The 71,434-nt window shown below is 56.6% G+C and overlaps 1 protein-coding gene and 1 pseudogene across 1 annotated transcript in view; both read left to right on the plus strand.

Moving 5' to 3' along the window:
- Positions 1–2,431: 2,431 nt before the first annotated feature.
- LOC119102498 (nuclear hormone receptor FTZ-F1-like) lies at positions 2,432–45,386 on the plus strand (annotated as a pseudogene).
- Positions 45,387–66,069: 20,683 nt separating this feature from the next.
- The window catches only part of LOC119102558 (dual specificity protein kinase CLK2), a 43,137-nt gene continuing 37,772 nt past the window's right edge, over positions 66,070–71,434 (plus strand). Inside the window, exon 1 of the mRNA XM_037225947.1 lies at positions 66,070–66,372. The gene's annotated coding sequence lies outside the window, so the exon portion shown is untranslated. The remainder of the gene's footprint in view (positions 66,373–71,434) is intronic.

The following is a 71,434-nucleotide window of genomic DNA, read 5'->3' on the forward strand; positions in this document are numbered from 1 at the left end:
TCAGCTCATTTTGTCGCCCCCACGGATATTCTGAACCGTACCCTCTTTATTCGCAGTGGCAATTATGGTGCTGGGTTCCGTCGTGGTTGAGAGCGCTCAAGGCTATTAGCTTCAAGGAAATGGTGGCAATCGAACACAGGGTCAATGTCAAACCTAGCAGGAGTCGGTTAGATGGGCAGCTGCAGCTGAGTTGTACACGCGCGCTTTTCTGAGCATCATGTGGTGTTGGCGAGTGGCGCTCGTATTGTATTGGCCCTAGCGAATGGCGCTCGTGTTGTTTTGGCCTTCGCGAGTGGCGCTCGTGTTGTGTTGGCCCTAGCGAATGGCGCTCGTGCTGTGTTGGCCCCCGCGAATGACGCTCGTGTTGTGTTTGCCCTCGCGAATGGCGCTCGTGTTGTGTTGACCCTCGCGAATGGCGTTTGTATTGTGTTGGCTCTTGCGAATGGCGCTCGCTCGTGAGCCAGTCACTTGCACATTACCACGGGGGCTGGCTGGGTCAGTGCTACTCTCAAAGTTTGTTCAAATACAACACTAGGTTTACGGCGTACACCGGAATTCAGGACTTCGAAGCCCGTGGACCCTCCACTGCTTTGGGAGGCGCTGGAAATGAAGCTCGTACCACTCGCAACCTCTTGCTGGCACGCGCTCTTGGTGGAAATGCAGTGTGACTGTGTGCTTCAGGAGATGGATGTGGTAAGTTCTGCATATGCGATCGGCCCGAGCATTTCGGACAGTACTGGACGGACATTTTGGAAAGCCAAACTTTCGCCACCAAATTACGCCGCTGACCAGGAACTTTACGACCGGATGGTGGGGTGAGAGCTCTCGTAACAACCACAGCTTAACGTAGGCTTTCATCTCAGAAATCCACTGAATCTGAAAAGATCCGGACAATTGGCTAACAAATACATCTCAGAGGTTGACAGATAACACGTCTAAATATTTCCAGCATTGCAGATATAAATGTGTATGTAAGGTGCTTTGCTATGAAACCGGCCATTCCATCAAGGGCTCTCATGTCTTGCACACATCGTCTTTGTCGTGTAAGAGTTGCCCATAAGTGTGTGCTTATGGTGACTTGCTGCACGCCTTGAGCTGCCTCACCGGGCTTCGTGTTCATGAACCATAAATACTCAGGCTTTGGGAAGGCTTTGGGATTATTTTGGGCCTGCTTTTGAACATCTTCAGAATCAAAACGTGCTCAAACATACATCTTCCCAGGTTACGTTATGAAAACGACCCAGGAAAGAAGCCCACCGCCTGCATGCACAACAGCCTCCGGCATATCCGACTGGTACCGAGGTGCCGACAGAAGTGGCAGGGTTCCCGCGCGGGGCCGGTGCAAGAGGTGAGCAACAGAAAGTGTTAGTGATCTGGTGGAGAGGCGCTTTAGTGGCCTAGTAGGATTGAGCGAGAACATTTGCGGCCAGATGATTTGTGCTCCCTTAGGAGCCAGAAGCGCGCCACCTCCTGCGCACACTCGCCCTCGAACGGAACCCTGGGTGTTTTGCTTCTACGCCACCAGCAAGAGCGGTGTGCCTAAGAGAAACTAAATAAACATTAGGTAAACTAGAAAAGGGCGAAAGGAGAAAAATGAAGAGTGCACAAGTCTGCGTAAATAGAAGTCATGTACAAAATGCCAAAGCATAACACAACATTCTGCGAGGACAAGGCAAGGACAAAAAGGAAACCATCATAGGACAATATGTTCTCAGCAACACCCAGGACGACAAGGAAAATATGATACAAATACAAAACAAAGACGGCAAGACCAGAAGTCAACATGAATAAAATCTGAACTATGAATTTCAAATGACAACAAAACAATGGATGAATGCAAAGCACGATAAAAGGCAGAATGGGAAAGTCGAGGTCCCGTTAGTTGGGGCTTGGCCAGACAAAGATCACCTAACGTATGACACGTTCATTTTCGTGCTCCGCCATTCCACTCCACTCCACTCTGCCATCTATTTTCCGCGCAATAAAGCGACTGAAAAATTCCCATAAGCAACTGAGATGCAAACTAGCTAATTAACTGACACGTCATATCCAAACCACCGTGGCTGCAAGGTGACCTATGCAAAGCACCGCTTCCCGTGGGCCGCCCGCCGTGCGTGCCGGCTGAGCGTGGCTGGGCCCCTGCGTGCGCGCGGCCGGCCCGCCCGCGCCGCTACCATGCCGGCGCGTGTTCCAGGAACGGGTTTGACTCCCGACGGCGGCGGCGGCGGCGTAGTGCCGACGTGCCGGGCACGTCAGCGCGACCGTGACGCGTCGCACGGTCACGGCGAATCTTCGCCGGCTTCCTGCGCCGCGGGCGGCGAGGCGGGAATTTCCGCCAGCGCCGGCGGCGGTGGCGGCGGCGGCGAGCACCTGCCTCGGCCGCCGAGCTCGCGCGAGCTGCGGCCGCCGCGGACTGCGCCGCGGCCCGACGCCCGAGCCGGTCGCGCCGCCCCAGAGGCGCCGTCAGACGTCCGTGCCGCGTGTGATCGTCTGCGCGCGCGACCGTGAGCGTCAGTGAAATGTCCGCGTGCGACGTTCGAGCCGCCAGCGACGCTCTGCGACCAGGTGATTGTCGGCGGCCGTGGTTCTGAGGTGACCCGAGTTGGTGATGTGTCTGATAGCTGCTGCCCATACATGACGCCCATACATGACGCCCATATATGACGCCCATATATGACGCCCATACTTGTGCCACGAGGCGGCGTGGATAACATGCCATCACGGACATCAAGTGCCTTCGGGGGCGTGGATTCAGCCATAGTTTTACTGAAGGATTGAGACCAATTATTGATAGTACGAATGGGTGGTTCTTCGGACTTTCGTCCTTGTCCAGTGTGCTATTATTTTCTCTGTGTGTACACACATCCGGTGTGTTAATGTAGTGAGGATGCGTCGGTGTACGTCTCAAGCATCATACGAGGCCCGAGCAACTATTCCGCTCGTTAAGTCGGCCGTTCATTCGGACTAAGATGAATGAGAACAAAAGTGTACGCATCGCAAATATGACAGATTGCAGAAAGGTGGGTGGGCACATTTATTTCCGCCCACGCAGTTGCACTAAAATATGATCAAATGGAAAGACAATATCTCAGTTAGAGTCAGGCATGCCAGACAGCCATATCACAATTCGCGCAGTGGCGTAGTTTGCCATGAACTTTGACTGAACACAGGCGAAAGTGAAATCTGAGAGAGAAATCCCTGGCATTTCGCCTAAGCAAACCGCCTGAAAAAGTTAATGAAGATAGATAGGATCGCTGACTGGTGAGTCTCCATCCCGACCTTGAAACTCATCGTGGTTCGCAGGGCCACGTCATTGTTAGCTGTTTATCCTTATCTCTAGCTACCAATAACGATGTACTTCTGCGCGAGGCCACCAAAGACTTTGGATCGTATTATGGATACTTGATAATCCAATTATATAATCTCAGAATGCCTATCAGAATCTTTTGGCGGCGTTGTTTTCAAGTGAACGGGCCTATCTGCCCGCTACACCTTATGCGGTGTGTTGATCGTTTTGCAGCGGTTCTCTGCAGAGATTGCATGTCGAGCAGTTTGATTCTTTCTGCTGTTTTGTTGTTCACGCTGCACGAACCGTTTTGCTGGCAACTGGATTGGGAGCCGGGCCCCTCCAGGGGGCGAGTGGTTTGTTGTTGATGGCCAGCGCAGCACGAGGCGATTGCATCAACCATTGTTTAATGGCCTGACTCAAGAATTTGGTAAGATTAATCCAAAACATATTCGCATACACGTTTGTCTCTTAGTCTGCTATGTATATATATATATATATATATATATATATATATATATATATATAGATAGAGAGAGAGAGAGAGAGAGAGAGAGAGAGAGAGAGAGAGAGAGAGAGAGAGAGAGAGAGAGAGAGAGATATATATATATATATATATATATATATATATATATATACGTATGTATGTATACACATATATATATATATATATATATATATATATATACGTATGTATGTATACACACATATATATATATATATATATATATATATATATATATATATATATATATATATATATATTTATACAGTGAAACGGAAGCCGTGGTCCGCGAGGTCTGGACTCAATAATTTCGGTTAGGTGGCTTACAATGCATCAAGACTATGAACATTGTGTTCTTTTAGCATAGGAATAAACATAAGATGCACCTTGCTGACCAACTACTACGCGGTTTCAGAAAAATGCGCTTGCAATCCGGCGAGAGAGTGAATTTTAAGATAAGATACTCACCTATATTTGGGCCCATGGAGCCCCATGGGTGCCATGTAATTTTTCGACGAATATATATATATATATATATATATATATATATATATATATATATATCTCTCTCTCTCTCTCTCTCTCTCTCTCTCTCTTTCTCTCTCTCTGTCTCTCTCTCTCTCTCCCTCTCTGTCTCTCTCTCTCTCTCTCTCTCCTCTCTCTCTCTCTCTCTCTTCCTTCTTTTGTCTTGGTGAGGCATTTAAAGGCATGACATTTCAACATGGTCAGAGCAAGAACCCGAAAACTTAACGGATTTCTGTTTTACCCAACCAATCATCCAGGTTCATTACATCCAAGGAGTCACAAAAGCATGACTCCTCCTGTGCTTCTATTGACGCAGGCTGAGCAGCAACCGGCAAAAGCCGGCGGCGCCGTGTGACGCACGGTTCGCCGAAGCGGGCCCAACTCACCGGGTCTCCGCCCCGGCGCGGCCGGCGGCCGGCGGCGGCGGCGGCCTGTCAGACCGGTTCCGCGCCGAGCGCGCGCGCCGCCGCCGCGCCGGCCAATCAGCGCCGTCCGCCGCCGCCGCCGCGTTCAAACGGCCGCCGGGCACGGGTCGGGCGCCGCCGCCGGCTGCTGACTCGTGCGTGCGCCCGAGGTGACAGGCCGTTCGTGGCACGGGGTGGACCGTCTTTGTCCTGCCCGCGGGCGTACATTCACCCTGCGAGGCTTCCCGGTCCGCGCGAGTTCCGTCGCCTTGGAGCAGGCCCACAATCCTCAGGCGAGCAGAACCCACGTGGGTGCGCCTTTGGGGGACATGCAATAGTGAGAACGCCATGGAACGTTTTCCGTCTATTTGGCATCGCAGCTACAACAAACGATGATGCCCGCTAGCACGTCCTCTTACTCAATGACTCTGGTGAAGGGCAACGGACGAGGAAGGAAAACATTGAGGAGTGCATTCCATGTGCCGAATATTAAAGCTGTTACACGCTGCTAATATGATGTGCGCTGCCACGCCTCGACAAACGGCAGCTCCGCTCTCGAAACACGCATTCCAGGTTGCATTCCACGCATTCCAGCCAAACTTATGGCTTCTGTGAGAAATTTAATATAAGGATTAACTATGGCACACGTAGTGATGTCCAGCAGAAGTCCAGCAAGTGGTCACTTTGCTTCGCAAGCGATGTCCAGCAAAAGTTGTCCAGTGGTTGATCTGCGATGCGTCCTACCCTGACGCATGGGCTCTGTTGTTTCTCCCTAAAGGCATTTGATGCGTTTGATTCTATCCACTATTATAAGTTCTTTTAATGGTTTCGCCTCCCAGCGCCATCTCTATTTTTGTGTTCTCTTTACTACGCCTGCAAACAAAAATTGGGGAAAACCTTCTTGCTCCGTCAACGAGTATCCACCTGCCTTACTTTCTCATACATTTCTCCGTTGCAAGACAGACTACTGCTGTAGTACCGATCCATCGGACCCCGACCCGCTCTGCCACCGCCTGCCACCGCCACGTTCCTGTCCCCAGTCCTACCTTGCCGCCGCCTCTCTCGCTCCTGTCCCCAGTCCTACCCTGCCACCGCCCCGCTCCTGTTCCCAATCCTACCCCGCCACCGCCCCGCTCCTGTCCCCAGTCCTACCCCGCCACCGCCCCGCTCCTGTCCCCAGTCCTACCCTGCCGCCCCGCCTCTCTCGCTGCTGTCCCAGTCCTACCCCGCCCCGCTCCTGTCCCCAGTCCTACCCTGCCACCGGCCCGCTCCTGTCCCCAGTCCTACCCTGCCACCGCCCCGCTCCTGTCCCCAGTCCTACCCTGCCGCCGCCCCTCTCCTGTCCCCAGTCCTACCCTACCACCGCCCCGCTCCTGTCCCCAGTCCTACCCTGCCACCGCCCGCTCCTGTCCCCGGTCCCGCCTTGTCCCTCTCTCTGACCGCCTTGACCCGTCTTGTCCGCTGACTGGCCGTTGCCCTGTGGGTCGACACTGTGCGTGCCGGCGGGAGCGTTGACCGGCGCCCTGCGTGCCGCCCGTCCGTCGGGAGCGGCTCCATTGATCGGGCGCGCGCCTCTCCGTCCGGCCGGCCGTTCGCCCCGCCGGAGAAAGGCGCAACACCGGCCGACTTTCCTATTTATTTTGGGAGGCGGCGGCCGTCTCCGGTGACCCGAGCCCGGTTGTTGTGCGTGCGGCGCCTGGGAGCGGCGCCGGCCGCGAATCAACCCGTGTCGGCCTCCCTTTCACCGGCAGGACGCGCCGATGGCCACCGGACACCTGTCCTGCCCCCGCGGACCGCCGCCGGCGCTCGCGCCACGCAGCACAGCCTCGCTGCGAATCGGTACGGCTCCGTGTGAGAGCTCCCGCCGGGGAGTGCGATGCCCGAGATGTTTACACGTGGTCTGGTCGCGTGTAGCGATGCTCATGTGGATGCCGTCGCCAGCACATTCAGAGGCGTTGTGACCATTCAGGTTATGCATATAATCGCACGCAGCTCAGCAAGCAATATCAAACATCATTCGCTTGGAGGCGAAACAACACGGTATTCCGTTACTCCCACTCGAAACCTTACCCGTTCGCACGAGCGGGGGTTTATGGGGTACGGGCAGCTTTCCCCGCCGACTCTGGCGACATCCAGCATTAGCCCAATTACATTCTCCGGAAAAAGACGGTGAGGAGCCGGTTGTCACTCCCTATCTCCGTGGCATCGGCCCAACCCCACAGCTCCTTCGGTGCTACTGGTCATTCGCTCTACGTCGGAGCCACGCTTCCGTATGTGCAGCCACGCAGTACCAGTCGGTCTTAAGCCCGAACTTTCAGTGGCGAGCATCGCCTGCGACCCCACGGGCACGACCTGCCCGCAACACCGCGCGGTCGGTCTCCGGGCGGCCAGCGCGCGTCCAGCAGAGGACCGGTTCGTGGGGCGACATGAGACCCGCCGGAAAATTCGGGCGGCTCGGAGCCGTGCGATGGCGAAACGTGCCCGGTGTCCAGCGGCGGAGGCTCGGCGCGCGCTGCCATCGTCCACCGCCCGGACGGGTTTGGCCGGAGAGAGACGGACCGACCGGACCTCCGCGGGGCTATGATAGCGGCTGCCGTCCCGGTCTGTGCCGGCTCCGACGCGCCGACGGAGTGGTCTGCTGCGAGCTGAACCGCAGAAGAAGCTTTGATAAATAAGTTGGACGGGTTACGTGAGCGCTATTGTAATACGGCTAAGCTTATTGCAAAACCGGACTCTAGTCTGGGAAATCCTTCGATATCACCTACCAGGTATTCAAAGAAGGGAGAGAAGGGGATCGAAGAGCTGGGAGGCTGCGACACCTCCTCGCAGCTGTACAGAAGTCAGCACCCTAGCGCTGGACATGCCCAATGGCTAATGCATTGACAGATGCGACGGTCCAGCGATGTGATAAGTGCTGCCGCCTCGGGGCCGCCCGCGGCTGGCACCCAGCAGCCTCGGTCTGCAACACGATACAGATCACGGCGTCACGGCGTCACGGCGTCACGGCCGCCGTCACGGCGCAGTGACGGTCGTTCGCAGAGTCGGCAACCCCCCCCCCCCCCGCCCCGCCGCGCGAAAACCAGCTCGGCCGCGGAAGGCGGGGCTCGGCGTCCTGTGCTGGCGCTCAGTCTCTTCAGCAGGGACTGAAGGGGACCCGTGGCGAGCCGTCAGCGGCCAGCACACGGCCGGCCAGGGCTCGCTGTTGATTTGGGTCCCGGTCGCCAGTTTCGGAAAGAGGAGTGAGAGAGGCTGGCTGTCCTGTTTCTCGATGTTCTGGAGAGACTGAGTGTCCTGCTCCCGATGTTCTGGATAGGCTCGCTGTCCTGTCTCACTGTTCTGGAGAGGCTGACTGTCCTGTCTCCCGCTGTTCTGGGGAGACTGGCTTTCCAGTCTCCCTGCAACGCCGGCAATCAAGCGAAGTTGAAAGTCTGGGCACTGAAGTCGGCATAGCAACGAAGTCTCCAACCTCTGAATGCCACTCACGCTGTGCACCACCCTGGGAATCCTCGGAACCCCAAGGCGCACAAGAGTTTCACCGTTCAACGAGCTACGAAACGTGCCGACAGAAAGGCACGCGGAAAGAACACGCGCTGACTTCAAGTGAAACTTCGGCGACACCACCGGTCTAACTTCCGCAGTGGTTCTGCAGAGAATGACTATCCAATCCAGTTCAAGATCCGTCCGGGTCGAAAAATTATTTGCCGCTTCATCCTGAACAGACGGAGGAAATCACCCGGCCGCGGTGTTGCCAGGGACACCCGTGGAAGGAAATCAAGACCACAGCCGTGACTGATATGACTAACGCGGCTTAACGGGAGGCCTAACGGTGCCACGCCAGGATGTGACGAAACTAGCACGCGTTGAGAAACATTTGTAACCCGAAGCATGAGCTCCTCCACGGACAGAAACGGTCATGACCTAAAAAAAAAACGGTTGGATTATCTCAGCCAGAACTTTCGGTTTGCAGTCGAAATATCTACTATCTCGGTTTGCAGCCGAAATATTTACCATCGTTAAGTTAGCAGATGTTTCGACGGCCGGCTTACACACTCGAGAGTTTCCTGCACATATAGCCGTCAAGATAAGCAGCGTGAAGCTGTTAAAGGGACCGTTCCACATTTGTGTGTGGTTTTAAATTGAAATCACTATTTTGACGATCATTCGGCGCAGTTGGCTGCCCTGCCACTCTTAAGACCTAAACTCCTCTAGTTTTTGAACTACACGCCAGCGAAAATATGCAGGCTGTTTCTGGAGACTATTTCAAGATCTTCCAGGCATCCATGACGTCATAAGAACGTCATTTAATTTTGGTCTTTTCATTGGCCATGGGCGATGAAGCCCAATAATAACATAATCGTGAAGTCGTTTATATGTGGTGTTTTTGAGCACGATTTCGAAACATAACGGTCGACAATTGGTTTTTAATAAATGTTGCAAGGTATTATGACGTGATCATACAATGACGTATTGAGGATTGTATTTACCAAACAGAGGAATTGTGATATCCAGAGCAGCCTTTTCCACATGAAAGCATTTCAATGGTTATAAGTAAGTTTATTTCATAAAATCTCAGGCTTGCCTCAATATCTTAAAATGTGGAATACTCCTTTAAAGAAGGCCCCATGAGCGGCACCTGTAGATGGCCAAACCCAGCAAAAACAACAACAACAAAACGGCATCTCCTGCAAATTTTTCCGCTTTACACTCAAGCTCCAAGACGCATTGCATTCTCTTTTACTTAGCGTAAAAAAGAATGGCATTTGTATATGCACTGCCTCATGAGACTCAGTTTGTCTACAGCAGTGCAACATTACCAACATATTCCGCACATCATTCTAATGGAAGCTATAAATCTTCATGCTGCAGGAAAATGTGCCAAATGTGCCGGGCTGAGAGCGGGTTCAGATCTCATCAGCCTGACGTCGCTTTGACGCGAGATCGACACGATTTGGGTGAGGGGCGAAACGGCCCTCGTGCGCGCGATGGTGCTGAGGCAGCTCTAAAGGTCACGGACACGTAAACCTTACCTGGTTCCAATAATGTACTGACTCAGTACCCCAGTAGCTCTTTTATCCAGAAGGTTATGGAAGCTCGAATTCTTCATTTTCCCGAACGAGTCATAAATCCTAGGTCCTGGTAGATTCATCGCACTGAACTTCATGGACGCTAAATGTCAACCCTTTTCCTGGCCGGCCAAAGCGCAACCAACCCCTGCAGCGGACACTTCCTTAGAAGTCTTACTACTTTTACTACTTTGGTGGAGCATTGTGGAAAAATTGATGCCTGCAAAGTCGTTCCCGAACGGGGTGTTTCAACCGTTACAACCTCTCAACGTGGTCTCCAGCTCCGTTTGCTCAGCTCCAGCTCATGACCGTTTTCGACCCACTGAACGCAATGCAACTACTCACTTGTCATAGAAACGGCCCTTCAAAGTCCCAAACCGATTCTGGACCGCTGTAATTTTGCGGGCTCTCTTGGGAGCATAAAAATCTTAGAACACCGTCACAGCAGCCGTTCTCACTGGCCCTAGTTCAGATTGTTCCGGGCCGCCTTAGCCGCTTCGGTGTCCTGTACAGTTTGGAAGTACTGTAGGCCGTGACTGTCCCGCGGTCTCTGAACGGACGTTAGCTGACCCTGATCAGCGGTCCCTGGACAGGAGCTAGACTTTCCCGCGTGGGCGGTGATGTTGGTGTTGAAAAATATTGGGCATATTCGTTTGCCAGTTAAATGTGTCTGAAGGTGCAGCATAATTTCCTGCTATCATTATTTATCTTTTTTTGGTTTTGAGTGGGCATTTTGTCCGCATGCTGGAAGGATTCTGCAAACGCCTGGATTGGGTTCCATGGGGACCCAATTTAAATGGTAAATTTGGCAATTTGTCTAAGCCCTAATGTTTATACCCTTTTTATCAATTGATTCATCATTGAGCTGCTACCTTGTGTCTGTCCACTCTCGGTAAAGTCAGAAAATTCTTATTGCTGTGAGCCCCTTCCTCGAAACCGAATGGCTTCGGGACGGACAAGGGCTTTAGAGTCAGCAAAGAGCTTTGAAGCGCTCTAAGGGGTTGCAAAGATTTGAACCGTACCGTTGCATTGGAAGCAAATGAAGCTGATTGTCACCACCAGGGCACCATGAACCCTTTGGGACGGATGAGTCGAACACGGCACGAGTGGTCATGATATACGGACCTTTGCACCCATCCAGACCATGGCGTGGGAAGGTTCGGTGGTTTTTGACTGTCATATCGCTTGGTCTGGTCTACGGTTTGTAGATGAAAACCAGCACCAGCGTCATAATGGAATTTCACAGAAAAATCCCGCCTTTAACCACAGACCTAATTTTACTTGACCTTTGTACATCATACTCAAGTTTTTTCGTGAGAACAAACTCATGTATAATGCATTGACATAATTCATGAACAATATGAAAAGCCAAATCATTATACTCACTAACCGATATTCACATGGTTCCATCACGCCAGAAATGTATTTTTTTAGTTCAACGAACGTCTGGCTTAGATACAAAGCTACATATTTACTTGAACCAGAAATTCATGGTGGTGTAAACTCGGCCAGCTGCTGGCTAAGACACAAAGTTGCACTTCATTCACGTCAAAAATATGTTGTATGGTGTCAGCTAACATTTGACGGTTAGTAGTGTTAGCCGTAAATGTCAATGAGAATGCATGCCAAGCTAAACTGTAATAAACATAATGAGAACTTTGCCATGGCTGTTACTAAGGTATGGAGGTTATATTGCTTGGCCTGTCAATTAATTCATTTATTACGTTTTACGGCAGCATGTTTTGCTGATGGAATTAGCTCATTCAGCGTGCAATTTCACACAGTCCTGGTCGTACTTTTTAGAACCACAAGGCAATCATTTTTTGTGCGTTTTGTGCTTTGAAAGCCGGGAGGCTCGCTATGTTGCCAGCAATAACAGGCAAAAGCCCCACTGGCTTTTGTACCCACGTTTTGCGGGTCCGCGAGCTCCGAAGGGTGAGTTTTTTACGATTCCTGGTCATCAGCACATGATCAGAGCAAAATTTAAACGCCAAGTAAGTGAATATCTGGATGGCAGACATGAATGCACGTGCAAAAGCCGCTAGTATCACTCTGAAGAGACACCAAATTTCATAATTCTACCACCGCGCCATCGCGGACAGCCAGTCGCGTCAGCCAGTCAGCCACTCGCGTCACACCCAGGGAGAGTCCGTCACGATTGGCACCCGGCCGCCGGTCGCCGTCCGCACTCGACGAGCTAAGCCCCCGGGCAATGTAGCAACGCATGGCGGATTAGAAACGAGCGCTGGTCGGGTGGCCGGGAGCGCCCCGGTCCGGCCCGCCGTCCCCTGACGGCCGGGCAGCCGGCGGCCGCCAGTGAAAGTCAGATCAGCGGCCGCTCGTCTGAGGGGACGGGACGGGCCGGAGGCTGCGGAGCGCCGGCGCAGGGGCCGCCGCAGAGGCCGGCTGGCCGGTGGAGGGACCGACTGGCTGGTGGAGAGACGGACTGGGTGGTGGGGAGACGGACTGAGTGGTGGAGAGACGGACTGGCTGGTGGAGAGACGGACTGGTCAGTGAAGGAACGGGCTGGCCAGTGGAGGGACGGACTGGTCGGCGGAGGGACTAGTCAGCTGATGGGCGGACCGGTTAGCTGATGGGCGGACTGGTCAGCTATGGGTCAGACTGATCAGCTGATGGGCGGACTGGTCGGCTTATGGGTCAGACTGATCAGCTGATGGGCTGACTGGCCAGCGGAGGAACGTCAGCAGAGCTGCAAACGGGAAAGATGTGAGGAATCAGTTGATGGGCGGATCGAAAAATGTGATTGAGCTGCGGATTGACAGATGTAAAAACATGTCTGACCAGCAGAGGAATGAGAAGCCGATGGCAGGACATGACTGACCAGCGGTAGGACGGATGAGAGGATGTGTCAACCAGCGAGGAGACGCAGCAGACGAACGGATGGAAAAATGGGCTCACCAGCTGAGGATAATAGATTGGGTTTGGGAAGTTCTAAAACTATGATGGAAAACGAGAAGAAGAAAATGGTGAAGACGTGCGTTGATACCAGCCACTCAATGAAGAGAAACGATCTCGTCTTGCTTGCGGCGTGCAGCCCCTTGAGACACGTGAAACAGACCGACTCTTTATCTGAAGAGTATTGCCACCAATACACCACTGCCACGTTCTGCACCATGGCCTCAAATCTCATCAACGACTTTGACTTTGACCTCCCGGTCATCGGTGGGCCATCAGACCGGTCGCTCCATGCCAGTAATCACAGGCCAGCTGCCCGAGCTGTATAATCATGCCGGCCGCAGCGGCACCGTAAGCTCCAGCTGTCACCAGCTGCCGCCGCTCGTGGTGACGGGCGTGTGACGCTGCGCTGCCGCCCCAGCTCCCGCCGGCCGCCTGAGCGTGCCGCGCGACCTGGGCAGGTGCAGCGCGCCCCCGGCAGGTGTGGCCCAGCAGCAGCGGCGGCGGCGGCGGCGGCGGCGGCGGCGGTGCCAGGACAGCAAACAGCTGGGCTGCCGCCAGAGGGCCGGTTGTGCAACGGCAGATGACACGGCCGCAGTGTCCTCAGCCGTGGAAAAATGAAAGTGACGGCCGGCCGAGCGCGCTGCTCCGACGCTCTGAGGTCATTTACGACACGTGAGTTATGGAACGACCTGTTTGCTCGGGCTCATTTTCGCTCGTGCGTCAGGTGGGGAGGCTATGGAAATTCAGGAGTGTTGGTACGATTTGTGGTGAGGGGAGGGGAGAGGGCACGGTGTGAAGGCGACGGCCGGCTTGCGTTGCTGGAAAGCACTGGAACACATGTGACAGGCAGAAATGTGCGTCGTCAACAGCCAACTGTTCTCGGAACAAGCAAAAGCATTGTTGGTAACATAAAACACATGTGCTCCTCGCAATTAAAACGGATTCAGTTCTCATTTGTAAGGGCTCCGCCCAGAGAAGAGATTCGTCTCGTTAGGCCAAATGGCAGGAGAGCATGGCGAGGCCTTTTGTGTCAGGATGCGTCTTGCACCGATATTTTCAGTGGAAGGAGCAAGACTGACGTTTTCATGTATTCGGCACACGTCAACATTGTTAAAACACAGCCCCTCAGCTCCCTAAACAACAACACCGTGCCCCGCAGACCCATCATCACGGTACGCACCTTGGCGCATCAACACCTCAGACCACTTCTCGCACATCCATAGTCCAGACCCTTCCTCGCACCGTGGTGCATCTATACTGCAGGCCTTTCGTCGCACCTTGTTGCATGCATCTTTACCTCATACCCTTCCTCTCACCTTTTCACATACATGCCTCAGGCCCTTCCTCGTATACCAATGCCTCAGACCCTTCCTTGCACATTGGTGCATTCATCTTTACCTCAGATCCTTCCTAGGACCTTTGTACATACATGCCTCAGACTCGTCCTCGCATACCAATGCCTTAGACCCGTCCTCGCATGCCAATGCCTCAGACCCGTCCTCGCATACCAATGTCTCAGACCCTTCCCCGCACGTTGGTGCATTCATCACTCAGACTCTTCCTCGTACCTTGGTACATTTATTCCCCACAGCCTTCGTCGAACCTTGGTGCATCTATACCTCAGACACTTTCTCGCACCTTGGTTTATCTAAATTCGTGGAACGCAGAAGCTGGTGGCCGCATCGCGCTTGTCTGCGTGACATCATCGCACAGACACTGGAGGGCTCGTCTGCGTGACACCATCGCACAGACACTGGAGAGCTCGTCTGCGCGACACCATCGCACAGACACTGGAGAGCTCGTCTGCGCGACACCATCGCACAGACACTGGAGAGCTCGTCTGCGCGATACCATCGCACAGACCCCGGAGAGCTCGTCTGCGCGACACCATCGCACAGACACTGGAAAGCTCGTCTGCGCGACACCATCACACAGACACTGGAGAGCTCGTCTGCGAGACACCATCGCACAGACACTAGAAACACAGGCAGAGGAGCTCGGTCGGACAGATCCCCGGCCTCCCCAGCCGACCGCGCCAGCGTCTAGGAGAAGAGCGGTAGGCCGCCCCAACTAACTGCACCAGCGTTTAGGGGAAGAGCGGTAGGCTGCCCCAGCTAACTGCACCAGCGTTTAGGGGAAGAGCGGCAGCAGGATCAAACCTGACTAGCCAAGCTGGAGTTCAAGACGAAATAAAGGCGCACCTGTTTTCGTGCTAGAACATAAATGACTGCGGAGAGAAACAGTTTTATCTGAGAAATTGACTATGAATTATATTTCTAAAATATTTGGAATCATTCAAGCAAATTTAAGCGTTCGCCAACGCTACCATGGATTTGAATCAGTTGAGAATTAGAGTTGGACCGGTCGGAATACATTTAAGCACAATGGCTGCCTGTTATCACAGATAAAACAACTGCAAAGGAATATGATTGGTATGGCGAGTGTTTTATCAGCGAGGTTAGCCTCGCAGTCGATGGAGCACCTGGCATATTCCCGTGTCACACAGAAAATAAACGCGCGATGCAGGCTTGCATGTAATTCAGCCCATGTGTCGGATTAGAACCCAGCCCGATTTTTCGTAATGGACTCTACTGGAATTGACTCGGAAACTGAGCTCTGTCTTCTTGAAATAAAACGAGGGGTAGGAGCAAAATGGTCATGCCCACTCCGAGTTATAGCCGGAGTGGGACATAAACTCCATATGTGAGAGTCAAAATCCGGTCGCCTGGAGTGAAAGCACGCCTCAAATTGAACTGGTAGCCTTGCACAACCATTTCAGATGCGTTCCAGTACGATTTATTGAAGTGACTTTAAGGAGAGCGTTCCACATTCAGATGGGGTTTGAAACTCAAATAGCCATCTTGCAGACATTTCTGTGCTGTTTACAATCCTGCCCTTCTTAATACTTAGGCCCATCTAGTTTCTGAGCCGCACGCCCGCAAAAATGGGGAAAGAAATATCGGGGAGACTTTTCCAAGGTCACCCATGCATCCATAATGCCATAATAACGTTGTTGTAATCCTGCTACTCCATTGGCTATGCGGCGCACAAGGGCAGGAAAAATAACATCGTCGAGTCGTTCATATCAGGTGTTCGCGAGTACGATTTCTAGATATAGCGCCCATCAATTGGCTCTCAATCGACGTTGTGCAAGGTACGATAGCGTATTCAAACCATGGCGCATTGAGGAGCATATTCACTAAACAGAGAACTGCGTTGTCTAGAGCAGTCTTTTAAACTTAAAACGCGTACCAACGGTTATAAGTGAGCTTGTTTCATCATATCCGGTGCTTGCTTCAAGATCATCAAATGTGAAACATTCCTTTTCAGGGAATCGGGTTACTTGCGTATTTCTATCATTCACATTTTCCTCAAGAAGCGTGCCCTTTTTCCAAGAAGCAACTTTTTATTTGCAACAAATCACGACGGTATGAACATTATCACTGTTTTGCATTGGTTTTGGCCGTAACTGTATGGACCAAAATGTTTATTTAATGGAAGAATCACTGTGCGGCATCTGCCTCCCATCCTGCACTTGTTGAGTGGACTGGGCCTTCCCCAAATCGTGTTCGACTTAAAGATATGGCAGCTGTAAATGCCTCATGGCTCACTTTATCTATTGCCTTTAACTGGGAGTCTTCTAATTTCTGTTCTCAACATGGTCGAAATAGGAAGCGAGTAAGCGGTAAGGACCTTGCCATTATGACGTTTCAGTGCATAATATTACCGCCGGGAAAGCGCTGAATAAAACACTGGTAGCACTTCAGTTTTTTAGGATTAAAAGCCGCTGTTTTACATCCTAATTGTTTGCTTTTTGGGGGAAGAGTCTATCGTCATTTTTCCGAATCTAGCAAAGTGATTTGAGAAATAAAGAGGGATTTCGAGGCAAACAGGAGGATACCAGATGAAAAAGATAGGTATGTTGCATTTCGTAAATATTTACCGGAAAAAACGATTTTTTTGGCCCGGCTCTGCCGTTTCCACACGCTATAGCAGAAATGGATCAAACTCGCCAATAGCAATGATTCACACGGAAATTTCCATTTAAATTCACGGTGATGGCAAACGTTTTTTGCTCGGTAATGACACACCCCAATATCCGCAAGCATGCAAACCTGGAGAAATGTATGAAGCCAGTCTATTTCGAGGATTTTAGTCTGAAAAGTAGTCCATCAGCAAGGGTAAATTATATCCCCATGCGGCCAAGCAAACAGTCGCGGCGGCGTGGCGTGGGCTTTTAAGTTAGACAGCACCGAACTGACATCGAACACACCACTGCCCGATTCATTAATTACGCCCCCAGATGCATTGGTTTCGACACGCACTAACATGCCTTGTCCTCTTTTCCTGCCGCTGAAACCCCAACCGAGAGACAGTCGTCAGCCTTTCGCGATGAGACCCCAGGCCTGCCCACTATTAACAGGTTCACTTTCTTTTGCATTGGTTTGGAACAGGACGAGAGGAGCAAGGTCAAGAAAACTGCTCCGAGAGTGCTAACACAATTGGGGCACGAATGAATTACGACCGCCACGTGGTCCCCGTGGCAAAAAGACACACGCACTGGCGGCGCGCGTTGTCAGCGATGCAGCTCGCCGCCACGATGTGCCGTTCTTGCCCGCCGCCTTGTTCCCGCGACTGACGGGCAACAAGGGCCCGGCGCCTTCGATTGGTCGGCGCGCGCGGGCCCTTGTTGCCCGGGCCGACGAAGTAGGTCACTGGGCTAGCTGCTATCAGACTTGCATAGGCCCTAAAGAAACCAAATTGGGTCACCCCAGAATCACTTTCACTATCCGGCGTGCGGCGTCAGTGCGCGCCAGCCTGATGTGGAGTGCGGAGCGCAGCGCGGCGGGGACGGAGCGGGCGGCTCACGTGCGCGCCGGCGGGCCGGATCGGCCAGCAGTCAGCAGGGCCGAGGCCGGCGACGCGGAGCGGAGCGCCGCCCAGCCCGCCTGCCACATCAGTCCCGCCATGATCTCCGACATGGACATGCCCATGGCGCACGTGCAGCCCAACTTCAGCCCGATGGCGGTGCACCCGGCTCACCAACAGCAGCAGCAGCAGCAACAACAGCAGCAGCAACAGCAACAGCAGCAGCAGCAGCAGCAACAGCAGCAGCAGCAGCAGCAACAGCAGCAACAGCAGCAGCACGCACACGTGCACCCAGGTCCAGTGGGTGGGTACGGCGCCCTGACGACGTCTCAGAGCGGCATGCCGGCCCTGACCAGCGTCAACCCACCCGTCTACACCCCCGTGCAGGTGTCCAACAACAACAGCATCATGGGCTCGCCGCTGCTGGACGAGCCGTGCCTGTTCTCGCCGAGCGGCGCCGGCTTGGCCATGGGCGAGCACCAGTACAACCTGCACCAGGAGCTGCCCGACACCAAGGAGGGCATTGAGGAGCTGTGCCCCGTCTGTGGCGACAAGGTGTCTGGCTACCACTACGGCCTGCTCACCTGCGAGTCGTGCAAGGGCTTCTTCAAACGGACCGTGCAGAACAAAAAGGCGTACACGTGCGTGGCAGACAAGAGCTGCCAGATCGACAAGATGCAGCGCAAGCGGTGTCCCTACTGCCGCTACCAGAAGTGCATCTCTGTCGGGATGAAGCTGGAAGGTGAGTGGCCGCCACGCGCTGGCAGGAGTCGGCTGCGGTCGACAGGTTGTCCAACTGTTGCGGTTGTCCAACTGTACAGTTTGTCCAACTGTACATGTCAAGCGTTGTCATGTAGAGCTCCGGTGTTCGCCGGCAACGTTGCAACTGAATATGGTAGCTTTCGTTTTCTCGGCGCGATCGTGTCCTGAAGGGAGGAAGGAAGGCTAGGCTGAGGACGCGAGGAACCGTATCATGCAGCGGGTGACCTCCCACCCCTTGCGCGCGATGCAACATGTCGGCCGTAATGGTGAAGGCCACTCAGTGAGCGAGCCTTGAGCTGCAGGAATCATGGCTGCCCCGGGCGCTGTATGGACGAAGTAGTCGCACTTTCGACGTGAAGTCCACGAACTCGCGAGCTGAAATTATCTTTCCCCAAGATGATTGGCCAAACTTGTTCGAGATTGTACCGAGTGCAGCATTTGTGCTGCCAAGAGGAGGGGAGGGCTGTTTTTCCCTTTCCACTTACCTGACATCCGTCATGCCCCGCTCGAAGAATGCTTCTACGGTTACATTTTAGATCAGATAGGTGTAGGTGCCCGGGAATCGTCGTAGTCTTTAATACAACGGCTGTCTGTAGTCCTCTGGGCTGAATTATGCCATACTGTCATAATTTAGGAACTGCGTCAGTTTTTTTTTTCTTTTCCATCCGAACCAGTGATCTTTGGAAAAAGGGAAACTCGCGAATTTCAGCGATTTGAACGCCAGTGGCGCTTAACTCCGGAGAGGGGTTTGAATGTAGATGACACGGTTTTTGTATTTCTTGGGATAAGACGTACCGAGGGACCGCTATATTAAGTGGGTAGAAAACTGTACCATGCTCTCCCGGCTCAGTTGTCTACGAAAGTTTCCTCTTTACTACGCAGCAATTCTTCAAAGTTTAAGGTTTGGCTGGCACCTTACGGGGCCGAGAGCGTCTATATGGTACTTTTCGTAGCGTATGTCTGCAGACAAAGCTAAAAGTGAAAATTCTCAAGTGGTTTGGTACATGAGGGTGAAGTAGCGATTTGAGGGTAGATCCTGCTCGCTCCAGTGGAAACAAGATTAAACAACCTTTCTTGGCATCGGACATGTGCCTGGTGGCATAAGCACTTCACGCCACCCCAAATTTTGTGTTGGCTATTCGTGGTCTCGGTGGGAATGGCGGGGGCCTTCATCTTAGGTCATTGGAGACGACATTGAAGAAAATCCGAGGTGAAGGGTATATCCCACCGGCATGAGAAGCATGCATCTCTGCTGACCTGACCCTTCGCATTCTTCGCTTATCTTCTTGCGGATGTCCATATAAAAATGGCGGTTATCGGGAATCAGCCCGGCGCCGAACACACGTCTGTGTCAGGCTCGAAATCGGCCCGGCGCCGAGCACACGTCTGTGTCAGGCTCGAAATCGGCCCGGCGCCGAGCACATGTCTGTGTCAGGCTCGAAATCGGCCCGGCGCCGAGCACACGTCTGTGTCAGGCTCGAAATCGGCCCGGCGCCGAACACACGTCTGTGTCAGGCTCGAAATCGGCCCGGCGCCGAGCACATGTCTGTGTCAGGCTCGGAATCAGCCCGACGCCGAGCACACGTCTGTGTCAGGCTCGGAATCAGCCCGGCGCCGAGCACACGTCTGTGTCAGGCTCGAAATCAGCCCGACGCCGAGCACACGCCTGTGTCAGGTTCGGAATCAGCCCGGCGCCAAGCACACGTCTGTGTCAGGCTCGGAACCAACCCGGCGCCAAGCACACGTCTGTGTCAGGCTCGGAATCAGCCCGACGCCGATCACACGCTTGTGTCAGGCTCGGAATCAGCCCAACGCCGAGCACACGCCTGTGTCTGGCTCGGTCCCGTTAACAGTTCCTCTCGAAAAGCTCTGAAGGTCTGAAGTCTGCGGGTTTCCTCCAGGGACTCAGTTAAGCTGAAAAGGCGAGAATACCCCTGAAGTTGTGACGTAATCGAGCTCCTCAACCCCCCCCCCCCTCCTTACGGCTGGCAAACAAGCATATCGTGCATTTGTGTCACTGTGACCGGTTGGGCAGCACCAGTGTCAATGGGGGTTTCTTCTCTATTCTTCTGAAATCTGCAGTAGGTTTAAGCAACGAACTTCGCTTCTTCCTTGAAGCAGTCCGTAAATGCTTTGCATGTTGACGTGTGGAGTAGGCAACACGATTCGGCTTGGAAACGTTTCTGTCCTCCGATCCATCTTTGTCCGACAATTTTTCGATTGGTGCAGGACGGTTTGTGTTGGTGGCACCCTGTCGCAAGGCTATGCATTGGATATAGCTAGGCTTGACCACGGATGGTGTGGATACGACCGACGTTGTACACCAAGCGTTATCACCAAAACGCGTTTTACTCTTTTGCGCAGTATTTCAAGGACACTAATTGGCGATGACTCTCAGTTGGTGCGCGGCCTTTCGTTCACAGCTAGAAATGATGCGGTGTTCGACTTAAGGTTCCAGGAACTTGTGCTTAGGCGCGTGATGTGCGCTTTATGAAGTCACATGACGCAGTCGGAATGGTGCAAAAATGCACATTCGAGGCTCATTTTGATTCGAAGCTTGGTCTCTGGCAATCTGGTGGAGCGTTTGACATTCGTTCCCGCATTCCGTCAAGCTCAGTTTTAGTTATATATGGTTATGGTCGCGAATTTTGTTTCGTGGAGGCAGGTGTGCCAAGCAGCCATGTGTTTGTTATCGATACTCATATGTTTCAGGTTTACGTGCTTAAGGTATGTTTCTGACCTAGCATAAGTAACGAAACAAACCATATGTCTCTCATCCAACATAATTTTTGAGCGATTGATTAGCATTACATCCTGGGTCAATCTTAACATAAGCAAAGCCTGTTACCCATGTGTTTCTCAGTTTAAAACATTTAAATACTACCGCGGTACCGCATTTCTGCGATTAAGCCTGTTAACGCGGCAGAACACGCGTTGCGATTGGTGCTCCAACCGTCGTCACGTGCTTTGGCGATTTCATGAACTCTTAGTCGTTAGACTGCTTGCAACAGTGTCCAAAGCGCCGAAGAAGTCTGAACTTAACCCGCAATGGCCTCATTGAAAAACAAAATCCTTGTTCGTATGAAGCTTTGCTGTCTCCAGGCCACATAAAGATATAAACAATTTGTGAGGCATCCAATATGCCCACGTTCTTATGGCATCACTGGCGTCTCGTCTCCTCTGTTGGTCGCCTCCTCTCCCACTCAAATCGTCGGCGCGTACCACTGTGTGTCTGAACGGTAAGCGGAGAGAGGGACCACCCACACTCGACGCGGCGGGGTACCTTCACCGGCGCCGTCGATGCGCGGACCTTCCCTCGCCACACAGAGCATACGCCAGCCGTCGCTCCTCGGTCTCGGCGCGTGTCTCCCGGGGGGCCCCGCCGGCCGTCTCCGCGGCTGCGCGCGACCTTTCTCCGGCCAGGCGGATGGCGCGGCGCACCGCCGCGTTCAGCCGCCGCTCGCGGCCGCGGCGGCAGGCCCGCGCGAGAGGCGGCGAGCGGGCCGCGGCGGAACAGGCCGCTCGGGCGCCGCCGACGCGCCGCCCCTCGCTCCCAGCGCCGTCCAGGCGCAAACAGACGCCAGCTGCGAGTGTTGCGCCTGGAGTGAGGACTGCACGTGAGACGTGTGGGAGCGGCCGCGGGCTGTGACGCCGCTCGACTGTGCAGAGCTCAGTCACACGATACGGGCGTGATTCACGCCATCACTGTCACGCGCCTAAACATTTGCGTTGCAAATCATGGCGCCGTCCGTCAAAACGCACCGGCATACATCATCTCCGTTTTGTAGTGCTTGTTTTCGGTTGTGCTGGCCGGAAATGAAACCATTGCCTTTTCAGTCCAGCGCCTGCGCAATGCCTGTTTTGATAGTAGCGCTCTTTTGACAAACGCTGGTCCATTATGCATGATCATGGCCATCGCATGTGTTGTTCGCGTCCGGCTTTTTGGCCGAGATCTTAGTCATTGGCACGGCCTGGAGAGGGCATTCCACAATCCACACACATCACAGCGTGCCAGCCCGGGCCACGCTACGACCCTTCAGTCTGCGCAGGTCGCTCTCTGCCAACTCATACGGCTTGCGGTCCGTGAATCCCTACAGGTCGCAGTACATTCAGGCCACGGGCGGTAATTCACCGCTGTTTGTGCACGGGCCACAGCCCATCAGTTCACACAGGTTCTCCACCAGGTCACGGTCCGCCAGTTCACACAGGTTGTCCGTCAGGTCAGCCTGTCAGGTACGCAGGTCGGTCCAGGCTCATGCTGTTCGCGCAGGCTGTTCATTAATGTCACAGGGATAAGAAGCCGTCAGTCCACATAAGTTAAAGTCCTTCCAATTGTTACAGGTTCCGAGTCTTCAATCCCCGCGGATAAGTATCCATTCATCCGTAGGCCACCTGTCTCTCCGCCATGCTATTCAGCCATGTTTCGTCAACCTAGCATTAGGCTCCGCTGATTCCTGGTGCGTGTTATCCACATCCGACTGTGCTGTCCGTGGTTACACTAATCAGACTGTGCTGTCCATGGTTACTCACATCCGACTAGCTGTCCGTGGTTACTCACACCCGACTGTGCTGTCCACGGCTACTCACATCCGGCTGTGCTGTCCGTGGTTAGCCGCATCCGACTGTGCTGTCCGTGGTTACTCACATCCGACTGCGCTGTCCGTGGTTAGCCGCATCCGACTGTGCTGTCCGTGGTTACACTAATCAGACTGTGCTGTCCATGGTTACTCACACCCGACTGTGCTGTCCATGGCTACTCACATCCGACTGTGCCGCCCGTGGTTAGCCGCATCCGACTGTGCTGTCCCTTGGATACCCGCATCCGACTGTGCTGTCCCGTGGTTACTCACACCCGACTGTGCTGTCCATGGCCACTCACATCCGACTGTGCTGTCCGTGGTTAGCCGCATCCGACTGTGCTGTCCGTGGTTACTCACATCCGACTGCGCTGTCCGTGGTTACTCACATCCGACTGCGCTGTTCTTGAATACCTACATCCGACTGCGCTGTCCGCGGTTACCCGCATCCGATTGTGCTGTCCATGATTGCCCAGGTCCGATTGCGCTGTCCATGGCTATCCACCTCCGACTGTGCTGTCCATGGTTACCCTCATCCGATTGTGCTGTCCGTGGTTACTCACATCCGAATGTGTTGTCCGCGTGCTCCTTTTCCGGTTCAAATGTCCGTTGGTCCGATATTTTACCGCCGTACGTCAGTTAACACGTTCATTGGTGCTTTCGTTGTCCCGCCTCTCATACTCTCATCCGTGGGGGCTTTCGTCTGTCCTTTGCCTTCTGCGTCTTGGTTTGTCCTTAAGAAGCTTTCTTTTTGTTGTGTGAAGGTTCGACCCGTATGCCTTCACTTTCCCGACTGGCTCAATAGCTCGCCACTCTACCCACCAATCTGCCAGGGGTCCTGGCGTCCTCCTAGCCTTCCCGTCTCCCCTCAGTATATGCTCGCCGCCGCTGAGCGCGCCGCAAGTCGGCTCGTCCTCTCAGAGGCGTCGAACCGCTGCCAGCCGACCGCTGTCAATGGGCTCTTCCCGCCCGGCCGCGAAGACCCGCCGGGCCCGACCGGCGACACCGAAGCCCCGCCGCGCCAGCTGAACGCTCGAGACTCCGATCCCATTAGGCTGTGTCCTGAGTGGACGGGTCGTCGAGTGGGCGTCCGAGTGTGGGCCGGGGTCACGGAGGCGCGGCGCCGACCTCGGGTCAGGGCGTCCGGGCCGCGGGGGACGGGCGTGCCCCGCGGAGGGCTGCAGCGCCGTGGCCAAGCTGCTGGGGCTTCTACGGTGGGCCGCGGCACGGTGCGGTGCCGCGGCCCGCGGCCGGAGCCGCAGTCGCCACGACGTCATGACCTGGACTCTCGCCGGCGCAGCCGGTTCCCCGCTTCGTTTTGATAGGCCATGAACTAATAAACGGACGGAGCGCGGGCTGATTTACGTTCAGGGCCCTGTTACGAGATAATAGTGTGGGCGTGTCCGGCTCGCCGTCCCTCCAGTGAAAACGGCCGCAGCGCCGCGTGCACCGACTCCGACGGGGAGGGATTGAATGCCCGGTAACGAGGCGGGCTGTTACAGCCATGTTCAGTCGCTGCTTCGCTCGCTCAGCTGTGCAGCGGCAGCGATGTGACGGCGGTCTGGAAGGTTCTAGTTGATGTGACTCGGTTTGACGTCGGTTGATGTGACTCGGTGACTCGGTGGCGGCTGCGGGCGACGATCGCCGCGCCGGACTCCGGCGCGAAGCACGCAGCCAACCAGCGCAGCATGCGGAGCCGCAGGAGCAGGAGGCAGGACTTCTATCTGCTGGGACTTCTGTCAGGTGTCCGGGGGCGTGTCTCCACTCAGCTCATGTTTTAACTCCGCTCACCTGCCGCGCTGCGTTTCCCAAACGCGTCGAAGCAAATGAACGCATTGAAACAACCATCAGGTACCTGTTCAGAGGTCGGAAATGGCAGCCAACGGGGGATTTAATGACAGCCAATGAACATGCTTTTGACACTCGTTCGTTAGCATGCTGTCGCGCATGCTCATGGTTGTTTCTCGGCCATGTCTTCAAAGTGGTCACCGTTTCAGCTACATGAGAAATTTGGCCGGAACTAAATACGTGATCCAAGCCTCATTTGAAATACTTTCGATGGCGCTGTTCCGAAGGCGCAGTTACGCAACAAACGTACGACAGCCATGCAGAATATTTAAATGCTTCCATCCTTTTTGACACCTGTACGTCCAACCACGAACGAATTTTGGAACCTTGTTCTCAGATCTGTGTTGGTTTGGTGGGGGGGGCACTGCCCTTCCTTTGCTCGAGGACAGCTGGTATTCCCTTGTACTAGGACAGCCGGTATTCGCTTGCAATAGGACAGCTGGTATTTCCTTGCACTAGGACAGCTGGTATTCTCTTGTACTAGGACAGCTGGCTAGGTGAAACATCTGCGTCAGAACGCGGCCGAAAACATGCAGATTTTTGCCTGAAGGGGATCCGTCTGTTCTGGTTATCGAAAGCCTTTGAAATACGGCTTTTGATATTCATTTTAATTATTTTTAATTATTCTTTCGATATTTCGAGATATCATCGCCCACAAACTTTCCCACAAAGCTTGCAACTGCTATCTGAGTGCAGTTAATGACATCAACTTCAGTGGTGGTGCACGCCTCGCCGTCGAGTCAAAATTTTCTGGGTCAGCTGGCTATCACGTAGCGTTTTTAGCAAACTTTTGCAAACGAGGCAACTTTCTAAAACGACCGCATCTTGTTCATGAGAGTGACACAATGAAGAAGTCTTTTGCACAACCGGCTGGTGTCGGTGATGGCATCTCAAAAGCTATCCAGTCATGTGTCAGAGTGTTGCGAAACCGCTATTCTGCAAATAGCTTCAGTGTGCATTACCCACGACGTGGGCTACTGTAGGCATGAAAATGCGGCGAGCTGACCATGGTGATACTGATCGGCGAGCTTAGCTGTGTTGCCTGTTGGGCCCAGTTCCAGTCTCAAGATCGGTGGAGTGCTGATGGAGATAAGAACCACCGTTATCCCTGATAATGTAACACGCTTAGATGCCAAATTAAATAATCTATCCAGTCTCACGCTTTTACAGCTTGAGTTAATCTTGCACTTGATGTAAGAAAGACAAGCCTTCACCCCTGGTCTTGCGCGATTGTGACCTGAAAGTTCTTTTATTGAGTTAACGATCTTCAGTGTACTAGGAGGTACGTGTAAAAAACGACATTGTAATGTTGAATAACAACTGTACTGACGGATGGCTTTGGGTGCAGAAGGCTTGCTAAGTATAGCTTGTTGCGTTTACCCTAACCCCACCAACCAAGTCGTGCCGTCCAGTTGAACGGATAATTTTGCCAATGACCTTTCGCCAGACCGGACTGCGGAGGATTTTACATGCTGCGCAATGTTCCAGCACGGCCGCCCCGGGCCTGGGTTGACCCTTGTTGGCCAGCTACCAGCTGACCTTTCTATGTCAGCCATTTCAAACAATATTCCCAGTCTTAAACTTACACCCAGCGCTGCTGGATTACGAGTCCAGCATCTGTCTCCGATATCAAGCAGGCGTTCAGTCATTACCTATTTACGATAAAAAGCACCTTTCGGAAAAGCATCGAAAGAAGACTTCCGATTGCGTGGACGTAATTCAAAGTAGATATTTATCGCCTCATAACACAACCCAGTTCGCGCCGGCATACTCGCCAGCCTGGTCGCCTCCAAATGGGGCCACCGCGGCGCAGTCGCCCCGCTCCTGTTGCCAGCTGGGGCGCGCGGCGGACGCCGAGGGCCCTGTGACCAGCGGCCTGAGCCGGGTCACGGGGGGGGGGGGGGCGGGCACCGTTCGGTTCGGGCCGATGCCATGGGCAGACGGGGCCGGATTAGGGACAGGCGGCCGGCGGCCAGCGCGGCGTTGCGTCACCTCTCAGAGAGAGGGAGGGCCGCTGGAATCGGCCAGCCGCCGCCGCCGTTTACGAAACACTCAGCTGCGGCCCCGGAGCGGCCGGTCCTCCCCTGGCCCGGCGGCCGAGCGCCGGTCTTGGCCCCGTTTCTGCAGCTGACCCAACGTTGAGATGACACCGGCAGGCGTCGCTCCACGCTGACTGTAAACTGGCACGCGTCGGTAGGGGGCCATCGTGGAGGCGAGCCGATGTGGCGCGCCGGCCTCCGCCCCTGTGCATTCCACCGTTCCCTGACCTGACCACGGACCAGGTCTGACGGCACGCAGACCCCTAACCTGATCACGGACCAGGTCTGGTGGGACACAGACCCTTGACCTGGCCACGGACCAGGTCTGGCGGCGCGCAGACCCCTGACCTGACCACGGACCAGGTCTGGTGGCGCACAGACCCCTGACCTGACCACGGACCAGGTCCGGCGTTGCACAGACCCCTGACCTGACCACGGACCAGGTGTGACAGCGCGCCGGGCAGGAGCATGCCACCTCGCCAGCGACGCCGACGTGGCGCTGAGCGGTGCGGTGCAGAGCACAGACCCCTAACATGACCACGGACCGGGACTGGCGGCTCGCTGGGCGGGAGCAAGTCGCTCAGTGCTCTGTGCTCTGTGCTCAGAGGTGTGCTCAGCGTCGCCGGCGCGGCGCTGAGCAGGGAGCTCCTGACCGGCTGCACAAGTCGGGTTGCACCACCGCCGCCTGGGGCCGTGCTCGGGCCACGACACCCACGCGCCGCCGCCCCCACCGCGCGGCGACCACACCTCGGCTTTCTCCAGAATAGCCCCCCCCCCCCCCCCGACTGGTCGTGTTAGTTGTCTAGTTGCATTGGTGCAGACTGGCGACTCATTCTCTTTGTAGATCTTTAGCATACGCGCTTGAGATATCCCAGATGTTGTGAATGTGAGTACAATTCCAACCAGACACACATTTTCAGTCCAGGGCTGCAACTGAAGGCATTTCAAAGGGCCAAGCGAGCTTTATACCTATGGCTAAACCTACCAGAAAAGTGAACGCAAATTTATTTTCCACCTACTTACACACTTACCTACTACACATCTTCGTTGCGTGCAACGTACCACAAAACCGCCCCGCATTAAACATTTTCAGATGCATGGGCATCATCGACGTTCCATTCCCGAAAATGGTGCTATCGTTGCTTAGCAAAAACAAAAAACTACATTGCGACGTCAAAAACTGCATTGCGAATGCGCTCCTCCATCGTCCATGTCAGCAGTGCCCCTTTCATCAGTGATCCGTCCACAGTGGTCCGGTCTGCAGTTGTTCGGTCCACGGTGATCCGATCCGCAGTGGTCCGTTCTGCAGTAGTCCGTCTGGTCCGCAGTGGTCTGGTCAGCAGTGGTCAGGTTCGCTGTGGTCCGGTCCGCGGTGGTCCAGTCCGCAGTGGTCTGGTCCGCGGTGGTCCGGTCTGCGGTGGTCTGGCCAGCAGTGGTCCGGTCTGCGGTGGTCCGTCCGCTCCGTAGTGGTCCGGTCCGCGCTGGTCCGGTCAGCAGTGGTCAGGTTAACCGTGGTCCGGTCCGCGGTGGTCAGGTTCGCCGTGGTCCGGTCCGCGGTGGTCCGGTCGGCAGTGGTCCCGGCCCGCAGTGGTCCGTCCGCAGTGGTCTAGTCAGGCGCCCGCCGCCGTCCGCCGGTGAAGGTGTGCGCCAACCCGAGCCGGCCGTTCGGTTACGTTAGCGCCGCCTCCGCCTCCGCCGCGCCAGAGATGTCCGCACGCATTGTGTAACCGGGCCAGCCGGGTCAACTGCTCTCCCTCTCTCCCCTGACGGCGCGCGCCGCCGCCAGATGGTGCAGGGCGCACGCACGCGCGCGCCGCCCGCCCCCTGCGCTCGAACTGGGTCAACGGGCGCCGGGGCCTCGCATTGTTTCAGCCGGCGGCTACGCGTGCGGCCACCAATACGGGCCCCCGCCCCGCGCCGCCCCGGCCCGCCCCGTCGCCGGCGCCGGTGCCGGCGGCGGGGGCGGCCGAGCTGTGCGTGCGTGCACCTGTGCGCTCGGGTCGGCACAGCGGCGGCGGCGGCGCTGTCCACCGGTCCGTGACCGCACAGCGACGCTGCATGGCGCCGCGACGCGAGCTGGCGTTGTGACAGCACCGGCCCGGCCCGACGGACGCCGCCATTTTTAGGGCAGATATTTCGTTCCTTTCTGTACTTTTACAAACGGGTATGTGGCGTCACATCCTGTCAGAGCCGGCTTAGCTGACTTCAGATAAGAAGGGAATGACTCATTTGCAGTCGTTAAACGGATCACTGCGACGCTTTTCGCCTATTGAAAAGATCTTTTCGTGGGCTCAATTATCCTGAAATGCCAAATACGGTCAAACAATTATACACACACACATCGCATGAGGCAACCGGTCATGTTCGCACTCGGCCAGGGAGCCAGCGGTGAGGGGGCGAGTAGCATGTGTCGCGTGCATATCAGCAGGACGCTGGGAGGTGCCAATGCCGGGACAATGTGCACTTGCCCCGTCTGGCTGACCGGCGGGCCGAACTGCACCGTCATGCGAGCACCGGCCCCGCTGACCTCCGGCTCAAGCCTGACACCGCCGGCCGGGTCGCGTGGCGGCGGGCGGGCCGGCCGGCTGCAGTGGGCGGGCCGGCGCGGAGCGGTACGTTGGCCTAGCGAGCCAGCGCGCCCACCTGTCGACCGCGCCGCCTGCGTCACCGCCGCTGGCTGGCCCCGGCCCCGGCCCGGCCCGGCCCGGCCCGACCGCGCGTCACGCACCGGGTGAGCTTCCGTCAGTCGCGCCGTTTTTGTCCCCGTACGCGGCCGCCGCCGCCGCCGAATTCTGCGCCCGTTACGTCACCGGGAGGCGAGGGCGCGCGTTTGACTTGCGCACCTTCACTTTCGACGGCTCTCCGGCGGCGGGCTGACCTAGATCCGGCGGCGGGCGGTGCCGCCGGCGCCCGCGCCCGGGCCCGGCGCCGGGGGACACGCCGCCGGGAACGCCAGCTCGCCGTCCCGGGCTAGACTGAGCTGTACTCGGCTCTGCGTTTCAGCGACCGAACAATGTGGAGCAGCTTCCAAGCGCAGGGTGACGCCGCCAGGCAACATTTCTTTGTTGGAGCCTGGGTGCGCCGCGGCTCGCAGCATGCGTGATAGGGCTGGCTGCTCGCGCTCGCGAACGAACCATCGAGCCTGCCCTGCTCAGAGCTCATTGTCGTAATGCGGTGGAGTGTTGTTGGTGCAGGCCCCATTTGAACATCGCGCGCAATTTCAGCACCATACCGATGACCTAATTACGCCGATCAAATGGGGGCAGTTTTTATGTCGCGTAACTCGAGCCTTCCGCGCGTCGAGCGCCATGATCCTCGCGCGCGCGGCCAACACGTTCTGTTCGTGTTTTTGTCAGCCGGCTGGGACACTCAATCTGCTGTGGCCGGCACCGGGCGACTGTCCCTCCCACATCATTACCTCGTCCTAAAGCAAACGTGCCGGTGTCAGTCGGGCCGACATCGATGGATGGGCTGAAAAGGAAAAGAAGCCCTGGTCGCTTGCAGGGCTTGCAGTCGGTCCTAAGCCCAACTCAACTCACTGAACCTGGATTATAATGGTCTTGGTGAAGGCTGCCCAAAACAACAGCAACCGCAGGCGACACCGGGTGGTGCTGAACCGACGGTGGGAACTTGCAGGTTGGTTCGCTGCAGCCAGTCGCTGAGGGTTCCAAGTGATGTCATAACGATACCCGCATTGTGTGGTCCGGTTTCCATGCAACAACCAGAACCTATCGCTAAGCGCAAATTCTGACCTCGAACGGCGTTCGAGGTGACTGCCCCGCGGGCAATGTTGCCTCCATGGAACAGACGCGTCTATTCCGGCCCGGCGAGGCGAGTGTGGCTGAGAACAGACCAGCGAGCGTCCAGTCAGTCCTCCCGTGCCCCGCTGACGCGGGCGATGACCCTCTCCGGCAGGACACCGGCCCCGCGCGCGCCGGTGCCCGGCCGGCCCCTCCACGTGGCCGGTGCTCTCCTTTCACCCACCTGTTGTTGCGCTGGCTCCCCTGCGCCAGTGTGCTGATTGGCTGCTCGGAGGACCGGCGCACCCCTGCGCCCGGCGCGGCCGCGCCGCCGCGCCGTCGCTGACGCCGCCGGCCGCTGCCCCGCGATTTGAACAGCTGCTGCCCTGAATGGAGAAAAGAGAGCGAGGACGAGGCAGAAGCTTTGTTTGGCGTGGATGTTGCGGGTGGCTGTGGCGGCACGGGTGAAGCTGTTACTGGGAGAGGAGCTCCGTAACTTTCAAGGGGGAATGGGAGGTACAAATGAAAAAAAAATTATTCTGCTGGTGTGTTTTGACGAGCTTTTAAATACTTTGACCTGACACTGAGAGTTGTCGAGACAGGCGTAACTGGGCAGAATCTAAAGAAGCACCAAGACCGATCTCGTTCTCTCTTGAAACGCTACCTCAGCTCGCGCGCACAGCTCGCCGCACGCGCCCTGTCGCGCCGTCGCTTGGTCGCTGCCGGGGAGAGCCGGCGGGTGGCCTCCACCGGCCGCGGAGGACCGGTGAGCGGACCCCGACCGGCCGCGGAGGACCCGCTCCCGACCGGCCGCGGAGGACCGGTGAGCGGACGCCGACCGGACGCCGTGCGGTGGGGCAGCGCCAGTTTTCCCGCCTGGGAGCCGGTCTCGGGCCCGGGTTTCGCGCGCGGTTTCGCCGGCGGCCGCAGGACGACGGCGCTCCGGCGGAGGAAGTGAAAGGGGCGCCGCGGTCCGGCTGCGGTGCAGCCCCCCCCCCCCCCCCCCCCCCGCAGGAGGGACGGCGGCCGGCGGTGGAGCCCCCGGTCCGTGGGCGGCCCTCTGGCGGGCGGCGGCTCAGGGCGGCGCCGGCCGGCCGCCCGCGGAGCCGGCCCGACCCGTGAAACACGCCCGAGCAACCCGGTCGATCAGGCTTGATCAATATGAAAACGCTCGGCTGACAGCAGGTCTGCGACCCGTGGAAGCCGCTGCTGCGAGAAAGCCTAGCGCGGTCTGGCGAACGAGAGTGCTGTCAGATTCTGTCGTTTGATGCAAGTGACAGGCCGTAAGTCTTGCTGGTGTTCGCGGCATGCTAGCGTTTTAGCAGACCGACAGTCATTATGGTCTTCATTCATTCTGAGTGGACCGAAAGAGGTCTTTCGTCCTAAAATTCTGATCCGCGACATTTCAACTAATCCGCGACAATCGCAGGCTTTATCTATACCTAGCTCACGCACAATCCAGCCAACTTGTTCTAGCACGACTTTCCTGTGTGCTTGGACAACCGCCACCCACCTGACAGTTGTATTGATATTCGAGAGAACATCTCAACGCAAAGCCAGAACAGACCTCAGCCAGTGACACCAATGACTGCACTGATTCAGCGCCCAGAAACATCTTTGCCAAGTGGCTGTAACATAGACTCTGTCGACGCTGGGCGCTGTGCGGGTCCGGCGGCGAGCCCGGCCGCTCGCGCGGCGGCCGGCGCGGAGGCCGGCGGCCGTCCTGCAGCTCTCCTTTCACCGCCGCGTCCATCCCGGGCGCGAGGGACGGCCGGCGGCGGCCTGCGGCGCGGGGCCGGCGGCGGCCGCGGTCGCCACCGCTGCCCGGCTGCCGCGACCCTCCCGCCGCCGGACGTTACTGCTGCGATGGGGCGGGAGAAATCGGCCGGCAGCCGGCGAAACTGTGCGTGAGCCGCCGGAGAACGGGGGACGACAGCCGGCTGCTCGGCCCGCCGACCGCAGGGCCGGCACATCGGTCACGGATCGAGGTCAGCCTTCGTGCCGGGTCAGCCGACTCTGGGCGACGCTGGGTCGCCGAGATGGCAGCAAAAGCACGCTCGGAAAAGGTGGCTCGCTGGTGTGAAGGCGGACGGTCGGACTTGCGTGACGGCGGTGCGAGCGGCGCGATTGCCCCGGCTGTCGACGCTAGCTGTCTTGGCCGCGCCCGCTCCTTGTTATCCTGTTCGTCATGTAAAGATCTCGAAGCGCACACTGAGTGCTGTGTCTGAAGACGTTTAGATAAGATCGGACATTGTTTTATCTTGCCGCGTGTTTGAAACACGTCATGCCACACTTGATGGGGCAGAGTAATGATTACCGCCAGGCTGCGTCACATCCAGTACCCGGCGTAGCCTTGCACGGCTTTCCGGGCCGCGGCAGCAATCGACTGGCGCTCCTCTGATCTGGTCTGGTCTGATCTGGCGTCGACTGGCGCTCCAATGGACTGCACTGCACCTTGACAGCCGCTGTGCCCGCGTCCCGCCCGGTTCGGCTGGCCTAACGGCGCGTTTCTCTCGTTGCAGCCGTGCGACAGGACCGGATGCGAGGCGGCCGTAACAAGTTCGGCCCCATGTACAAGCGTGACCGAGGCGCGCAAGATGCAGCACATCCGGCAGCTGCAGCTGATGAGTCCGCAGCGCGTCACGCTGCCGACGGTGGGCGCCGACGCCGTCACCATCAGCTACGCCTCGCCGGCCACCTCGCTGCCCGTCACGTACGGCGGCGGCGGCAGCATCACCATCAAGCAGGAGATCCAGTACCCGGTGCTGAGCTCGACGTCGGCCTCGTCGCCCGACTCGTCATGCTCGCCGCTGCTGGGCGCCGCCGCCGCCACCGAGGCGTGGGCGGCCTCGCGCGCCAGTGACGTGCCCGCCATTGTGCGCGAGCTGGTCAGCTCGCTGGACGACCGCCAGTGGCAGCAGCAGCTGTTCAGCCTGCTGCAGACGCAGACGTACAACCAGTGCGAGGTGGACCTGTTCGAACTGCTGTGCAAAGTGCTCGATACCAACCTGTTCACGCAGGTCGACTGGGCCCGCAACTCAGTCTTCTTCAAGGATTTGAGGGTGAGTACGATGCGGGCACGGCCGTGACGTGCCGCCTCGCGTTTTGTTGCTCTTCGGGTGAACAGGAAAGTCGGGCGTCTGGTGTTTGAATGCTCGTGTGGGCGCGTTCCAATGTTCGGTACTTTGCACAGTTTGCCAATGCATTTACCCGAAGATCTGCCGGGCAGGACTTGTGAATAAGGCGACTCAAAGGGCTGAGCTCAGCGGACATTGTGTTGTCGAGAGCACTGACAAAAAACGACATCATTTCCTGCGGAATCACGCGATAGATCTTGCGCTGCAAGCCTCTTTATTTATGTTGCTGCAGATCGTACTCCACTGTGCTGTTTTAAACTTGGACCCGGTGAAGTCCCGTGCCATAGGAGTGTAACAACATTATATGATTTTCGCCAGCTTTCTCTGTAGGGGTCTGTAGCCCGATGTCAGTTGGCTTTAGTGTTCCATCTTCGCTGGGCCGCAGGACGCCAAATTTCAGCACTAATTCTATGCAGAATTAATGTATAGTGTTTGGTAAACTTCTGCCTTACAGAAGGGTTTCGAATGTTTTAAACTGCTCAAATACTGATTTCAACATCCTCATATTCGCCTAGTCCAAATAGACAGCGCCATACCCGAAGAGTGCTAATACAAACACTAAGCTTCCTAACAGCACGGACAAATACTTAAGTAGGTCGCGTGTCTGTTTAGAAATAGCCAAACTCGGGTTGCTACAGCCAAGCGGGACTGCAGAGTCCGAAGAGGAGTCGTTGCAGCATGTGCCGTAATGCGCCGTGCAATTTGTTCCAACCCACTCGGCGTGCAACGTGTGGAACGACGCATGAAAGGAACAATCGGACACCCTCGGTTTCGGATCTTCGCCAAGCTGCTGTCCTTCCCATGACCTACGGTGTGAGTTCCCTGGTACTGCCTTCCGCTGAGGACCCCAGACCTCGGGCTCCGCTCCGATGAAGACACTGCCGCAGCTGGACTGCGTGACGAGCTGCATGACGGCCGTGGCTATGCCACCCTCGCCCGCGCACGCTCGCTGGCAGCTTCTGGTTCGCGTGTTTAGCCAGCTGAGGCCGAGCCGGACGGCTGGATCGCGCCGCGCGGCCCCGGCCCAGGAAGTGCTCTGTGAGGGGGGAGGGACGGCCCGGCGCGGTACCGGGCCGCCTTGACCCGGCCGGCAGCCCCCCCCCCCGCCCAGCGGCGCCCGGCGGCCCTTCTCCGGAGAGCCGCCAGCCGGCGGCCGGCGAAAGTGGCTCCAACTGGGTCAAGGCTGCCCCGCTGACCCACTGCACTTGGGATCGACGCTGACCTACTATCCGAGCCTATTTGGAGAGCGAGAGTTTTACCGGCTGGCAGCTGATAGCAGCGGTGAAACGGGCCCTCTCGGGCTCCCCGACTGCTGAGTCAGTGGACGGCGGCCTGCGCCTGCGCGGACCACGGGCGGCAGACGGCCCCCATCGGATGTCCATCGAAACGGAGGCGGCGCGCGTCTCTGACGGCGGAGATGGCTCGCCTCACAAATAACGGGCCATGACGCGCGTCTGTACGGGAGAGGGGCGACTTACGCGTCTCTCGCAATGGCACATGTCCCGCGCGGCTGGCGACAGGAGACGTGTCTCCTCTGATGTGAGGCGGCTTGCGTCTCTGCTGACTGCTTTGATATCGCTTGCGTCCCTGCTGACTGCTTTGATATCGCTTGCGTCTCTGCTGATGGGAGATGGCCCGTGTCCGCTGACGAGAGACGGGAGACAGCTGGTGCCTGCTTGTCGAGAGGCCTGCAGAAGTCGGCTGGCGCGAGGCCGGGGGCAGCCGGCGGCTGAGACGGCGCCGTGCTGGCAGACGGCGTGCGTTCCTCCCCTGGCTGAGAGGTGATGAATTGCCGGCGGACATGTTGGCGTGCGACGAGCGACGGTCTAAACGGGGTCTGAAACCGACGGGCGACGGGCGACGAATTAAACCGGAGCTCAAACCGACGGGCAACGGGCGACGGTTTAAACCAAGGCTGAAACCGACGGCAGACGGGCGACTGTCTGAAACGGAGGCTGGAACCGACGGGCGACGGGCGACGTTCTGGAACCGGGGTCACCTTGTGCGTCGGCTGGCGTTCGACTCCGGCACAGATTCCCGTCATAGACTGAGGCTGACTGATGCGTCGTGGTCAAACCGGGATGTTCACCCCTCCGTGGTTAGTTTTCGGACATGGCTTTACGCACAGCAGAAAAGCCAACCTGGAACCTTTCGCGTTCATTCCGTGTGTGGTGAAAAAGTATCTTCAAATCTCCCGTGTACCTAATGCCATTCAAATGCTCTGAAATTGTCGACGGATGTAACTTCTGCATTGCTAGGACTTCAGTTAGTGTTTTCCGCAGACGTGGGAGGGTGTCGGTAGGTATCGGTGGACTCGTCAGTGACACGAGCGCAAGGGCATGTGTGCGACGCGGCGGTCGTATCCGGTGAAGGCCAGGCCGCCGTCTCCCTGTCCGTCCGACTCAGGCCGATGACTGCTGCTGACCGGACACCTCCGCCGGCGGCGCCGCGGGCGTGTTGCGTGGTGCCAGCGGGCCGGGCCAGTGGTCACCAACCGAGCCTGCCCGGACAGTCTGGCGTGCGGAACGCGGTGCCACCCGGTGTCAGTCGCGAGCCTGCTGAGGCGTCCGCGTGCCCGTCGTTAGCGCCGTCAGAAGCGCACTAGCCACGGCGGCGGCAGCGCGAGCTGGGCCAGTTCCAGCGCGTGCACGCATGTGCTCCGTAACGCGCGAGCAGGCTCCGTAGCGAGCTCCACTGGCGGCGCTATCCTGCACTGTTGTTCCAGCTGTGATGGTGCAACAATGTAGTATAGTGACCGCAGCAATGCACTACTATCCTGCACTGTGGTCCCAGCTGTGATGGTCGGACACGGTGCGCATGCGCATGCACGTGCGCAAATCCCGATCGCTGCCCAGAATCTCGTTCGTCGTTTGATTCTAAGGCGCGTTAGGGAGCACTGCTCGGAGCACATGGAGCACATGACTCGCGGCTGCCGAGTCATGACGGGCGCGTCCTTCGCTGAAGCACGCGCCGCCAGTGCGGACGACTCTAAACGCGCCGCCGCGCCGCCAGTGATGACGGGCGCGTCTGGAGCCGCAGCGACTCGGCGCCGCGCTGCGCCGGAGCGGGAGAAGGCGCCCGAGAGCTAACCCGCCGGGAACAGACCGCACTGGATGCGTGGAGAGTCCCGTATGAGCTCGCCAGAAGCACCGCCGGGCGCGCTGCCGTGTTGCGTGCCGGCGGAACAGGCTGCGGCGCTGTCTGCACGCCGCTGACGTCAGCGGTGCGGGTCGTGCGCACCTTCAGTTCCGCGTTTGGCAGCCAGCCCACTGTTTATCTGCTGCCGTCGGTAAACAGCTGTAACTGGGACAAGGTGAGCCGAGCTCGGCCGCCGCCAGTGACGTCACGCCGACGTGAGGCGCCGGCGCGGCGGGCCTGCCCTCTGCCGGCAGGCGGCCGAACTAGGCGGGCGCCGTGCTGCCTGCGCCACCGGGGAGTACGGGGACTGGCGACATGCAATAGGGGAAACTTCGGTGGAGTCACATAGTTGGCGGTGTAAAAAGGTCGGGGCACATTGCCAGAGCTTGAGAAACCCTCACCGGTAGAAGGCGGGTATTGACCAGCGACCCCTGTCCAGGAGCGTGGCTCAAAGCAAGCGGGGTCTTGGACAGCCCAGTCTCATGGTTGACGATGAAAGTGAAACATTGGACGCAAAGGCGAGGGGCTCTGCAAAGTCCCGGAGGGGTAAGGCCCGACAAGGCCGCGATCGCCGACGGACTCGGGCTGACAAGGGATTGGAAGAGATCCACCACAGGGGGAATCAGCGTCGGACCCAGTGACGCGGGTTGGTGGGATCGGACACTTTGATAGCATGTCCTGATCCGTGTTCATTGTAACATCGGAGCGCCGAACAGCGTTCAACAGCATGCAAGAACTTGGCCGGCTCCTACCAGGCATGGGTGTCCGGAATGTAAAACACGTCAACGAAAGACACCACAAGGTGGCGTTGGTGCCGGCTGTTGAGGACGGAGCCTCGCGTCTTCTGGACTGCGGACGGACAGATCTCGCTCGGGGCCTGCTGGGGCCGCGCCGGCGCCTCTGCAGGCGAGCTGCGGCCCTGTTGACCCGGAGCCAGCGATCGCGGACCGGGCCGGGCCGGGCCGGGTGGCAGGGGGTCCGCTCCGGTCCCGGCCGGCGGCCCTGAGTCGCCGCCGCCGCTGGCCGAGGAAGGCCGCGCCGCCGCTCCGGGCGTATGTCTGTCTGCGACTGTGTGTCAGCGGCACTTCCGGCTAATGTGGCGCGGTCTGGGGCGGCGCAAGGACGAACTGCGCCGCCGGCGATCGCCGCGCCGCCCAGAGTCAGTGCTGGAGACAGAGCCGGGCGCGGCGAACGGGGAGAGCGACGGATACGGAAGGAGCGGTCGGACCGATTGGGCCACATCTCCGCAGAACTTTTGGTGTGAACAAAGGACATTGAGCAGTGAAACACGTCGGGGAGGCCATGGAGGAGTTTGATGTTCTGTTTTAAAGCTTTCAGCAGGAAAGTGACGCTCTTGAAAAGACTTTTGACGTGGCCAAACTGAGCTCAGTGTCCTGGGAGGTGGTCATGCGAATTGGAGCGGAGCCCGCGACACGGAGTCGGGTCCTATCAATTCCAGTGTTCTGGAGATGAGGCCCGTGACGTAGAGCTGAGTTCTTCGTTCAGCACTCACGACCTGGATCTGACGCAGTGACCTGATCCTGAGTCTCGTGACCTGAAGTGGATCCTGTGACATCTGGCCGAGATCCATGACCTGAGCCGAGCCGCATAACCTGGATTCATGGAGCGTCATGACCTGGACCTCCGAAGCCCCATGACCTGCAGCTGTGTCCATGACCTGAAGCTGAATCTCGTGACCTGGAGCTCTGAACCTTGTAATCTCGAGTCGGAGCGGTCGCCAGGGTTGGGCCTGTAACCCGGCCATGACCTGAAGCTGAGTCAAGTGACCTGTGGGGAAGTCAGGTATGACGTAATTTGAAGCTGACCTCGGTGACCTGGAGCTGAGCCCCATGACCTCGAGCTGATTCACGTGGCCGGAAGTTGAGCCCCTGAAATCATCCACCTGGAAATGGTGACTTGGGATGGAGTCCTCTGACCCAGGCCTGTGACCTGACCCCGAGTCCCGCCGCCTGGAGCTGAGTCACGTGACCTGGAGCAGTCAAGTGACCTGCGGTCTAGTCACGTATGCCGGAGCCTAAAGCTGACCTCGGTGACCCGCAGCTGAGTGCCGTGACCCGCAGCGGACCCCGTGCCCCGGAGCCAGAGATGGCGCCTAGCAGACCTGGGCGCCGTGCATCGATGCTGTGCCCGGTACCCGCAGCCCCGGCCGTCCCACAGGCAGCCGGCGGCGCCGCCCGCCGGCAGCGCACGCACGTGCGTGTTGCGCCAGCCCGCAGCACGCATAATGGCCGTCACGCACAATGCAGGCGATGACGGGGCTTTTCTATGTGGGTCGCCGGGCGCATTGACCAACAGGTCTCGATGGTTTGGAAACGCTCGGAAATAGGTCAGAGCGGGACCCGCGCTCTGACGTAACCCGGCCGGCGTTCGTGCGCCCGCGGCTGCTCGCACGCCTTCACGCACAAGTGTTCTCGTAACCGCAGCCCACAGCCTGCACCGCGCCGCTGTTAAAACGCTGTAGTTGCGTTATGACGGGAGCGTTGTTACTTATGTGGGTTCCGTGTGAAGGGATATTTGTCATGTCTCAAGCTGGTATGTGTGATAACCTTGTGTGTGACATAATGTTTTCAAGCTGAGAGCTATTAGTAGGTGTGTAATCATTTTGTAGCCGCTGTCTTAAAGCTCAGTGCTGTCGGTAGCCCGTCAGTGATTACCCACGGCGGGGTGGTTCAAACATCGTCACCGTTACGTTTTCGCCTCCTCGACCCTCTCTTCTCTTCTCTCCGCCTCTGCGACTGCACACGTCTTTCCGCCGGCTGCTTGTGGGCCGGTCTCAAGGCCCCACCCCGACCCTCCATCGGTCCAGATGTAGCCCGACAGGCCGGGGACGTGGTGACAGGACGGCGGGGAGGCGGAGAGACGGGGAGGCGGGAGGCGGCCGGCGGGAACCCACCGCTGGCCTTCGGTCCCGGCTCCGATTCCACGGCATAAATCGAGGTGACCAGGGGCGTCGCGACTGGCCCTTCAATGTGTTCCTTCATCCTTGGTGGTGTTGCTGCGCTGAGATGTGGACGTTAACGGTTTTATGAACTTCCACTTCAGAATAACGTAAGTTGTTGAGTGCATTTGCGAGGGACATTATGCACATAGATAAGGAAGCAGTAATAGCCTTATTCCTCGGAATAAGGAATACTAGGAATAAGGCTATTGTTGCTGTCTTAACTTTCACTCCACGTCTTGCACGAAGGCGTGATAATTGCAGAACAGACTGGGCGTGAGCGCTTTAAACAGTCTGAGGTCCAAAGGTCCTGTTCCCGCCCATTGCTATGCATTGCTGAATTGTTACCTTTCGTGACGTGACTCATCATCCAATCTTTCTGCTGTGATGCCGAAACCACATTGCTTAAAACAAAGCTTTGTAGCAGTAACTGTAGTCTCTAAGGTCCCAATCCAAAAAGTCGTCCGTGTAAAGCGATCAAAGACATAGGAAAGGGCGTGAGCAGACTCGCCCAGCGGCCCATCCGCATCACTCAGTGGCCTGTGTGGGACACGACAGCCTGGGTGCGGCGGCGGCGTGGACCGTGTCGGCCGGAGGTCGGTCCTGGGCACGGACGGGCCCCGGCGGCGCGCGGGCCGCGTCGGCGCCGCCACCCTCGCCGGCCGTCCGGCGGCGGCCGCGTCCCGTCCGCCCCGCTCGGCGCGCCACCCGCGGCCTTGGAGAGTGAAAGTGCTGGAATAATGGCATGTGGCCCGCACGCACCGGCGCCACCGCCGCCTCGGGCCGCCGCCGGCAGATAGGTCATGGCGGCGGTGTCGCCAGGGGCGGGCGCCCTCCGCCGGAGACGTGCCGCACCCGGCGCCCCGCCGGCCCGTCGCGAGGCCCCCAAACGCCAGCCCGCCTCCTCCGGCCGAACCCTGACCGATCTGGGTCACGGGACGGCCGACTGGGACGGTTCACGCCTACCGTTCTCCCTGCAGCGCCGTTAAGCCTGCAGCGGCGCGTTTTCTGGCGGCCGAGGAGTTTTACCGGCGGGTTTTCCTGGTGAGCGCCGCCGGAGCGCATGGCTTATGCGGTGCCCGTTCAGCGGTGCCAACGGTCCAGCGAACCTCGGCGCGCGCCGCCGCCGGACCGTTACACGCTGGCTCGCCGACGGTCGGGCGGCAGATTTGGGCGCGCCGCTAATACGCGCAATGGGCGAGCATTCCGGCGTTCCGTAGAGCTGGGCAGCCGGCTGTGCACAAGTACTTGGTACCCGGCGTTGCCTGCCGCTGACGCGGGTGCATTGGGGTGGAATCGATTGCTGTCAGTCAGCGATGTCGGCTGGGACTTCCCGCCTTCTTGGGACGTTCGATCGTGTGGATAGGGACTAGTGACGTACCGTGCACCAGTTCGCCGGGCCCATGCCGGTTTAATTACCTCCTGCGCACGTGGTAACTTGAGATTGATACGTGGCGTCATGTTTGCGTCTGTGTTGGCTGGTGAGAGCTTTATGTACAAAGCCTGAGCTGTTGTTGGCGGCCTGGCTGTCCTAGCGCTATCGGCGAGTCATGATTGGTGAGCTTTAGCTCGCTCGAACTGTATGGGAGCCATGTCAGGACGTTTCCGCCATACTAGCTCACCTTGGGCTCTGAGACGGAGCCGACAATCGCATCCTGGTGATTGGCTACAGTAACCCGCTAGCACCCGGGAGCGATGGCATCTCTGGTGCGATGGTCACGTTACAGTGGGACCTCAGAGGTGCGATGGTCACGTTACAGTGGGACCTCAGAGGTGCGATGGTCACGTTACAGTGGGACCTCAGAGGTGCGATGGTCACGTTACAGTGTGACCTCAGAGCTGCGATGGTGGTGCTACAGTAAAACCTCAGAGGCGCGACGGTGGTGTTACAGTGGGATCTCAGAGGTGCGATGGTCGTGTTACAGTGGGGCCTCGGAGGTGCGGTTGTGGTGTCACAGTAAGACCTCAGGGATCGTGCTACGGTGGGACCTCATAGGTGTGACGGTCGTGTTACAGTGGAATCTCAGGGATGCGACGGTCGTGTTGCAGTGGGACCTCAGAGGTGCGATGGTCGTGTTACAGTGGGACCTCAGAGGTGCGATGGTCGCGTTGCAATGGGTCCTCAGGTGCCACGAACCCGTCGTGTGAGGACCTGCAGACATGTTAGGTACAACGCACCATATTCATGTAACAGCTTGCCCACGCGTTTTGAATCTTACGATACCATTTAGCCGTAGCAGCTGAACAGGCACCGTGAGCTGAGGAATACAGCGCTCCACAAAATGTCAACGGCTTCTCTACACGCCGTGCCTGGATGTGCTGTACTTTCTGCCCGCCCCGCCGTGTCCGCCTGTCCCACCATGTCTGTCCGCCGCGCCACGTCCCTCTGCCGTGCCGTCTGCTCCGCCGCTGTATGCCCCCACCTGACTCTGCTCTCGTCGTCCGTCAGGTGGAGGACCAGATGAAGCTTCTGCAGGCCACGTGGTCGGTGATGCTGATCCTGGACCACATCCACCAGCGGCTGCATAATAACCTGCCGGACAGCACGACGCTGCCCAACGGGCAGAAGTTTGACCTGCTGACGCTCAGCCTGTTCGGTATGACCGAGCTGGTGCCGCAGCTGCACGACCTCACCGCGCGCCTGCAGCAACTCAGCTTCGACGTCAGCGACTACATCTGCCTCAAGTTCATCCTCATGCTCGACCCCAGTACGTGGGCGGCGTCCAATGCGGGAGCGGGGAGAGGCCGGTGCTCGGTGCGCGGCCAGAAGTCGGAGATCCAGGCCTCGGCGTCTGGCTGGGACGAGGGGGAGGACTTGCTTGTGCTTGCGCTTGCGCGGGACAGCGCCCATTTCTAATAGACTCATAGTGCCAGTGCGAGAACGCACTCACTTTTTAGAAGTTCCATGTGGCCAGAATATCGTGGCAGCGCCTGGGTCATCGGTTTGTCTGTGCTGTTTGAGACCCAGCGACTGTTTGCTGTAAGACCCAGCGACTGTTCACTGTGGGATCCAGCGACTGTTCACTGTGAGACCCAGCGACTGTTTTCTGTGAGACCCAGCAGCCGTTTGATTTGAGACCCAGCTACTGTTCACTGTGAGACCAACCGACTGTTTGCTGTGAGATCCAGTGAGAGTCTTATCGTGACACGTCAGCACCCAACATGAAGCATGTGACCCACAAACGAGCGATGTTGGATCTCCTAATCGCCGATTGATCTCCTCAGACCTGCCCACGCTGAGCAATCGGAGGCACGTGCAGCAGGCGCAAGAGCAGATGAACCAGGCTCATCTAGACTATTGCAGTGCGGCTCATCCGGACATTCAGGTGGGTGTCACCCAGCGGCCGACAGGCGGCAGCACTAGCGGCCACGGCGGCCGCGAGCGCGAAGCGCTGGTGTTGGAAAGCATCTACAAGCTGGCGTATTGAAGTTGTTGAAATGTATTTAGCACGGTGTCATCGAGGTATATGTCGGTGCTAAGTGTGTTTAATCGGACATGTCTCATAGCTCAGTGCTTTTCTGCTTAAAAGTGTAACATTACAACCTTAGGCTGGTAGAGTTGCTAATATAGTTCGTGCTGTTACACGCAGGTGGCAGCACTGCCAATACTTCTAGTTATTACTCAGTGTATGCTGCCCAAACGCCTTTCTTGGCAGTTTTTCAGCTATCACCTGCAAAATGAAGATGATGAGGCAGGTTTACAACTGAACGTGTTATCTAACACCCCGCAGCGTAGTCTACATTTATTAAAGCAGTAGCCATAAGGCTATTACCAGCTTGATGGTCCTCAGCTCTGTTAACGTCTCTGTCTGCCAGTGCTTCATTCCTACGTATGCGTGTTTTACAGGTCTTTCTAAGTATACCTGACAGTAAAGACCACGGCGCTCATGTCAAGGAACATTGTGTTTATTGAAAACAAGCAATCTAGGCTAACATCTGGCGAGGCATTCACAAAGTTTCGTATACAGTCACCAGAAAAAAGTATTTCTGTCGGCACCGGTCGGGTTTTTGAATTGGGTTTGGTCCGAGTCTCGGAGAAACGAGCAAACGTTCGGGTCTGGTCATTACAGGAGTCAGTTTTTCTAGCTGGCTTGCATGAGCTGTGTTGAAAACGTGTGTCTCATCTCACTAGTCCTAGCTCGCAACATATTTTTCCCTAACGGTTTATGAGGGTCGACTCCTAAGTGGGGTCAGCACTGTGTAATTACGGCATTGCGCATGGCTCTCAAATTTTTGTGACGTGCATTTTTGTGCATTTCTGTTCGTACATTTTTGTTTATATTTGACTGGACGCTAAAAGGCTTTATCAAGCACACACGCAAATAGTCATCCAACTCCCTGTAGACACTTACCGAGGAGCGTGCCCTGATATAACGCGCGATACATCTGTGGAGCCCCGCCCCCTACCGGGGCTGTAGTTGGCTGTCTGGACCTGGTGCTGTCTGGACCTGGTGCCACCGTGTCGTGGTGCTCCTCTGCCGCGGCTGATGGCCCGCCTGTGCCATCAGAACAAGCACCTGCGCCTGGTGGCGCTGCTGCCGGAGCTGCGCGAACTGGCGCACCGCGGCGAGGACTACCTCTACCAGAAGCACGACACCAACAGCGCCACCTCCCTGCTCATCGAGATGCTGCACGCCCGTCGAGGTCGGTGGCTCCTCCCTCCTCTGCTCTCGTCGCCGTCTCCTCCTTTTCTCCTGCCTTCGGCGGCGTCGGGGGCATCTGGGGGCTTCGCGAATTCTGGGCGGGTAACCCAGCCTCAGCTTCCGAGCAGTTAGCCGCTGCCGTGGCCGCTGCCGTAGCAGTTAGCCGTTAACGGGCACCCGCTCGATATTGGACCGAAAGGCTGCGACACATGAGCGCCAGAAAGTATATGCCGTGAGTTAATAAGTAAGCTATCGGGTATTATCCCGCTAATCCTCTTCCCGCTCCTCCCGGTTTTACACTACAAGGCATTTGAACAGGTCCAGACGGAAGACTCGCTTCATGCAAGATCCTAGGCAAACCTCTTCTGGTGTTGGTTGGGGACGAGGCTGCTTTCACCAGTAGACGGTGCAGTGGCGTGGTGTGATAGATCGTAATTCCGTCTTGATTCATTGACTAAAAGCGTGGCCACGAACTCCATCGTATCAGCATCCATCGGGAAAAAACGAGTCTGGGTTTTTTGGCATCTTTGTCATTCATTCGATGACGCTCGATGGTGCCGCGATGACTCGTGCTTTATCCAATTTTTGCCACTTTTATGGGCGCGTTCTACGTTCACCTCCAGCCAGGCTGTTAATTTGTACGCGTGCCTGTCCTCAGTTCTGGGGAGATCGCCAGCGCACTGAGTCAAGTCGGCGGCGGCCGAGTGGCGAGCCACGCTCTCCCTCAGCCCGGATATTACCAGTACAAACGCCGAGGCGCCGAGGCGCCCGATGTCGGCGCCGCGCAGCGGCCGCTCCACCAACTAGAGCCGCGCCGGCCGGCCACCAGGACGTGTTCATTCTGTGTCGAGTGCGTGCTGTGGCGTCCCGCGAGCGTGTCCGAGTGTATCTGCCGGCGAGCTAGAGACGTGCGAGCGGCCGTGACGGCCCTCCCACCCGCCCCGCCCGCCCCGGCGCGCGGTCGCTGTCCCGGGTGGCCGGGCCCTCCAGGCTGGTCCCACGACAGCGCCGGGGCGCGCGGCGCCTGCAGCGGTCCGGGGCGCCGGGGCGCGGCCTCGGCCGTCGCTGATGAGGCGCGGCCGCCGACGGACCTTGTACGAGAGTGTGATCTGGCGCTGGGCGGGCCCGGTGCGGACGACGCGACCTGCCGTGTGTGCACAACGTGAGGGTGTGGAGTGTATCGTGTACGGAAAATCAGCTCACGTACCTGACGCCGTTACGGAAATCCGTATTTTGCTACTGGGATGAGCGGAAGAGTTATGGGCGAGCGCGCCGCTGCGATCAGGCCCATGCTGGGCGGTAGCTGCAGGTTTAGACGGGGGCTGGAGTCGGGCCGATAAACGGGCCGCTGGTGCTGCCACCTATGCCAGTGTCGAGGGATGCGTTCGGAGCGGTGGCGCGGCGGCCCCGGCGCGACGAACGTGGCGCTGAGCTCGAGACAGGCGGCCCTCCGACGGACCTCTCTTGTTACCATATTGTTACAAATTCGGGGCGCAGGAGTGAACGCGAGCGTGCCTGTTAACCATGGGTGTCGGCAGGTGGCGTGGGGCGGCGAGCGGCGGCCAGGCAGCGTAGGGTGTAGTGTTCTTTCCCCATGTCCGTCCCCTCCCCCACATCTGCATAATGCTGTGTTCACGTGTCTTGTATCTGTCATGTCGTCGACCGTTTCCACGTGAAAATGGTGACATCCGGGAATAGGGCATTAAAAGTACTGTGTGTCCGCGTCAGACTAGCTGCGCGTGTCTGTAGCTGCGCATGTCTGTAGCTGCGCATGTCTGTAGCTGCAAGTGTCTGTCTTCTGTTTCCCTAGAGTACCCTTTCACATTCACCGTTGGTGTACCGTCGAGTATCTGATGCGCTTGCGTGTGTGGGGCGGTTTGGCACGTGGGTTGTGGTCTGTGTGCGTGAAGGTGTGGGTCTGCGTGTGCGCGTGCATGAGAAACGCATCAGCTAATTTGTGCGAGAGCTCGTTCACTAGCATGTGCGTGTCTGTGTACGCGTATTTCTTATGTCTTTCCTGGTTTGTCACACTGTGAATGTGTCATCAAACCTCACTTGGCATCACGACTAACCTCCGTCTCCCCGTTTTCCCTCGATCGCCGTGTACCCCCACCCCATCACTGTAATTACCATGTAGAGCCCCATACGTGTGTAGGTTGTGTTGACGTCCCACTAGTCACGTGGCTATTTTTGCTAGTCAACTCCGACTTGTGTTCAGCGTGCCAGCAGTGGCACCGCCTGGCTTCCTGTGGTGAGCGGCGCCGCGCCAGCACCGGCCGGAGGTTAGCGAGGCTCTGGACTGTCGCCTGGTCGTCCGCTGGCCGCCCCTCGCCCCCTGCCGCGTGTCGGCTCCGGCAGAACGGTCGGACTGGTCCCGGCCGTGCGCGCGCGCCGGCCGCGGGGACCCCACGGAGCGATTCTGGTAGACTATAAGCACATTTGTCAGTCGATCCGCCTGCCTGTCCCGCGCTACTCATGTTGAACTGAATAAAATTATATCACGAGTCGTAAACCTGGAGTGTCACTACCGGAGGGCATGGACGAACACAAGCGGTCCTCTCACCCGGCAGAGTGCCCTCAATCGGCAGAGTCCTCTCATTCGGCGGGCTTAGAGTGCTACTGGAGGCCTGTACGGACCGGTGCGAGCAGTGCTCTCACTCGGCAGGCATGGGGTGCTACTGACGGAGTATACGGACCTGTGCTAGCAGTCCTCTCACTTAGGAGAGTTCTCTCACTCGGCAGGCTTGGAGTGCTACTGACGGAATGCACGGACCTGTGCTAGCAGTCCTCTCACTTAGGAGAGTTCTCTCACTCGGCAGGCTTGGAGTGCTATTGACGGAGTACACGGACCTGTGCGAGTAGTCATCTCACTCAGCAGAGCTCTCTCACTCGGAAGGCTTGGAGTGCTATTGACGGAGTACACAGACCTGTGCGAGTAGTCATCTCACTCAGCAGAGCTCTCTTAGTCAACAGAGCCCTCGCTTGTGGCGGGCGTGTGTCCATCGGCAGTTTCGGGCCCGAGGTGCGCACATACATGAGACAGAAGCATGGGTAACACGCGGGCGTTGGCATGGCGGGCGTGGGTCCATCGGCAGCTTCAGGCTCGAGGTGCGCACATACATGAGACGGACGCATGGGTAACACGCGGGCGTTGGCATGGCGGGCGTGGGTCCATCGGCAGTTTCAGGCCCGAGGTGCGCACATACATAAGACCGACGCATGGATAACATACCTCTCAAAGACTGCTGACAGATTCCTGCGCCGATATTCGATTCTGGTCTGCCCGCATGTCGCACATTTGGACTGTCTCCTGCCTGATGCTGGGTCAGGCAGGCAAAGCACACTGTCCACAGGTCCTGTCCCAAGGTCTGTCCGCCATATATTTGCAACGTCTCGCGCCCGTCGCGTTGGGTCGGGCAGGTGAAGCCCACGGCTGGCGGGTCCTGTGCTTGCGTATCGGTCCGCATCTGAGAGTGGCGGCTGACCGCGGCCCCTCCATTGCCAAACAGCTGACAGGGTAACGAGGCCAGCTGTCCAGGGTGCATCCCAAATGAGCTCCGCTCGCGTGAAGGCCTCCCCGGACAACGAGCGGAGGGCGCGTCCAGCCAGCACGTTGTCGACTTGAACATCGTGCTTGTGACGGGCTTACAAAGGACGAGCCCCACACCTGCACACGAACCGGCCCTAAAAGGCCTGATCGGGTGGTAATTGATGCGGCCGGATCGGTGGATGTTCCGGGGACCAGAGTGATTGCGCGTCGCGTTTCTCGGAGCGCAGCTGCACTTCTCCGCGCAGACCTCGCAGGCTTGATGCGAGGATTGGCGTGAGTGGTTGACTCCGTTTTAGTGCAAATTGTCCCGGAAGGCTTCGCTTTTTGTAGCGACGCTCAAAATGTTGTTTACTTTTTGACAAAATGGAGAAAACTGCAGGCTTCGGTGGCGTTTTGCAGTTTTAGGGGCAGAGTCACATGGCTATCATATCCGTATCGTCATTGGTAGGGCCTCAGACATTGGCCCATGGGTGATATGTATGAGGGTTGTCGTCCAAGAGGCCGCACTTCTGCCGATGTTAGTAATGGTCATGGTACAATGGTAGCAAACTAAAGAAGCCAGGCTGAAGCAGGGGGCGATTACGTCACAACATTGCGTGCCACTTTAAAGCTTTTGACAAAACTTGTTGAAATAAATTGCTCGACTGGGGCCGCGCAACCAGGGCATTCACCCTTTACTTGGCAAACCCTCCCAAATCATCCATGACATACGCTGGGTTAAATCTCGGATAAGACTTAGCTGTTCTCCAGCAAGACTCAAAATGTTCTCAGTCGTGGTAGTAAGGCCCGGGAGGTTTCCAGCTTCAGTAGTGGGCCATAGGTCCGAGGGGCTGCTCCCAGCCCTGGCAGCAAGCCTGAGAAGGCTCTCAGGACTCTGGCTAACCTACAGCACAATGCAGGTCTTAGCTCAATGAGCCAAGCCTCACGCCAAGCGAACAGCAGGGCTGCTGCCTGTGGACAGATCACCAGCCACGGGAACGGGCTGAAAACAGCGGTAGGCAACCACATGATGAGCCAGTGGCCAACATGGAGGCGTCACGCATAGGCAACTAGAAAGAGTCATGCTGTGAATTCCGATGACGTACGCAGCAATAAATTAGTGACAGCATTCAAAGTATGTATGTCTCAGTGACAGCAGTGCGGCACGGAGGACTAAAAAAGATGTCATGTAGGTCTCGTACACATGTGGGTCATATCAGACAACAGAGCCGACAAGCTCAACTGGAATGTCATCAACACGTCGGCGTGAGTGACCAAAGCCCGTGCTGACGGTCCCAGAAGCGGTCGCAGTGAGCTGATATTCTGCCAGACTGTCGGAGCTCAGGCGTGTCCCCGGCGGAGCGCGGCGGCGCATTAGCTGTGCGGTTGTCCCTGCCGGACGACGGCACCGGTGCCGGCTGCGCAGCTGTCGCCACCGGAGGTTAGCAGCGGTGCCAACTGCGCAACTGTCCCCACCGGAGGGCGGCAGCGGCGCCGGCTGTGCAGCTGCCCCCGCTGGACGGCGGCAGCGGTGCCAGCTGTGCAGCTGCCCCTGCCGGACGGCGGCGGCGGCGCCAGCCGCGCAGCTATCTCCACCGAAGGGCGGCGACGGCGCTAACTGTGCAGCTGTTCTGGCGCCCGCCCACCGGCCACGGAGCGCTGTTTTTGTCCATGTTCGTCCACCGGCCGGCAAACATTGCGCGCCGCCGCCCGGTGCCGGTACTGCAGTGGCAACGCGCGGTGGGCGGACGGCTCTCGGACTCTAATTATCACAACGGATGCTGGGCGGCGAGCACTGAGAACGGGCACCGGCCGAGGGTGGACAGAGAACGGGCGCTGGCCGAGGGTGGACAGAAAGCAATGTCCGTTTTACATTTCTTGTTAGAGAATGGGCTCGGTTCCCATGTCCTCACATTATCAACATACGAAAAGGATGTTCTTACTCTGCTGTGAACGAATGAAGTTGACGCATTTTGTTAGTTTATACATATGCGAGGGGGGACTGATGGATTATAACGGAAGCTTAACAAGGCAGGAAGGCGGCATTGATTTTGGCAGCAAAGCGATAGCGGAACGTAACGTAACACTAGCGTTACGCTCAGATGTTGTTGCAAGCCATACTAAAATACTTTTTTTTTTTTAGAAACTACAACGTCATAGCTGGATGGTATCGGCTTCATCTCATGATCAGGAACACTTTTTTTTGTTTCGCATCTCCAGCTTAACTGGGGGCGTAACGGACGCTGCTGTTTGAGGCGTTACGCTTAGCACAGGGCTATCAAGGGGAAGGGAGAAGGTCGATAGACATGACCAGTACATAGTGGGGGGAGGAATGGTTTGAATAGTCAAACTGTGTAGCGTGATTTATTGGAAGTACCCAAAATAACTTCCTCGGGCTTGGGTTCTACTGACAATTGTCTGGAAGTGTCACGAGGATTTTGTCATGTTTGTTGATTAGTGAAAGCTGCACATGTCATGTAGGATGACCATCTTTCATTCTCGGGAATCATTTGAGAGCCTTTCAGTTTTGATCAGTGCGCCCTGCAATGCATAATTACTTCTAGAACAAAGGCTAGCATAAGACCCCATGGCCCTGCTCAGGGTGCTCTTGTACAACACGAGTCGGCTGGCATTTTTGTAGATGTACATCATAAAAGTAAGTATAGGCAGCAGGTATCTGCCAGGTAACGACATATTGCTCATAGCCGTTTATCAGCACATGCAATGCACGCGTCTTTGAAACCAATCCCTAGATGAGAGGGCTCTTCAGACTTATAACAGACATAGGTCCCATGATCAGCCCTGCCTACATCACGACGCAAGACGAGATCTACACTCTGACGCGTCAGTGAGAGTGAATTTGCTTCCGGCGTTAGTCATCCGGCAAGATTAGGTACAATCGGAACAGCACTGCAGGTATGAAGTGGCACGAACAGAAACTCCACGGCGCATCGGCACGCGGTGCTCACCGAAGCTATAGTTCATGAAAAGCTGGAGAAGCATAACGTGGACCTTAAAACGTGAAGGGTAAGTATCATGTAACCAAAAAGTCACTTAGCCCAAAAAGTGATGAATATAAGAATTCACACGGCACCTGAACAATGGAAGGTGTGCCGTCTAGAACGCCGCTTTAATAACGTCCAGCACTCGTTTCAGCTTGCTGTTATCCTGTTTGTCACCATGTCTTCACCGAAGTGGTCCATAAAGGAATGGTTGTCCTGCGAGGAGCTTTTCCTTCAGTGCCCCTCGTTTAAGTCTACACAAGGTTTCCAGGGGAGCTTGGTCTAAAAACCACTCCATCTAAGCCGGCCATCTGGACCACGGTGAACGAATGTCCGGAAACGTCGCAAGCCGCCTTCCTAAATCCTGTCGAACAGATGAGAACGGTGCACCTGTGGCGCGCTCTCCGCAGCAGCCACTAACGGAGGCCTGCTGCGTACAATCGTGCGACACGATCTCAAACAGTTTTTGTACAGAGCGCTGCCTAAGCATAAAGGAGCAGGTGCAGATAAGAAGAAACGAGTGTTCACCACAGGTGGTTCAAGGAGAAGATGCAAATAAACTCGCTGCTTGCATCTAGCACATTTGCTTTTCGGATGCGGCTAACTGAGACTCCTGAGGCTCCCTGAAACGGTATGCTGATCCAAAGGATGGCATCTCGCGGGGAACAACTAAACCCGGCCAAGGACTTCAAAGGCCACAGTACGGCCGCACATGCAGAGCATGGGTTTGGCCGCACACGGTTTGGTCACACCAGCCGCACATGCAGCGGTGGAACCGTTGGTCCGAAGACGAGCGCAGGGAAACGGCGACTGTGATGGGGAAGTGCTGCAGAGCCGTCCTAAGAGAGTTCTGGCGACGCCCAAGCTGACAGCGGGGCTTCCCTGGGACATCAGTGGCTTCAGCAGGGGGGTGCTATCCCGCACATTGCGGGAAAATCACTCAGCTAGCTGAAAAACCACTTGCAATGCAGCTAACCTCCCGAACCGTCAACGAATAGCTTCGACATTCACTGGACCTGACCCCTCCACACGCTTTCCTCTGCGGCTTCCTCATAACCCAGCCGATGATGGAGAACCAGGAAGTAGAGAGGAGTTAAAGGTGACCATCAGCAAGGAACTCCGGTTTATTGTTGCTGCAGACGTGCCAGGGTCGCGCAGGATCAATACTTGCCTGCACGGACACGGCGGCCGCAGGAAACGTACTAAATAAAAGCCGAGTTAAAACGGAAACGAGTGTCAGCACGCCGGTCACTTTTGGCGTGCTGAACACACACAGTTGCGACATGAAGGCTGGATTTGTATTTAAAATCGACAAAAAGTTTGATCATGTATGGAAACATCACCGTGTTAAGAGAATTATTTGACACCCTGCACGTAATTTTGAAAGAGGCCGATATTCAAGGCTGAAAGGTTTATGCAAAGAACCTTCGTACAAAGATAAGGGTCATGGGGTTCGGTGGAGAGCCCAGCGAGGATACGTGTTATCGCACGACGCGCAAGTTGTAGCACCCCGTACTACCCTCAGCCCTACCCATACCCCTAGCTACCCTCAGCAACATGTTCATGTAGACCGCCTTTGCCGTGGGGCGCGCAACGGAACTCCTGAATGCTCATTTCCACGACTACATTTCTCACAATTATTTGCGGAAGCCTATCAGTCTGGGGCACGATCCAGTCAAAAGCACTGCGTAGCTAGCTGCTCCTGCAAGCTGGATTGCTCGAACGTCTGTATATTAACCGAGGGCGCGATGCCTCGCGGGAACAGTTATATCTGCATACAGTTCTGCACATGCTGGAATGCAAGAGATGAAGAGTGGTACTGCTGTCTTCGGTGCGAATAACCATGTGCAAACAAATCTGTATGATTGTTAGTCAAGAACAATCCGCTGCCCCAAAGCAATTATGGCTCGATCTCTCTGAATCAGGAATTGGTTCAGGGTCTTCTCGTGCCACACTGCCACGGAAGTGGCAAAGGCGGTGCCTGAATAACATGCACATTAGACTACACTGGGTCTATAAAGCCGATGCAGCAGCCACAAAGCGCCATATTGGAGCCATCTCACGCTGGTCATTCTGTGAGGCAATGGTCTTACCCAGAGGCCCTGACATTTCGGCTGGTGCTCTGCAGATGGGAAGCAAACTCGGACCAGGTGGCTGGGCCCGGCAGAGCGGCGACGGTGTCGCAAAACGAGGCGAGCAGAAGTCGAAGCTGAGAAAGGCGGTAGGCGCGGGAGGCAGGCGCCTGCAACAGGCGCGGGAGGCGGGCGCTTGCGGCAGGCGCAGGAGGCGGGCGCGGGAGGCGGGCGCGGGAGGCAGCTGCGGGAGGCAGGCGCGGGCGGCAGGTGCGGGCGGCAAGTGCGGGAGGCAGGCGCGGGAGGCAGATGCGGGAGGCAGGCGCGGGAGGGAGACACATGAGGCAGGCGCGGGAGGCGGGCGCCTGCGGCAGGCGTGGGAGGCGGACGCAGGAGGCAGGCGCCTGCGACAGGCACGGGAGGCAAACACGGGAGGCAGGCACGGGAGGTAGGCGCGGGAGGCAGGCGCGGGAGGTAGGCGCCAGCAGCTCTCTGCCTGGGTCCGTCGGCGCATGCAACCGTATCAGTAGCACGCCATCGCACCAGACCGTCACGGTGACAGGCGGCCAAATGCCAGTCGGCGGGGGCGGACTGCGCCGAGGGCGTGGGGCGGCAGCTGACTTTATTAGTTCCTATTATGAGCATAGGCGACCTTCAATGCGACGTATGGTAAAGGACGACGGCTGCAGCAGGGTCTCAAGCGCTCATTATAATATATTATATAATTTTCGACGTTTCCAACCACCCTCGTGGTCTCAAGTCCCGTCACAAATCACCGCCAGAGCTCGTTGCCACTTGTGGCCATGGGCAGCGCTCAAGACATCGAATGTTTTCATAGTGCATTGCAGTAAATTGCAATGGATGGATACCCTACATTTTCGCCTAAGCAGTACCTCTCGTAGTATATTAAATATCCATTGTCTTCAACATAACTCATAAACCTGAAAAACGAGAAGAGACCTTTCTCGCTTATGCCATGTACAATGCCTGGTTTAAGTATGAGTGCTCATTGGTATCGCGAAGACAAATTACTGGATCGCGCTGGGGGCTGCAGGCAGTCGTATTTCGTGTGTGCGAGCTGGCTTTGTTTGGGGCTCACCTGGAGCTTCCGTCACCTGGGAAACGAGGCATGCGAACAAAAACCCGTCTGTTGGTGATCGAGCCTCTTTGCTTCAGCTGCCTGGCTTCCTTGTTTCACGGCAGCGCTTATATGGGCCCGTGCGGAGTGCCAGTGAACCGCACTGGATATCATACCGACATCCGCGCTGGATATCGTACCGACATCCGCGCTGGATATCGTACCGACATCCGCACCGGATATCGTACCGACATCCGTCAGCCTTCCATGCAGGGAATGTAGCCACTGGATATTGTACCGAGACCCGTCAGCCTTCCATGCAGTGAACGTAGCCGCTGGATATTGTACCGACATCCGCACTGGATATCGTACCGACATCCGTCAGCCTTCCATGCAGAGAATGTAGCCACGAGGTAAGCACGCACAAGAATAGAGCACAAAAAGCTCCGAGCTGGTTGTAATGCTGCCCATTTTGGGCTGGACGGTGTGCAAAAACTAACGGCTGAAGGATCTTTTTTAAAACTAAGTCTGGGTGCAGGGTACCGAATGAGAATTAAACATAGCGAAGATTAATTCAGCATCGGACTGACCAAAGATAACTGATGAAAAGTTTGCAACTCTGTTGCACTGCATTCGGTGCTCCACATTATCTTCCAGAAGTGCATAGTGCGCGCAAAGTGCGATGATCCCTCTTGCCACCGAACTTGTTGGTCATCTATGCCTAGCGGGCGATGCCTCATCGCCGGTAAATAAACGCGTACACGCGCACACCGCCTAAGTAGCCAACGCGCACTATAAAACCATTCATCATCAGCACACGCACCCGCCCGGGGGAAAAGCGCGCTGATCACAGAGTTAATCTATTAAAGAACGTTCGTCGGCCGTTGTGACCGCATCTTGGTAAATGGATCTGTCCACACTTAGGACAAGTTCTACGCTGGCATTGTTGTCAGCGGCCGTGTTGCAGCCCGACTCGCTGACGTGTCAGATCCACGCGCTGGAGGTCGGACATATACTTCAAACAGCGCCGAACCGCTGTGCATCAGACGCCGCTCTGACAGGCAGCAGGCTTTGCGAGCCCGGACACGCACGGCAGTCTACAGAGTAGTGGCAACGCGTATCCTGTGCCCGTTTGTGGGAGGATAGCTCAAGAGAATGTTGTCCTGTTAAGGTCGAGTGATACAGAATCGTTTTGGTAGGCATTATCCAGAGGGCGACGGTCATAGAGGTCGGTGGAGGATAAATACCAAACTAAAACCGAAAAACATTTGTTTTTTTCTAGAACTCTACTTCATACTTCACGAAAGAATAAATAAATTATATTGCTGGTGACAACGATTATTTAGAGATGCTGAAAAATACGCATCGATCGCGTAACTAGGTCCAAGGCCATGCAACAAAAGGGAAGGAGGACTAATGCGCCAGTATCTCGCGTTAAAGGGTATGTTTCACATTCAAAGATATCAAAGCAAGCATCAGATATGATGAAACAGGCTCACTTATAACTCTTGGTGTGCTTTTTAAGTCGAAAAGACTGCTCCAAACAGCACAATTATCTGTTTAGTAAATATGCTTTTCAATGCGTCATGGTTTGGTTGCGTTATCGTACCTTGCCCAACATGGATTGAGAGCCGATTGACGGCCGTTGTATCCGGAAATCGCGCTCACGAACGCCAGATATGAACGCCTCGACAATAATTTTTCTTGGCCTTGATCGCCGACTGGCTTATGGAATGGCAGGATTTGAATGACGTTATCACAACGTTATGAATGTCAAAGTGACTTCGAAATACTCTCTCCGATACACCTTTCCCCATATTCGTGAGCGTGTAGCTCAGAAACTAGAGCCGTTTAGGTCTTAAGAAGGACAGGATTGTGAACTGCACCGAAAGGTCTTCAATATGGCTTGGCAAGAATCAAGATTCAGTTGAAAACCCCATATAGATGTGGACCACTCGCTTTAAATACGCATCACCATGTGATGACGAAATAAAACGAACCAGAATATGATCTAGGCAGCAGACAAAGGCGTTTTGCCTTGACACTACCACCGACTGCCGAGCCTAGCGGTGAAGCCGTGGGCGTACGGTACGGTTCACTAGTGTCAGCTGGCTGCAAGGCCTGCCTTTAGTCCCGAAAATTAGTGGCTCAACCAAAGCTAACGGCCCCTCACCATTAGACATAAGTGACAGCGCTATGACCAAAAAAGTGTACGTTTCTGCTCTTCCAGTGCGTCCGCTTTGCTCCGTATAAATGCTCCCTTCAGATTCCATTCGGCACTGTAGAAACATTATTACCTTAGCTAAAGCCATACAATGCCAACGAACGATGCCTAGGTAGCTCTCGCCATAGCTTCAATGTTTAAATTCTCGGATGATTTCGCCGCACAGGCATCCCTAGATATAATATGCGCGTTGAATATTTTTGCATTGTTGTTTGCTGAAATCCTACAGGCAAACATACATCATGCGTTAGGAAAATCGCCTTTCAATTTTCGGATGGCCACTGGCATGGTAGGTATTACGACTAGAGTTAATAGATGACCAAGTGAATGACATTTGTTCTATTTCCTGTGCCATGTGTACCTGTACATAACAAAGTAATACAATGAGCGACGCAAAAAATCATATGAGGCCTGCCAGCAATGAAGCCTCTTATGCCTTCGCTAATGCACGCTAATGCAGTCCCTTCAGCTTGCGCTAATGCAGGCAAGCAGGCATCATAAAGCGGATCAATGATGTAGTCTGGCAGGGTTACAAGATGCTTGCCCGTTCACGACGAGAGGCCGAAAGCCTGGTCTCCCTCTTGATCTTGCTATTTATCTCACATAAAATGTCGTACTCCCGATAAACTGCATCGTAAACACAGCATAGCTGCGAACGCAGGCTTTTGAATGGTAGTATTTGGTCCCCAGCCTTTCATAAAGCTGCTCCTTCACACAAGACCAAGCGTCACCACGCGAATTATTTGTGCCGGAGATACGTGCAGAAAGCGCGTTCGCATGAAGGCAAGACATTTCTTGTCCCCAACAACGTTTTGAAATGCTTCATCAGCGCAGGGTAATCTGCATGATCCTGCATCGTATTTGATACAAGGGTTCTGACCTTCCGAGTCGATGTCACTTGCGCACTCTTGCAGCGCCTTTAGATAACAACATTGCCTTTCTATATCAATTTCGCATTTCGCACGCTGGTTACTTGATTGATGACGCTTGTTTTCACCAGCGTCCAACAAATGTCAGCGTTTAAGAAAGGCCTGAAGCTACACGGAGCAGAAATGGCTGCCGATGCTCGGCGATTTTCCGTCCCATGCTCGCAGAGAAGCTGGAATGTTGAACACTGCAGGAGTGATGTGCCCTTCTATGGGGCTTTGCGGATGAGTTCAGCAGCGATAAGCCGCCGTCTCGTTCAGAGGAGCCTCGCGGGAGCCATCTGTCAAGGCCGGATTCTCCAGGCCGGCATCACTTGACGGGTCGGTCCACCGACACTGTTGCAGCCCTCTGCCAGCATACCTAACCCCAGTACGAAGCAGGCCGCTGGGCTCGGCTGGTGCGGTGACACTGGGTGCCGCTTCAGGCCTCCCGCGCGGCGACACCTGGTGCCGCTTCAGGCCTTCCGCGCGGCGACACCTGGTGCCGCTTCAGGCCTACCGCGCGGCGACACCAGGTGCCGCTTCAGCCTCCCGCGCTGCGACACCAGATGCCGAGCCTCCGCGCGGCGACACCTGTGCCGCTTCAGGCCTCCCGCGCGGCGACACCTGGTGCCGCTTACACCTGTGCCGCTTCAGGCCTCCCGCGCTGCGACACCAGGTGCCGCTTCAGGCCTCCCGCGCTGCGACACCAGGTGCCGAGGCCTCCCGCGCGGCGACACCTGGTGCCGCTGCAGGCCTCCCGCGCGGCGGCCCGGCGCGGTGCGATCCTACAGCCATGAGTCACACCGGACGAGACCGGTCCGGCCGGACTCCCTCCACTGCAGCCACGCCGACGCTAGTGAGAGTTGTCGACCAGACCGGTCGGCCAGCCTTCATTTTGATGAATTTGCGACGCATGCATTATCGCTGCGGCCACGCGCGTCGCGAGCTGCCATGGCGGCCGTGGTGCGGTGATATGAAACAGGGCTGGGAACGCGTCATTAGTTCGCGACATTACGTCCTGAGACTAGTGTTCGATCTGCAGCCGTGCTGCAAAAGAGCACATTAGGCCCGCAATCCATCAGCGAGGTGACCCGACCCGTGTGTGCGTGCGGGTGTATGTGTGCACACGTCGGCAACGTAAACTCTTTCGTCACGAGCCGGCCCGTGCTTGGAGCATTGTACGTCGACCTGATGTGTTCCGGGCCCCGTCCCGCCGACCTGATGTGTTCCGCGTACCGTCCCACCGACCTGATGTGTTCCGGGTCCCGTCCCGCCGACCTGATGTGTTCCGCGTACCGTCCCACCGACCTGATGTGTTCCGGGCACCGTCCCGCCGACCTGATGTGTTCCGGGCACCGTCCCGCCGACCTGATGCGTTCCGCGTACCGTCCCACCGACCTGATGTGTTCCGCGTACCGTCCCACCGACCTGATGTGTTCCGGGCCCCGTCCCGCCGACCTGATGTGTTCCGGGCACCGTCCCGCCGACCTGATGCGTTCCGCGTACCGTCCCACCGACCTGATGTGTTCCGGGCACCGTCCCACCGACCTGATGTGTTCCGGGCACCGTCCCACCGACCTGATGTGTTCCGCGTACCGTCCCACCGACCTGATGTGTTCCGGGCACCGTCCCGCCGACCTGATGTGTTCTGGGTACCGTCCCACCGACCTGATGTGTTCCGCGTACCGTCCACCGACCTGATGTGTTCCAGGGCACGTCCCGCCGACCTGATGTCGTTCTGGGCTACCGTCCCACCGACCTGTGGCGCTGCGCAGTGTGACGTACTGTTTTCGAACGTCCGAAGTGGTCTGTGGAACCCCCGACGTGATATCTCTTTCCTGTGTCATAGAGCAAAACCAAGGAACTAGTCATCTTCATAGTACCTTGTCCAAGAATGCGGGCACAACTTGAGTAATAATAATTAATAATTGTAATTAAGTTCTGCTCTCAATTACCTTTCATAACATAATTAATAATTGCGGGCAGATTAATTCCATTTCATCCTGAACTTTATGTTACTTATGACCAAGGCGTGTCGGTAAGACTGAGCTATTTATGATAGCCATGTTCATAGCGGTGGGACTTACGGCAATGCGCAGGCTTCTAGTTGGTCCCAGGGAGGCCTGTTGGCACTCTCAGCTGCCGGAGCTGGTTGCGTCAGCCTGCCGCCGCCAGGCCGGAAGGAGGGCCCTCGTCACAAGTCTGAGAGTTAGCACTGGCCGGGGCCGGCGGATTGCGGACTCCAGTAACGTTTGGAAAGATCGGGCTGCTTGTGCTCTGACCACGCTAAACGGCGTAAAAGAACTGGCGGCTCAGTAAGCCTTGACTTGTGGTCGTGCCCTCTGGTTGCACATGGACCTTGCTACTAACAGAGATGGTCTTCGACGAAGCCCAGAGGCCTACTGACAGCGAGGCAGGGGTGTAGCTCTGCACAGTCGGCTTGGGAACAGTTGCACTTCCTGTGCTCATAGCACAGCTCGAGCTCAGCCTGGGGTCGGTGTTCGGCTGGTGGTCGAACACTGACCCCATGCTGAGCTCGAGCCCTCTGCCAGCATTCCAAACCCCAACGCGGGGCTCCCGCATTGGGGTTTGGAATGCTGAGATCAATCCGAATCTGGTCGAATCTGATCAACGTTTCATTTTTGATGGTGGTCTTGGTACGTGTATTTGCTTCTAATATTCTGGTAAACAAGGATAACCGCAATTAGGGGAGGTCTTTGCATTTACGATCTATTTTTCGGTTTCCTTCTTTGCTGCTTGTATGCATTGCTGATTTTTGCACCAGCACTACGTATTGGGAGGGCGTGCTTTGAACGGCAATCCTTATAAAGGCAGCTTGACTCTCTTACGTGTCAGACAGCTCAGCTACAAAGGGGGTGACTGTAGGAGGGCTGAGCTATTAATCGGGGGCAGTTTAGTTGTAATTTCTCCCCCCCCCTTCCAGTTCTCCAATGAACACGGTGACCAAATGCTGCCTCGCCTTTGCGTCTAAGATCCTACTATCTCCGGTCAAAAAACAACATACAGGCGCATAAATACACGCAGCGTAACCACACGAGAGTCTACGTTGCGTGCAGTGTAAGGTTAGGTTTTCTTCTTTTATTTTACGCATTTGCGGAAAAGTGCCTCTTGACCACAGGCGTGCTGGCGGGATCGTCGCTGTAACACGTACCGCGGCCTTGACCATAGCTGAGTACGCAAGGGTGCTTAGGCTGAGCAAGCATGTATAAAATGCATGCAAAGGGCGACAGAAAAAGAAACTTGAGCTAGAAGTAAATATGTACATGGACAGTTGGTCTTGCTTCAACAGTCGCAAAAACCACTCCGATCACAGAAAATAGGACTACTCCGGCGACGCAAAGTGAGGTAAGGTCCGCGCGGTGAGTTACCAGACCGAAGTGTCCGACAGCAGCTGGCGTATTTCGCCACCCAGGACTGCCTTGAGGTTAAAAAATACACCTTTTTCATCTCAGGATCCAACCTCCAGATCGTAGGAAATTAAATGTCAACCAATAGCCCCGGCCAATCTTACGCGAGACATGCTGAACTGACATCGGTCACGTGATCAATTGTGACACGCATCACAAAAATGCCTTTTAATTGCCAACACATTCAACGGCGCCAGGGTTCTTCAGCGCCTGAAATATTGACTGGGCAGCTGTGTCACCGACACCAAACGAAAGGAGCATGTTCTCGCGCTTTGGAACCACACTAGGATATACAAAGATAAGATGTCGAGATCGAGCCAGGCTTAGGTCATATAAGGCCAAGGTTGACATTATTTTCCTGCTCCCCCGGTTGACATAACAATACGTCATTGGGTTGAAAAGAGCATCAGTTACGCCGATAAACCCATCTCAAATGGACGTAAAAATTGTTTTAAATCGACACATATACCATCTCTCATGCATCTCAATAACATCTGAGGTGACGTGGTGTGATCCCGTCGCGTGACCGGCGTTGGCTGATAGACGATCAAACCAATCGAAAAGTGATGCCAAAGCGCGGACAGTTGCTACAACTCAGCGCATGTGAGGTCAAGTATCGCCGATCAAGCCGCCACTGTCCACGTTGTGACTGATCAGCCCGAACCAGTTTGGACAGTGCCTTCCCTTCAGAGCGCACCATTTATTGCTCGTCAAGCACCAAAAACTTGGAGAGCCTACCTAGCACGGCTCGGATATTATTCCCTCACCTAAAAGGGCGTTACTTTTAACGTTTTAGGGAGAGATATAAATGAGACAGCAGTAATAGCCGTATTCATTAGAGAAAAACCGGGAGAATGGAGATATAGTTGGGTTGATGCTTCGGCAACATGCCTTTATCGAAATATCAACCCAACTATATCGCCAATCTTCTGCTTTTTCTACGAGGAATAAGACTATTACTACTGTCTTATCTATGTGAATAATGCTCCTCGCCAATACACTGAACAAATATTAGGGAGTCATTGCTAAAGTTGTTCTACGCCAGTGAACCCAATGTCAAGGACTCTGGCTGGCACGGCGTCAGTCCCGCGACACATGTCACGACATCCCCTCCCAGCTACAGCGGGCTCCTCAATATATATCGACGGGTTGATAAGCTAACTTCGCCATCAAAGTGCCGACTTATTATCCTCTAATTACGGGACCGATGTATTTTAATGTGCGATAGCTGTTCGTGCTCGGATTAGCATGCATTATAATGTATAATTAGTTCTCAGCCCTCATCACATTAGTTCTCAGTACTGGGCTGAGAAATAAATCGCCTATACCAAAACACGTTTGTGTGATCGCCGTTGTTTGTGTGTGGAGCTCCGCCCTTTCAACTGGGTGCCACCCAGTGGTGAAGGTCGCGCCGTACCACCATCAACTTTGTCAGCCTTCATGCTCAATGTTTACTTCGGAGTCGTTGATTGCCAGCAGCTTTGTACCGCCATAAGCATCCATGCTGTACGCGATGAGCCCACCCGTCACTAACGTAAACACTGGCGGGTGTGTTTAAAGTTCTCACTTTTCTTATCGTCTGACGACACGGCCTGCTGTTGATGCGCTGCCCGCGGCTCCGAGGCCAGCCTCGGACGCGAGCTCACGGCCGGCGTCTCGGCAGGTCTCTCCGCCAGCGCCGGCTCGTCGCGAGACGGGCTCGGACGCGAGCTCACGGCCGGCGTCCTCGGCAGGTCTCTCCGCCAGCGCCGACTCGTCGCGGGACGAGCTCGGACGCGAGCTCGCGGCCGGTGCCTCGGCAGGTCTCTCCGCCAGCGCCGGCTCGTCGCGAGACGGGCTCGGACGCGAGCTCACGGCCGGCGCCTCGGCAGGTCTCTCCGCCAGCGCCGACTCGTCGCGGGACGAGCTCGGACTTACGGGGCAGTGAGATATACAGGAGACGTTGAGTAGCTCAGCAGCTTAAGTGGGCCCCAGGTTTTCGGTTGAAGCATCAGCAGGCTCCAAGAACCTGACTCTGCTGGCGAGGTTCATGTCACGTGCTTACTCAACCCACGCCTGAGGAGCAGTGATAGCCCGACTCGCGGGTTTTCAGGGATGAATTATGGGGAGCAGCAGCACTTTTATTGCCTTATGCTAGCTATTGCTATGTTAGCTTACATTAGCTATTATGTGACTGAACGAAGGCTTCGTTTCGACCTCTGCCACCAACTGTTGAATGCCCCCTGACTATTGTAGCTTATCATATTTACCAGCGGATATTATCACCTAAAAACAAGTACGTCTCAGGACAAATTCGTTGCAGGTAATTTATTACACCATCGCATTTCATCGGACTATTCATGCCATTTGCTCCCTTAGAAAGCCGCCTTTCCTCGGTTCACTGGGAACCTTAAGTAATCAGGTAGGACGAAAGGAGCAAGTTCTCATTGGGATACTGACTTTCGCTGAAATCGTTGATGGGGAATGTTCATAAAGGTGAGCTGCGCACAGCCCCTGTGCACAGCTGTCGGAACGGACATTTACTGATGGAACAAAGTTATGCACTTCCAGTTTTAATGATTTGAAGTCGGCCGGCTCACTGCGGACGAAGGTCCCATGGTTACCATCACCTTCTCCATCATCGCTGGCAGTACTGAGCTGGTGTTGAGCTCCATCCATGCTAAAGTTAACCACGGCGGCCACAAGCCGTGTGGTCCCAGCCCAGCTTGGGGCTCGGAAACACGTGACTGCCGGACACCCTACGGGGAAGTGGGGGGGGGGGGGGGGGGACGCTGCAGCTGCCGTCATGACCGTGGAATGCTGTTGTTTTGCGATTTATCGAAAACGTGTTGGGCACAACACATGCGGCGTTCGACAAACATTACAGAAAATGCCAGAGTCTAGGGTCGGTGAGGAGTTACCCAACACGGCCACGCTAATCTCAGCCAGACACACATATTCAATAGCAATGCATTTTTATCCATCCTGTACCTAGTCGAAAGTATACATCATTCATTTCTTCACGCGATTTAAGCCATTTTCTTGCTTGTGGTCTTCATGAAGGCGTTTGTAATTGCTCTTCGGGAGAATACTCACCACGGGCTAAAACAAAAAATGTCCGAATTTGACGCATCAGATTGTCGGGGAGAGCTAAAGAGCCAGTGTGAGAGCTTAGCACTCCATTTGCATCACTCCTCTCATCTTTATGCATTGAATGAAATAGGTAAACATAACCTGATGCCCTCAAAATGTCTTATTTAGGAGCCCCAAGGATCTTGTCAAAAAAATGCCAACTTAACCACGTATGATAGAATATTCTAACAACATATATACAGCAAGGTTCTACGCAGGTTAAAAAGGACCATGTTAGCAGGAAGAACATTCGACAGATGTTTACCAGGAGGGTATGCCCAGCAAGATTTTTCTCATGATTTTCTCGAGAATCCTAGATTCTTGGAGATTGGTGGACAACGTGAAGTACATGTGGGATCAGAGCGCGACTCTGACTCACGACCTCGGCTCTAACGAATCAAATTGCATCACTTCTTACCGGAGAGTTCAAGGCACGCTGCTGTGAAGTTGACAACAAATTTGAGCCTTGGATCCAGAGGAAGCCTGTCTTCATGATATAAATCGCTATGTACAAAGTCCATCGCCTTTCACTGCCTAGGCCCCAGGGACGTGCCCACTTCAAGCTAAAGTAGGCCTCACAACTGGCTATGAGCTGTTCTGATTTCGTGACAAAGCCAGTTGTAGATGTGTTATCAGCGATTGGTAACGTCTCTTGCGATGCCTGACGTTTTTGAAATGGGATTAGTTTGCTTTATCGAAATGGCATACGTGTCAGATAATGACGTGATGGCATTTGTTCAAAACTCGAACGCCATGCATCAGCGGAAAATTCAGGCTATACGTTTGGGGTCTCATGCCTCACGCGGCCTTGGCCCCCATCGTAGTTTGGCGCTATTCCCATTTCTAACGCAGGTCGATCGTTATTGACATGAGTTTTATCAATGCCTTGTCAAGGTGACCTAATGAAGACCTAGCTGTCCCGCCAGCGTTGCTGGGCAAATAAACGAACTTTGCTGTATTGTAACCCGACAGCCCATTTACTAACCAAGCACACAATGCATAACGCTGTGGTGGATACTTCCGCTACAGAGCACAACTGAAACACGGCGACGTCACTGCATGTGTATTGTTTCATTGTATTGGCGCGTGTAAGCGCTGAGTATCCGCGGCCTTCTAGCGCCGGCCTTCGCACCGTTTGCCGCGATAGCGCCAGAAAAATACGCAGCTGGCCAAATTGGAGGCCCGAGTTGCACAATATCAAGATCGATGCCGTGCCAGACCCGTTACCGTGTTATGTATAAGCTGATATGCCCATATACTTGGTGTATTGCTGTGCGGCTGCAGTGCGTTAGCCCTGGCATGTCCTGCCGAAGGCCTCTAAAGTTGGTGCACATACACTGTGGATGTTCCCCGAACCGTTGTATGTTAACGCCCAGGAACGAGCCGCCACTGCGGGCTTATGACACCAGATCCAAAGTCCCACAGATCCGCAGATAATTAGGACCGGCGCTTTCGGAAAGCCCTGCTCGCCAGGCACACGGAGTGAAGCTCTCGATCGCGTGACTTAGTAGCCGTCCGAGAGCCCCTGGCTCACCGAGGCTCGGCGCCGCCCATGCACGGCGGCTGCACGTGCGGCGAGCGCGGCCGCGGCCGCCGCCGGGGCTGGGCGGCGGTCGGCGCCGGCGGCGGCGGCGGCCGGCGCGGCGGCCGGGCCGCCGGCCGGCTGCAGTGTGGCCGCGCGTCCGGCGCCGAGCGGACCAGCCGGTGACGCGCTCCGCCGCCATGACCATCTCGCAGATCCAGCGCGGCGTGGCCGGCCCGGGCCGTGGCGCCTCCGGCAAGCCGCCGCCGCCCGACGCGGCCAGCAAGCCGCCGAGCAGCGCAAGCCTGCGGCCGCCACCCGAGGCGGCGCGCCGGCGCCCGCGGCCGGCGCCCGCCGCCGCCGCTCCGTCGCGCGACTCGCCCCTGTTCCGCACGATCACTGACCTGAGCAATTGCCGCCTCTCCCGGCGCGGCCTGTGCGGCCTGGAGAGCTGCTTCTGCCAGAAGCCGCCGAAGGGCGCCAGCTTCAGCAGCGCAGAGTCGAGCCTGGACGTCAGCGCCGGCCGCTCCTCGGGCGGCGCCAAATCTCTCTTCTCTCGCAGCAGCTCCGGGTACGACTCGCTGCGCTCGCGCAGCGGGCTCGGCAGCGTGCGGGGGTCGGCACGCATTGAGCCGGGCCCGCCGCCGCCCGCCGCCGCACACCGCTCGTCCTGGGCCTCGGACGCCTCGCTCGGCTCGGCCGGCTCCACGGCCCGCACGCCGCGCGAGCTGCTCTGGGCCGAGGGCCAGCTCTGGCGCCGCTGGGACGCCAGCCCACGCCGCGGCGAAGCCAGCCCCCGCCGCTGGGACGCCAGCCCCCGTCGTTGGGACGCCAGCCCCCGTCGCTGGGACGCCAGCCCCCGTCGCTGGGACGCCAGCCCCCGGCGCTGGGACGCGAGCCCCCAGAAGGAGACCCGTTGGCGCGACTCGGTCGCCTCTTGGAAGAACAGCGCACTGTTCTCGTGGCGCCGCCCGTCGGACGGCGAGGCGGCCTGGCCGACGCGTCCGTCCCCGCGTCTCGGCTGCGTCGCCATCACCCGCAGCAACTTCGGCGTCGCCGAGCGCACCACCACGCGCCTGGAGCGGTGAGTGCTCGGCGCTACCAGCGCGCCCGACTCCAGGCCACTGTATTGTCAGACTGGTGGCTGGAAGGTGGGAGGCGCTTTGCTGGGAACAGCCCGCGTGTGTGTATTTGCCTGCAGATCAGGCTGCAAACATCTCAGGGTGTTTGGGCTGGTTCATGAGTGTGGGGTGAGCTGATTTTGAAGTCATTTTCTTCATTGGCACGTCACCGAGATGTAGTTTAGCTTTTGTAATTGATGATTTTTGATGCAGTTGATATTTTGGAGCACTGTATCTGGTTATTCATGTATTCAACGCGACGGTGAAACGTGGCCAGTAATGTTTCAGTGGAGCTATTTCCAAACACGGCATACGAAATAAGTAAATGAGTCACCGGTATCGCCAATCCCAAGTCAGGCCTCACAAGACAGGAAGGAGTGTTGCAACGCTCGAAAACATTCGTCCTACTTGCACAGCGTATTTGAACAACCTCAGCGCGCGCCGTCGGCCGGCGCTGGCGGAAGGGGCCGCCCGATGCTCTTCTCCCCGCCCGCGCCGCGCTGCCCGACCGACCACCTGTGGCGGCGAGCTCTAATGGCCTGGTGACGGCGCGCGCGTCCGGTCAGCAATGCATTGCCCGTGGCACATGCCGTGCCGTGCCGTGCCGACCGTCAGTAACGCCGCGCTCCACGCGTGCCGCACCGGCGTGGAGGCGGTGATAACCGCTCCTCAGCCGCCGTTTGTGGCGGTTGTCGGGCCGAAATAGCCCGGTGAGCGGCGACCAGCAGAGCCGGGAGGGCCATTTGAGCCAGACGTGACCCGCTCCTGCCGGCTGCACCGCCCGGGGCTGCGCCGATGAGCGCTGCAGGGCGGCGTCACAGGCTCACCGCGGCTCCCTGTACACCCCAGCCGACCACCGGCACCGTTAGGCCGGGCTCGACGCGATGCGAACCGAGCGAGCCGCGCGACGCGTCGGAACGAGCGGCGCGGGCGCACCTGCGCCGAGCCGAGCGCCTGTGTATCAGTGACACGGCGCCGATAGCGGCGCACTTGTGTTTGTCGACGGGAATGCGGGGCGGGCTGACTCGGGCCGTCGGCACGCCCTGCTGGTCAGCCCAGATAGCCACCCCTGATAGGCGGGCATGTGGCGGATTCCATCGAGCCGTCTCGGTCCGCTAGATTGGTGCAGCTCGGAGCGATGTGCTCTGCGTGGTGCAGCGCCGAGTGGTGCTGCTCCGAACTGCGCAGTCTTGAGTGGTGCCGCCTTGAAATGTGCAGCCTGCAGTGGTGCACCACTCAGTGGTGCAGCCTGCGGTGATGCCACTCGGTTTGCTGTGGCTCAAAGTGGCATTGCTCACACTGATGCCTTCTCGAACGAGCCAGCTCACGGGGACTCGATCTCCGGATGGGAGTGCTGGAAACGAAAGTTTATAAATCTTGCAAACGACACGAGCGTCCCCAAATCCGCGGCTGATTAGATGTCATCGTCCTATTTTTGACTGACCGTTCGGTGAGCGCCGTCTCAACATCTGCATCGATTCGCATTAAATTTGAAGTGGCGCCCGCACGCCAGCGCCGCCTCATCGATCAGCGGAACGGCCCGGTCCTGCGAGACGGATGCACCACTGTGTCGGTCGGCGTGCTCTCAACCGGCGTCCCCGGTGACAGAGGGCTGAACGAAGTGGCGCCCGCCGGGCTGACGGCGCGGCCCAGAGCGAGAGGTCACGACGAAATCGAGCGGACATGCCGGTTATAATGCTCCGGCTGTGTTTATAGTGTGCTGCTTTCGGTTTTCAAGCCGAGTGATGGGGTATGTTTGCTGTTTGTCATTGGGGCTTTACGACGCACTCAGCTTCTGAGGCTATATGGCGTCGCCTGCCTCTCACCCTGGCAGGAAGGGCGGGCGCCGCGGAGAATCGAACCCCGTACCTCTGGTTTCCCAGACGCGCAGTGGGTAGCGCAGACGCGTTAACCCGGTAATTGAGTATGCAACTGCGGCTGAAGCACTTCCATTTTCCTAAAATATACGTTTTGATGCAGCTCAAACATCGCCTAAGAACATCGCCGATCGCGCTGTCTTCTCGTATCGCAGAATGATTCCGCCGCCTGGAAACAGTCTGCTCTGGTCAATGTTAAACGGTCTCCTCATGCGGCTAGTCGGGCGGCGCCTCGCCAGATCCTTTCGGAAGGATTCCATGACTGCAGATGGTCAGCCGACCAACCCGCTCGGCAGTGTTGTATATCATACTCATGCATGCGGGCCATTATTACGCCACATATCGGCGCCCCCTGACTTTTGGAGGAGAATTGTAAAGCGCATAATTCAAGTCTGAATGGCCTTAAGCACTCTGCCTTTTCCTGCGTTAAGATTACGTCCAACGAGCCAAAGTAGGTCTAATCCACGGAAGGGGAAATGTGCGTCCCCATCGGTTGGCGAGTCTAATTTCTAGGTAAAACCCTCTACAAAACAACCACCGCAGTAACGGTGCTAAACTTAATATTCTTACAGAAAAATAACCAAAGCAGACGCCAAATAGCTAGATAACTAGGCATCATTTAACTTGGGTTCGATACAAATAGCTAGACATTGTGTGGGTAATTGATGACCACCCGGCAGGAATTGAGCCATTCTTCTCGGTGGCGTGGCCGGCCCTGACCCTTCTGACACGGGTCATACATCGGCCGCCGTCCGCCGCCCCGGAGAGGGCGACCGCTGCCGGCCGCCTGGGCGCGTGTCAACGCTCCGGCTCGGCGCACGTACGATCGCGGCCCGCGGCCGAGCGACGCTAAAGGTCGACATAAGCCACGAGCGGCAGCAGTGCCGACCGGCGTCACGTCGATCGCCACGCTGTCGGCTCCTTCAGCCCGACCGTACCTGACCTGTTCGGTGCCGGCGGGTATCGACCCCGTCGGACCGGACGGGCGCAATGCCGTCGCTCGGGGGCATTGTCCTGCGTTGGCCTGTCCCCGCTTCGGTGGCGTGCGCGCCGCACGGCGTGTTTGTACGCGGCGCGCGGGGTCGCGTGCACCAAGGTGGACACTGAATCTGACACGGCACTATCGCGTGGCCTCGCCGCGCTATTTACGAAGCCCGGCCGATCGGAGCGTTTGTCTTGCGTTCTGTTTCCATGGGACATTATGCATGCATTAGCATGCTCAGCGGCGAGCGAGCGCACAGTCTGCCATGCCTCTTCTAACTCACTCATTACCGGTCGCCTACCATGCGCCATCCATCCCCGCGTGTTGCAACGAGCCGTTGTCTGTTTACGGGTCAGCCGTCCCACGCGCGGCGTGTCGCCCGGACAGCGGCACAGCGCCGGCCCGGCCGCCCCCGCCCTCGCCGCCCGCTCCTGCGACCCCGGCTCTGTCGAGAGCGGTCCTCCCCTCCCCTCCGTCCGTGGGGCAGAGCCGGGGCGGGGGCAGGACGCGCGCTGGCGGCGGCACGGCCGGGCTCGATCGCCATGCCCCGCTACGGGAGGCGGTCATCTTCATCTGGGCTGAGGTCGAGATTGACCAGGCACCGACTGATGAGTCGCGGCAGGCACGGCGACGGAGAGAACGGGGGGGGGGGGGGGGGGAAGAGGGACACGGCAGCTGCCGGTGCCGGCCGGTCCCTGCGCCTGCCGAGGAGCGCTGGTGGCCCCGCCGGGTTCCCGGCCCAACCCCCGCGGACACGGCCGGCCCGACATGCCCGCTTACTTAGAGGCAATTATCGGCCGGGATTTTTTGCCCGCCGCTAGAAAACAAGCCCCCCATCAGGCCTGAGTTACGATACAATTGAATGAAGTGCGTCGAGACCAACTCCCAAGAAAAGTGATTTGGTTCAATTGGTTTGTACATTTCGGAACGGAACGTCATTTGTCGGTAGTTAGGTCAAGAGCACCTCTGTCTGCCGTGCACAATGGGACGAATCAGGCCAGCCCATGACTGGTTGACGTCGACAGATAGAGAGAGAGAGAGAGAGAGAGAGAGAGAGAGAGAGAGAGAGAGAGAGAGAGAGAGAGAGAGAGAGAGAGAGAGAGAGAGAGAGAGAGAGAGAGAGAGAGAGAGAGAGAGAGAGAGAGAGGGAGAGAGAGAGGAGAGAGGGAGAGAGAGAGAGAGAGAGAGAGAGAGAGAGAGAGAGAGAGAGAGAGAGAGAGAGAGAGAGAGAGAGAGAGAGAGAGAAGAGAGAGAGAGAGAGAGAGAGAGAGAGAGAGAGAGAGAGAGAGAGGAGAGAGAGAGAGAGAGAGAGACCTGGACAGAAAACGTTGACCGCTGTCACTCATCCGTGAAAAGCACCATCCTGCCGGCAGATGTCAGATTCAACCAGCAGCAGCAGCACCATGATGCTGATTCAACCAGCAGCGCCGCATTTCGTGGCCAATTAATTTCCACCCGCGTGCCTTGTTTTGCCGTCGGTGGCTGCAGCTCTGCCGGAGCCTGGCCGCTGCCGACTCTCCACAGCTCGCCTGGTGTGCTTCCTTCCTGACCTCGCTTCGGAACTGACCTTGCTTCCCTCCAGCCGTCTCGAGCCGGGTCGGGCGACGGTTCCACTTACGCCCGACTGACCGCCGTCTAGTCAGGCCCGGCGCCGTGGTGCTCCTCGGCTGCCGGCCACCGTGCCGCCACCAGGCCCGCACTGCTGGAGGCAGGCGGCGACGGGCTGGCGTGGCAGAGTTGCCAGCACAGCCATGCGTCGGCTGCGAAATGTTAAGATCATCAGAATCTCAATGGTTGTTGGCCAGGCCGCTGCTACACCTCTCAGAACGCATCTGCCCAGTGCGGCCCATGGCCGGCAGCTGTCGGCTTTCTCCCAATGTCGCAGACCGAGTCGGGCTCAGTGGCCAGAGCTCTCGCTCGACGTACTTGGAGGAGTGAGCCGCCCATTTGTCTCCACGTGTAGGCATCCGCCCATTGTGTTTATGGTAATGCACCGAACTGATGAGCCGTGGCGCTTCGCGAACTCCTTTGAAAATCCCCAACCATTTTCGGAAAATGGCTTTGTTTCGAGTAAAGTCTCTTCAGCCTTCGCTGGTGACGAGAGGATTGGCGCTGCTCCCAGGCCAGGGCCTGACCCAGTCGGCCATGATTTGGTGTGGCTCGTGA

This window comes from Pollicipes pollicipes, unplaced genomic scaffold, assembly GCF_011947565.3.
Source record: "Pollicipes pollicipes isolate AB1234 unplaced genomic scaffold, Ppol_2.1 Scaffold_5724;HRSCAF=6776_pilon_pilon_pilon, whole genome shotgun sequence".
Taxonomy (NCBI): domain Eukaryota; kingdom Metazoa; phylum Arthropoda; class Thecostraca; order Pollicipedomorpha; family Pollicipedidae; genus Pollicipes; species Pollicipes pollicipes.